This window comes from Sus scrofa, chromosome 12, assembly GCF_000003025.6.
Source record: "Sus scrofa isolate TJ Tabasco breed Duroc chromosome 12, Sscrofa11.1, whole genome shotgun sequence".
NCBI lineage: Eukaryota > Metazoa > Chordata > Mammalia > Artiodactyla > Suidae > Sus > Sus scrofa.
The window spans coordinates 45,459,153-45,531,241 of NC_010454.4; the positions used below are offsets into that span (position 1 = coordinate 45,459,153).

Sequence of the window (72,089 nt, forward strand, 5' to 3'; positions counted from 1 at the left end):
TACGCCAGAGCCACAGCAACGCGGGATCCAAGCCGCGTCTGCAACTTACACCACAGCTCACGGCAACGCTGGATCGTTAACCCACTGAGCAAGGGGCAGGGACCGAACCCGCAACCTCATGGTTCCTAGTCGGATTCGTTAACCACTGCGCCACGACAGGAACTCCCTGGGACCTATTTTTAATATTAATTGTTCATCTGGAATTCAAATTTTCCTGGGTGTTCTATACTTTTTACTTGCTAACTCTGACAGCCCTAAATGATACATAGAGTTGAAGGACTTGGCTATAGTGGAGAGAGTGGGCTGAGTGCCACCCAATAGGATAAGTCCCATCTTCATACGTATTTTTTTTGTCTTTTTTTTTTTTTTTTTTTTTAGGGCCGCACCTGTGGCATATGGAAGTTCCCAGGCTAGGGCTCAAACTGCAGCAGCAGGCCTACACCACAGCCAAAGCAACGTGGGGTCTGAGCTGCACCTGCGACCTACACCACAGCTCACAGCAACGCCAGATCTTTAACCCATTGTGCAATGCCAGAGGGATCCAACCCGCATCCTCATGGATACTAGTTGTGTTCGATACCACTGTGCCAACACAGGAACTCCTTCATACCTATTTTTTTTTTTTTTTGTCTTTTTGCCTTTTCTAGGGCCGCTCCCACAGCATATGGAGGTTCCCAGGCTAGGGGTCCAATCAGAGCTGTAGCTGCCGGCCTACGCCAGAGCCACAGCAACGCGAGATCCGAGCCGGGTCTGTGACCTACACCACAGCTCATGGCAACGCCAGATCCTTAACCCACTGAGCGAGGCCAGGGATTGAACCCGCAACCTCATGGTTCCTAGTTGGATTCGTTAACCACCTGAGCTATGATGGGAACTCCATACCTAATTTTCTAATAATTTCATAGGGTTCTAGTTGAGAGGTGATGATGTAAACTGCAGGATTGATAAATTCAGCAGGAGTGAATGGAATTGAAATGCCCTCCAGCCAGTTACACACAGAAGAAGCAGGCCAGGAGGCCGGGCCCTTAGGACAAAAGCAGCTTTCCCCAACAGGCAGGCAGGAGCCCTGGCTCTCCTACTTGTTTAAAGGTACAGCAAGGACGAGGGCAGAAAAGGTCCCCCAGAAGCAGCCCCTCATGGGGGAGGTAGGTGCTGGCTGAATGCTGACTGGGCCCTTTGCTTTGTCCCCAGCCTGCTTATTCCCAAACAACAGAAGTGCTGCTCAGCCGCCTGGTCAGCCTCATTATGCTCTTGCCAAAAAGTGCTGAGTCCAGGGGCCGCCCTGGCCCCATGACCTCACCCCTCCTGCCCCAGGCCTCATCCTGTGAGGCTCCCTGGGTGCACAGGCAAGGCCAGGGGTCCAAGCCATCCATAAAGTTATCTTGAGCATCTACCATGCTTGGCATGTAGCCCTAGTGCCAAGGAGTCCAGGGGGCAGATCAACCAGGTTATATTTGGGGGTTGTCTTATCCTCCTTAACGTCTATCATCACCTTCAAATCTAAAAGACCATCTCACCAGACAGTTGATCCACCTGCTCTTGCAATGAGTGCAGGGGCTGAGAGCAGAGGTCATAATCCATGTGCCCAATAGATGAATGCCCTGCAGAAAATGAGACACAGAATTTGCCGCTAAAATGGAGTAAGGAAAAATATTGGGGGAAAACCTTGAATAAATGTGGTCTTTTCCAAATTCAAAGAAAAACATTTTTTATCGGGTATATTTTTCTAAAATCCTTGCTGTTTGTTCCCACAAATCTCTAGGAGAATCTGGCACAAGATGGTATCTGATTTGGAACCATTAATAATATAGTTATTATTTACTGATTCCATTGGGTCCCAAATGCTACCCTAGACACCTTCATCTCCCTTCATCTGACAGCAGTGGGTGAGGTAGGTTAATTATCTGACTTCATGCCAGAAAGGCAGAGTTGCCTGGAGGAAAGGACATAGGCTTTGGGAGTTCCCGTTGTGGCACAGTGGTTAACGAATCTGACTAGGAACCATGAGGTTGCGGGTTCGGTCCCTGCCCTTGCTCAGTGGGTTAACGATCCAGCGTTGCCGTGAGCTGAGGTGTATGTAGGTTGCAGACGCAGCTCGGATCCTGCGTTGCTGTGGCTCTGGCATAGGCTAGTGGCTACAGCTCCGACTGGACCCCTAGCCTGGGAACCTCCATATGCCGCGGGAGCGGCCCAAGAAATAGCAAAAAGACAAAAAAAAAAAAAAAAAAAAAAAAAAAAAGAAAGAAAAAGGATATAGGCTTTGGAGTCAGACAGACATGCATTCTGCTGGGTTCCTTGGCCCATAACTTGGCTGCTCAGAACCTCATTTAACTCGTCTGTAAAATGGGTGCTACAATGATCTGTTTCATGGGGTTGTGGTGAGGATGAAGAAGGCAGTGTCTGCTTCACAGTATTTGCTCTGGAAGCTGTAGTTATTGCTATTAAGGATGAAGAGGAGAGACTCCAACCCAGCTTGGGAGATGAGAATACGAGCTGGTTGCTCTCTTCATCCCCATTCCTGGAGTGCTCCGCTCTGACTTTCCCGGAAAGAGATAGTGGACGGAGTTGGAGCTCCAAAGCCATAACCATCATGAGGCAGGTGAGGCAACCGTTCCAAACAGTGTCAGAGGGGGAATGCTCTAGGATTTGATCAAAAACCACCTTGAGGTGCTACTTGGAAGGTATGATGGTAGCATTGGTGACCAGGTAATCCTTCTCCAGTTTTCTCTGTCTTAAGTTAATTGAGGAAAGTGCATGGAGGACAGGCCAAGGATGCCTATGACTCCAGAAAAACTGGATGGATATTTGTAAATTGTTTGCACAGTGATCCTGACTTTCTGCCTATGTGTTTAGGCTTTTTGAACATAAAAGTCCCATTTTCTTTTTCTTTTTTTTCTTTTCTAGGGCCGCTTCCCACGGCATATGGAGGTTCCCAGGCTAGGGTTGAGTCAGAGCCGTAGCCACCGGCCTACACCAGAGCCACAGCAACACGGGATCCGAGCCACGGCTGCAACCTACACCACAGCTCACGGCAACGCCGGATCCCCAACCCACTGAGCAAGGCCGGGGATCGAACCCACAACCTCATGGTTCCTAGTCGGATTCGTTAACCACTGCGCCACAATGGGAACTCCATAGAAACCCCATTTTCTATAAAAACTAAAAATTGGCTCCGTCTTCATGGTATTAACACTTCAGTAGGGTGTAAAGCTCCCAGATTGAAATGTTGAGAGTGTATTAAGCACAAACACTCTGAGCAGGTCAGTTGTGGCTAGGGTGGTAAGGACTATATTTCAGTTTCATCTCTGCCTTCAGAGTCACACAACTTCATCATTGGATGTCATTCATTCATTTAAAACATATTTATTGAGCTCAGGAGTTATGCCCAGAGCTGAAGATGTAATGATGAACTAGATGAAGCCCTTGCTTTCATAAAGGATGGCATCTAATGGGAGAAGCAGATAAATTAAGCAGTTTCTTTATTTTCAAAAATAACTTTGTTTTGTTTTTGGAATTCCCGTTGTGGTGCAGTGGTTAACGAATCTGACTAGGAACCATGAGGTTGTGGGTTTGGTTCCTGGCCTTGCTCAGTGGGTTAATGATCTGGCGTTGCCACGAGCTGTGGTGTAGGTCGCAGATGCGGCTCGGATCCTGCGTTGCTGTGGCTCTGGTGCAGTCTGGTGGCTATGGCTCCGATGAGACCCCTAGCCTGGGCCCATATGCCACGGGAGCAGCTCAAGAAAAGGCAAAAAGACCAAAAAAAAAAAAAAAAAAAGAAAGAAAGAAAGAAAGAAAGAAAGAAAAGGCAAAAAGACAAAACAACAACAAACTTGGTTTTGATGAAAAAGATGTTCACATGGTTCAAAACTCAAAAGTACAGAAAAGTAAATGATGAAAAGTTTTGTCCTATACCTTAGTCCCAAATGCCTTGGTTTCCCTCTGTGGAGCCCAGTATTTCTAATTCCTAAGTCATTTCTAAGCATGATCAATGCAGTAATCATTAAGTATATGGTGCTAAGAGAGCACTTTGTGGGGGTACCTAAGCCAGTCCAGGGGTTAGAGAATGAATTAATGAACAAATAAGTGTTTCCCTAAGATCCCGATTCTGGTTTGGAAGAAAAGGAAAGGTGAGGAAGAACCACTAGCCATGGATAGCTGGTGACTTAAGCCCTTGCACAGCCACCTGTCGGCCAGAGCAAGTATGATCCCCAAGGCAGTTCTGTTCCTTGCCAGCCATTGATCCAAATGCCACCAATTAATAAAGCAGCAGAAACACCCTGGGGTGGCTCATCATACTTAGTGTCTGACTTGCACATTTGACGTCCATCAACAGATGACTGGATAAAGAAGATGTAATACACACACACACACACACACACACACACACACACAATGGAATACTACTCAGCCATGAAAAACTGTGAAATAATGCCATTTGCATCAACAAAGACAGAATTAGAGATTATCAGACTAAGTGAAGTGAGTCAGAAAGAGAAAAACAAATACCATATGATATCGCTTATATGTGGAATCTAAAATATGGTGCAGGAGTTCCCATTGTGGCTCAGTAAGAACCTGACTAGTATCCATGAGGATGCAGGTTTGATCCCTGGCCTTGCTCAGTGGGTTAAGGATACAGTGTTGCCTCAAGCTGCAGTGTAGGTCACAGATATGGCTCGGATCTGGTGCTGCTATGGCTATGGTGTAGGCTGGCAACTGAAGCTCTGATTTGATCCCTAGCCTGGGAACTTTCACATGCCACAGGTGCAGCCCTAAAAATAAACATAAAATATAATAAAATACAGCATGAATGAACACAACAGAAACAGACTCACAGACATAGAGAACAGACTTGTATTTGCCAAGGGGGAGGGGAGGAGAGTGGGAGAGGGATGGAGTGGGAGTTTGGGGTTAGTGATGCAAATGATTACATATAGAATGGATAAACAAAAAGGTCCTACTGTATAGCACAGGGAACTGTAATCAATATCCTGTGATAAACCATAATGGAAAAGAATATAAAAAAGAATGTATAGGAGTTCCCTGGTGGTTCAAGAGGTTAAGGATCTGGCATTGCCATTGCTGTGGCTTGGGTTCAATCCCTACCCTGGTAATTTCTGCATGCTGGGGGTATGGCCAAAAAGAAGAATGTATGTATGTATGTGTGTGTGTAGGTGTATATATATATATTTTTATGTATAATTGAATCACTTTGCTGTGCAGCAGAAATTAACACAATGAAAATAAACTATACTTCAATTTTTTAAAAAATCAAAAAAAAGTATTATACATTTGGAATGCTCTGCCAAATCTGCGAATACTTGTATATATATCAGAACTTGCCCCCTGATTTTTGTTTCTGGGGAAAGGGGACTCTGACAAACCTTGAGTCACAGGCTGGAGAGCTTGGCAGAGGGATTGAGAGAACTTTACTGGGAAAAATTTCTTCCTCTCTCCAAACTGCAATGAGATTTTCTCCAGTATCTGTCACCAGAAAGAGAGTATGTGAATAAGTAAGGGTTGGACAAGGTTGAGTGACTTGCCAGGTCACCTAGCCAGGAGAGTTGATATTTGAACTCATATCTGCCAGGCTCAGATCCCTCCTCACCCATGACATCCTCCGGCTTCTCACAGTAGCTATGATGCTTGAACTCCCCCTTCAGGGTTCCTGGGGAGGTCCACAATTTCCCACACTACTCTCACCAAGTGCCATGAACTTCCAGAGAGAAATCATTTTACCTGTTAGGGTACTACAGGTATAGAACCTTGGGCCTGCAAGACTGCTAAGGGCCTAAAGCAATATATATAAAAAAATCTCAGGAGTTCCCTAGTGGCCTAGTGGTTAAGGATCTGGCATTGTCACTGCTGTGGCTTGGGTCACTGCTGTGGTGTGGGTTTGATCTTTGGCCTCAGAACTTCTGCATGCCATGGGCACAGCCAAAAAAAACCCCCAAACTCAGAAGATTTATTGGCTCCAAATTTTTAAAAAATTTTTTTAGATTTTTATTGTTTTTAAATTTTATGGCCACACCATGTCATGTGGAAGTTCCCAGGCCAGGGATTGAATCCAAGCCACATCTATGGCAATGCTGGATCCTTTTAACCCACTGCAACAGGCTGGGGATCAATCTTGAACCTCTGTAGCAACCAGAACCACTTCAGTCAGATTCCTAACCCAGTGTGCCACAGCAGGAACACCAACTCCAAATTTTTGAAAGACAACTGCAACGTTAAAGAGTCAATATTTAATAATATAGCTACAGAGAGAGATTCATGTCTACCAGCTGACCATAACTGAGTTCAACTCTTAAACAGTTATACATAAAAATATGGCAATTATAAAGATTACCAAAAATAGTGAATGAATTTTTTTTCTTTCTTTCTTTTTTTTTTTTTTTTTTGGCTTTTTAGGGCTGCACCCACTGCATATGGAAGGTCTCAGGCTAGAGGTCCAATCAGAGCTGGATTGCCGGCCTACACCACAGCCATAGCATTGAGGAATCTGAGCTGCATCTTCAACCTACACCACAGATCACGGCAACACCAGATCCTTAACCCACTGAGCGAGGCCAGGGATTGAACCCGCATCCTCATGGATACTAGTCGGATTCTTTTCCACTGCACCACGACAGCAACTCCCGATTTATTTTTCTTAATAGAGCTCGGAATTGTAATAACCCTTCATATTTTTAGTTTTATTTATTTATTTATATTTGCTTTTTAGGGCCGCACTCATGGCAAATGGAGGTTCCCAGGCTAGGGGTCGAATCAGAGCTACAGCTGCCAGCCTACAGCAACAACCACAGCAACACCAGATCCAACCTGCATCCGCAACCTACACCACAGCTCACGGCAACGCCAGATCCTTAACCCACTGAGGGAGGCCAGGGATCGAACCCCCAACCTCATGGTTCCTAGTTGGATTCGTTTCTGCGGTACCACGACCGGAATTCTGAATCTTTCATATTTTTAAACAACAGCAACACATGTATATCCTGTATGAGAAGTGACGTGCATTTTGCTGTGTTGGATATGACATGGAATCTTAGGAAGGTCCTGGGGTGGTGTGAGGAATCTGGAAAGGCCAGGGGGCAAGTACTCTTGCAGAGACCTGTCCTCACCTCCCAGCTCCTCTGAGAGCAAGTCTGCAGCAGGCAAGGCCTGCATGGCCAGCCTCGCCCACAGCAGTGGGGCCTCTCTGGATTTCTGTATCCCACATTTAAACAAAGCCCTGAGGGATGCCTGTCCAGCAGGCTGAGCCACCAAAGCTCTGGGATCAGGTGAAACAAAAGCAGAGGGAAAGCAGAGTGCTGACAGAGCCAGAGGCCATCAGCCACAGAGCTATAAAAAGCAGAGCCGTAGAGGAAGTGGCACCAGATGGAGACCCAGACTTTGCAGCAGGAGCTGGGTGAGTAAGGCCCTGAGGGGTGCTCTGGTCCTTCTTTCCTTCCCTTGCAGAGGCATGCCCAGAAGGGGGCCCCGTTTTCCTGCCCTGTAGTCACGGCTTCTTAGGATAGCTGGAGAAGACTGGGGAACTCTGGGGGAGGCAGGCTTCTCTTGCCACCCCAAAAGGAGTTACTTACAGGACAATGACCACTGCCCTAGCCATCATAGCTGGGAGGGGACATGGAGCCTCAAGAAATGACCAGCTCCTGGGGCATAGGGAGAAGTGGGGGTGAGCAAGAGCTAGGAAACGCTTATTTGGAGGTTCAGGATGGAAAGATCTGTCAGAGTTTACATGCATCAGTCTCTGGGCCAATACCAGCCAGAGCCAAAGGCCATGAATGGCTGTTGAGAAAACTGATGTACACCTGCCTGTCTTCTTTCTGCCCTGCCTCCCGCCCCCCTTCCCCCTGTTCTTCCTTCCTTTACCTTTCCTATCATCTTTTCTGTCTACCTCACCCCTCTGAGCCTCAGTACCCTCATCTGTAAAATGAAGGTAATGACAGTACTTACCTAATAGGCTCATTGGGAAGATTAAATGTATGAATGCATATAAAGCATATAGAACAGGGCCTGGAAGAGAGTGAGCCATCGTTCAGTGGTAGCTATTGCTGTCATCCTCTTTTCTTCCTCACTTTCCATCAATAGGTCTTTTTCAGTGCCACCCATTCCCCTTCTCAAGCCCTCACCACTGCGACATGTGCTCAGCAACCACTCAGGAGATCCCGGCCCTGCCTTTGAGATGTTCACCCAGGACATATTCAATAGGAACACAGATCAGTACTGTGATGAGTGCTGAAAGTAGGAAAGAAAGCAAGCCGCCATAGGCGGGGAAGGCAGCAAAGGTTCAGGAGGCAAGACCAAGGCTGGTTAGGTCTAGAAGAGAAGTAGGGTGGGAATGTAGCATGACCACGCACAGCCGGTCAATTTGAGGGCTTTGAGGAGCCAGGTGAGAGTGAGACCATGCACTGGCAATATGAGGGGTCAGATGGTCACCAAGGAGTTTCTATTGGGGTACGTGAGACTGAGGCAATGCTGCCACCTGTAGTGGGTGCCTGGAGGCAGGCAAGAGGCTGAGAACTGCATTTATCAAGTGGTCATCATGCCTGTGCAATGCCTTCGCTGCGTTATTGCTACTAATCCTTGTAATAACTCTGCGGGTAGAAGCTTTAACAATGGAAAACAACTGAGGCTCAGCTAGTGACAGGCAGGGCCAGGATCCCAACCAAAGTCTATTTATTGGACTTCAAGCCTCTTTTACTTTCTCCTGTGCTCCTCATCCCCCACCCCAGAGGCCATGTCATTGGTGTGTTTTCTGTCTTCCAGAATCCCTTCCAACCACCAAGATGGCTCAAACTAACCCCATGCCGGGGTCTGTGGGGCCATGGAAGGTAAGCCCATCCCCATCACATGGAAAATCAAGGAATCCATCAGGGCAGGGGGTGTGAGTACTATCAGAGGGTAGGCTCCAGAGCTGTGCTTTTCCATGCAACAGTGGCTGACCAATACAACACCAGTTTTTGTAGGGTAAGGTTCCAAGAAAGTCCAGAGGCTGTCTCAGGAAGGATCTCTCAGGATGCCCCATTTGGATGGAAGAAGGATGATCCTGGAAGCCCATGATGGGTGGGAGATGATATCTAGTTTTCTAGGTCAGCTCTCCTCCACACTGCTAAAATCGTTTTAAAATAAAATAAAGCAGCCCAAATGGCTTATGACAAGGAGAACCTGAGGGCCTCCAAATGAGGAGAGATTGGCCACCAGTTCCCAAATAAATGACTGGACCCTGGTCTCCTGACTCCCAAATGAGGTTGGTTGTAACCATTGCCTGAAGTGGCTGAGCCTCAGCCACTGTTTCCTCCAACACCCTTACCCTCTTCACTGGATCAACTCTGAGTCCAGTTCACAGCTTTGGGAGATGTCCTCTAGCCAGGTTGAAGAGTCAAGTTCTAGTTCAAGGTATGAAAGGAGTTTATCGCAACTCTCCTTTTACACTTTAGGTTTCTGTAGGGAGTATGGCTGGAGAAGCTAATAAATACTCCACAGGGAGCTGCTGGGTCTCCCAGAATCCTCGCCTCTGGGCCACACTTAGGCAGGAAGCATAGTGGAGCAGTTCACAAGTCCTTGGTATGCCCACTGCGCAAGCTAACATTCCTGAGGGACCACTCCTATCATAAACCAATCCCCACACCTCATCCCTAGACTGGGCACCTGAGTACCACTGAACAGTGGTATTAGTTCAAAATCCTTCTTTTTTTTTTTTTAACTTTTTTTTGTCTTTTTGCTATTTCTTGGGCCACTCCCGCAGCATATGGAGGTTCCCAGGCTGGGGGTCAAACCGGAGCTGTAGCCACTGGCCTACGCCAGAGCCACAGCAACTTGAGATCCGAGCCGCGTCTGCAACCTACACCACAGCTCACGGCAACGCCAGATCGTCAACCCACTGAGCAAGGGCAGGGACCGAACCCACAACCTCATGGTTCCTAGTCGGATTCGTTAACCACTGCGCCACGATGGGAACTCCCCCAAAGTCCTTCTTACCCTGTCTACACTGAGAGAGATCTCATCAGGCAACCTGGACTACAGCTAGTGCTGGAAAACAGGGTCCAACATGGGTTAAGATGTTGGTTTTTCTTGATGTACCACATTCTGGCTGTTTCCCTGCTTGATCTTATTTCAGATAACCATCTATGACCAGGAGAACTTCCAGGGCAAGAGGATGGAGTTCACCAGCTCCTGCCCAAATGTCTCTGAGCGCAGTTTTGATAATGTTCGGTCACTCAAGGTGGAGTGTGGCGCGTGAGTATGGACTTCAGCAGAACCTTATTTCTGGTCCTTTCAGACATGTGACCATAAAGGTGGGGATCACGGAAGAAAGATGTTCCCCTGGACTCCAATCATTTCTGGGAGAGAAGCCTCTACACTGAAGTAATCTTAAAAAAAAAAAAAATCACTACATGTGTAATTCAGAAACGCAAACCCAGAAGGAACATGAGGTTCTCAGAGGCTTGGTGGTAGATTTGGGGCAGGGGATTAAGGAAATAATTCCTTATGGTATCATATAATTTATATCAGGGGGTGGGGTACTAACGGTGATCAGTTCTGTGCTTCTGGAGCCCATGAGCTGCTGCCTGGGATTCCCTCAGTAAGCTTTTCTTGCCTACAAAAAACAGTGGGGAAACTATCAAGCAGCAGCCTCTTTATAGCTAACTCACCTTCTGCATGTCCTAGAGCCCGCACTAGTAGCTAGTTTCTCTATGTAGAAAGGAACTCAACTCTAGGATTTGAGAGCCATATTAGTTCCTGGCCAGTCTTCCAGAAGATTCTTGGTGGTGGTTAACCTTCTCAGTGAGGGAGATTCCCTCTTGTCTTCTTATTCTTGGCAGGATAGTTGAGGTCTTTATCATCAGCCTGAAAATACAAAGGCAAGGACTTTTCCTTTGGCCTCAAAAGAACTGGCTGTGCATGTAGATAAGGCTTCCACAAGTTGCTCACCCCCCAAATCAAACTCTTTAACCCCTAAAGTAAAATGGAGTGTCATCAGCAACTGAGACCTGGCTATGAAACACCAATCCAAGGTGTTTTAATTAAATGAGGTACAAGTATATATATAGGTATCCAGGAGAAAGAACCCACAAAATGACAAGGAAATGAGACTAGTCATCCATCAGCTGTCTATTCATCCCTCTGCTTCCTTAGGAAGAAACCAACAGGTTTGGCTGGAGCCAAAGCAATAGTCAGTCACTAGATCCTGAACCTGGAGCTCCAAGTAGAGAGTAAGGTATCTTTGAGAGAAAGGAAATATAACTTTAGACTGACTTTACCAGTGCACATCACTCAGGCCAGTGAAGTACTCTTTCAGTGGATAATCGCCAAATATCCTACTTACAAGCCCGCATAGTGTAGCTGTCAGTTCATTCTCCACTTCTTATGATGTTATCACTTTGTACAGCTTTATTGGAATTGGCTTGATATTTTACCCTATTAACATCTAAAACAAAAGACGCCTTCTCCCTGAGGCCACATAAGCTCTGAATACCATGAACAAACATTGCTTATCTTTGGCAGCTGGGTTGGTTATGAACATACCAGCTTCTGTGGGCAACAATTTGTCCTGGAGAGAGGAGAGTACCCTCGCTGGGATGCCTGGAGCGGGAGTAATGCCTACCACATTGAGCGACTCATGTCCTTCCGCCCCATCTGTTCTGCTGTGAGTCCTTGAAATTTTCATTTCTGCGCATGTATGGGATGGGGCAAGAGAGGGTGCATATGGACTGACACTCATGTTATCTCCCAAAAGTTATGCAGGAATGTGGCAGGAAGAAGGATAAAAGTTTAAAAGAGAAAAGAAAAACCCTACTCCTTCTAAGTCAGCAGTTTGATTTTTCTCCACCATATGGTATTTCCATTAAGCTAAAAGTAGGAGACTTCATGGAGTTCTCTGATGGCACTGTCATTGCTGCGGCTTGGCTTCAATCCCTGCCCAGGGAACTTCTGCATGCCTCAGGTGCTGCCCACCCCCATCCCACCCCCCAAAAAACAAAAATGATCCTGGTATTGAGTAAGCCTTTTCAAATATTCATCTATGTGGGTTTTTTTTTTCTTGATTTTAATTGTTAATGATCTTAATGATGTATTTTTTTACATCTCACCAAAATCCAAGTAGTAGAGAAAGTAACCTCAACAGCTCTAGAACTAAAAAGCATTTCCCTATCTAGATGTGTTGTCACATTTTAACTCCGAATTTTTTTCCCTCTATTGTTTACAGTCAAATGCACGAATCCTAGGTGTATATTCTCATGAGTTTTGAGAAATAAGTATATCCACATAACCAATACTTAATCAATCAAATTCAAAGCAATTCCATTGCCCCGAAAAGTTCCCTGCTCCCTTCCACTTTCTATCACTTTATGTTTTTAATCTTCATAAAAGTTATTCTCCTCCTTCTTAATGCTTGTATAGTCTTCATATCCCCTGGACATTAACTGTGTCCAACACCATACACGCACGCGCACGCACACCACACACACACACACACACAGACTTACTTTTCCTACCAATTTGTGGGATCTTTTTCCACATTAGTATTAATCCTTTGGTTGTTTGTGTTTCAAATATTTTTTCTTGCAGTCATATTTTCTCTCATAGGTCTTTTTTTGTTTCAAATGTATCAGTTATCTGCACATTTTAAATGCTATGGTATTGGAGTTCCTGTCATGGCTCAGTGGTAAAGAATTCGACTAGTATCCATGAAGATGCGGGTTTGATCCCTGGCCTCGCTCAGTGGGTTAAGGATCCGGTGTTGCCATGAGCTGTGGTGCAGGTCACAGACGTGTCTTGGATCCCGAGTTGCTGTGGCTGTGGTGTAGGCTGGCAGCTGCAGCTCCAATTTGACCCCTAGCCTGGAAATTTCCAAATGCCACGAGTGCGACCCAAAAAGACCCTGCCCCCCCCAAAGCTATGGTATTAAATTGGATTAAACAAGATTATGGGTAATTTAAAAAAATCTCTGTATTGCCTAAAATACTTTCACAATTAATGATCATGTACTTCCTTTTGCAGACCAAGAGTTCTGAATTTGAAAAATGTAAAGAATTAGGATGATAGCCTTAACACTGGTACCAAATTAAAAACAATAACAAAAACTTTTCTGCATTATAGAATCATAAGGAGTCTAAGATTACCATCTTTGAGAAAGAAAACTTTATTGGACGCCAGTGGGAAATCTGTGACGACTACCCCTCCTTGCAAGCCATGGGTTGGTTCAACAACGAAGTTGGTTCCATGAAGATACAATGTGGAGCGTAAGTGCAAAAACAGGGTTAGCGAACACTTCAAAAACTCTTGCAGGTGTCAATCTTGTGAATATTATTCCATCAATGGTCATGTCTTATCTCATACATTAATGTGATATTGGTATGACTATTCAAGCTATTAGTAATTTTGAATCGCAAGTTCTTGGTACCAACTGCCACTTAGTATTTCGGCTCCCAGACATTCCTCTGTGGAAGCTCTTATGCTGAACTAATTCTATACATTTTTTCATGTTTAAGTTAATTTTCAACTTGTTGCAGCCTCCTGCTCACAAACGGTGCTTGGCAAATTTAGGATGGTAATTGCTTTCTAAGCCTCAAAGCATTCCATACTATTGTGTTGAGGAGAGGCTCAGGTTTGGGGTGTTGACCAAGTTCCTAACTAGTTTCAATAATCCAATATGTTTTGGATTTTCTAGCTGGGTTTGCTACCAGTATCCTGGATATCGTGGCTATCAGTATATCTTGGAATGTGACCATCATGGAGGAGACTATAAACACTGGAGAGAGTGGGGTTCTCATGCCCAGACTTCCCAGATTCAATCGATTCGCCGTATCCAACAGTAGTGGATTAAAAGCTCCAAGTAAGAATTCCTCAGGCATGAGACCTTGCTAAGTAATCTAGAATGAGTTTTATGTTCTGCTCAGACATTGCTTCCAAATGTTAGCTGCCGATATCCACAATAAATGTCATTAAAAAAAAAATTTTGTAGACTGAACTAACTACCATGATTTATACAAATCACATTTATATGGCTGAGATAAGCATCGATAAAACTCCACAAGTTCCCTTCTATGTCCTTGTAAGTCACTTACCAGGCCAAGGACAATGATTCCCTATTTCAAAGAACACTACAGCATAAAACCCAAGTATATTAGTCTATAGTGACAGACATACTTTTGGCATATGTGTTTGAATCTTTTCTCATCTCTTACTCTAATGCTGCTTTTTTTCACTTTGTGACATATCAATGCTAAGCAAACTTAGGAAGTTTTTCAAATATGTACTGCCATATTCCTTAACTGCTGAGCTCAATGTCATGCCAAAAGCAAGGATAGCTGCTCTCACAGCTGATTTTTCCATACACACGCCAATTCTAAGAACCTTAATAACCTCAGGATTTTAAAAAATCATGACATGTGATCATGCTCTATTTAAGACAAATTTGTATATTTGACCCTGTGAAAACATATCATTATCAACTTCACAATCTTAACTTAGTTTTCAGTAAACTCTGCAAAAATTAAGGCACACAAAAGATGATTACACAAACACCTCGGAAACTTTAAAATTTTTTATTCAACAATGTACACTTATTGTCTCTTAATTTGATCTACAAATTTCTCAAGTTTTTTCTGATAAAATAAGTAAATCTGGGTATGGATGTAGAGTGTAATTTATATTTTTAAAACACTGAACATGAAGTAAGACATCAATAAAGGAAGATCATTGTGTAACTGACACTTCCTCAGAATCCATGACATTAGAAACGGCTATGGCAAATACCTAAGCATTTAGCAAAAAGCAAAATTTCTGGCCACTGTTCTTTTATCTAGAAAAGGCCTATCTTTTTGAATGGGCAAAACAACACTAAAAAGACCTTAAGTGGGAGAGGGAGGGAAAAACATCCTATAATGTAACTGTAGCCCAGTATTCTTTCCCCAGATTAAGATGTAACTCAGCTCCTAAGTGCTGATGCACCCAAGACACAGAAATTACTCTGCTTTTTAAACATGTGAACTACTGACAGATGCTGAGGAGTAGTCAGTCATCAAGGATGCTACACTCCTGCATTCATGCCTTTTAAGGCCATGCATCATGGGCCACCTTTCACATCTTGACTAGCAGACTTAGTTTTTAACTGTCACTTTCAGTGGAGATACAGAAGGGTTTTTGCTGTATTTTCAGTCAACCACATACATCCAGACACACCTGATGATAGTGAAGTAATTTTCTTCTACATATAGGAGAAAGCTATAAAATGGAAATGTTTCTTTTATATATAAGAGCAAGGGGAAAATACCATTAGCATTATCTCTACTTAAATGTATTAGCCTCTTCTACAAAGGTCCTGAAGAGAATACAAAACAATCTTTTAATAGATGATTTGACAAAACCTGCCCAGTACATCTACACAATCTTTTAAGTACACAAACATGTGAAGTAAAGCTATTTAATACATGCAGACTGCAGCAATTAAACCAAATCAGACCAATTCCTAAACCTGTTCTAATCAGCTTGGACAGTTTTTAAAAAGATACATATTATCTTTAAAATAACCTGTGCTTTGATCTTCAAACAACTGAATACTTCTAATCTCAAGTCATTCATTCAGTAAGCCAAATTTATGCTAAAGCAAAGGTTAAAAAATGTTATCCTACCTTTAAACCAGGTTTAAGACATAAAACTATCACAGAACTCCATGTAGCAAAGGTCCTTCCTTCATTTCAGTTTCAATTACTTCCCATTTCTATTTGATCAAATAACCCAAAATTTCACTGAAGAATATCCAAGTTTGTAAAGCTGATAAAACTGCCCTGTTTCAAAAAAAAAAAAAAGCCCTTTAGTAGATACAAGTCAATGTCTCATTAAAATCTGTATTATTAAAATAGGTGCCAATTTTCCTCTTCTAGTTCCATTGATGAACTAGCCCAGAACTATAACTTTGAGCCATGTTTCTTAAGATGGTAAAACTAAGAGCAGCAAAGTAATAATAGGTCACTTTTGGTAATGACACACAAATTAAACTTTCAAAACATGTGCATAGCTTTATTCATCTACTTAGATCTAACCTTTTCATGGAGCTTCAGCAAAATTCGAGTGTGCAAAATGCATTTCTAAAACGTAATGCAAGCAAAGCTTTTCACATTTACACTGGCAGGAAATACAGAGAAACTAACAAGTCACAGTAGGGAGAGTTCAGATTTTTTTTTTTAATGACAAGAATTGCACAGTTCATTATTTTGAGACAATTGTTGCAGACATAAATATTTAAAAATTTCTAAGCAAGGTGCTTTAACAATAAATTTTTTTTCAAGTTGGAAAGAGCCAATAACTTGGATCATAGCTCATACAGAATTCCAAATTAAAGTGGACTCCATTATCTCCCTAGATTTTGCAAACAATGCTTTTTATAACACTTTATAACACTAAAGGAAACAGCAAGCCAAAACTTTTTTCAAAGCACACAAGAAATGGTGTCATCACATTACTTGAAGGTGCTGAAAGGGGAGGAAAGGAAGTGAAGAATCCTTTTACTATTTCCCACTACAGAACAGCCACTAACAGACTAAGAACAACAACAACAAAAAAAATTAAAAAAACCAAAAAAGTAAATCAAATCACTTCCCCAGTTTATAAAATAGTTCCAGTTTGTGACAAGATCTATAACTTTTAACAGAGAGCACCAGTTGGGCGATAGAATGAGCATTTCATACTGCATAAAAATTAGTGAGGTGGTAAGAACCATCAACTATCTCAGGCATTATTACATGGCCTTTCCAAATTTTTTTTAATATACATGCAAGGCACATTGATACAAAAATAGATCTCTGGCCAACAAATATATTAAGTAAGCAAATTAAAATTTTGGCTTTGCAATATTGGCAACATCAAAATATAATCAGATAGCTTTGGACCACATCTTTCTCATACTCCTCCACCCCATTTGGTGTTTCCTCCATCATATTGGGTTCAATCTCCTTCAAGTTTTGAGTATGTGCTTGAGAAACGACTTTTCCTCTTGTCAAGTAGCATTCCTACTAAGGTTTATCTTTGCTAAGTAAAAATACACTACAGAAGCAGAATAGCTGATTTTGATTGATTTGATTAAACTGAGTTGGATTGGCTTGGAGCAGCATTTCTCCTCTGCATACAAACAAAAAGTCCCCAGTTTAACATTGTAGACAAATATTTTTTTTCTAAAAGATCAGTAACAAACCAATCAATGATACTACTTCCTGCCATTCTTCCCAACTCCTCTTAATGAGGCAGAGAGGGAATAACAGAAGCAAAATTAGGATTTAAAAGATTTTCAGCAGAAGACATTTTTTAAGGCCAAAAAGTATATTATTAACAGAATTTGTATTTTTCTAAGTTAATGTCCTTCATAGGCCAATACCATAAATAATTATTTGTACTGATTCTCTCCCAATAATTTTTAAATTCATTCACTTTTGTTAGTGGCTGTGCTACAGGAAAGGTATCAAAGCAACCTATAAAGGTATGGTATATAGTTACATAAAAAGTGCATCACATTCTTGATTTTTCAGTTTCTCATAGCAGCAGCAGGATTAATCCAAGACAGAAAATAGTTGTATTTTCATCCTAAAAATGCAACAATAGCTAATGAAATGTATTTAATATCATGAAAAGATCCTCCTCTATAGAGGATAAATGAAACATAAGAGACAAACAGGGGCATACTAAAGGCATTCATTCATATTTACATATTAAAACCACTTTTGTTAACACCAAATCTTTACACCTAGTGAATAATTATTTAATAAAGCAGACATTACTGAAGCAGTATCCACTTTTGGAGCCTTTGTTTAGCACCTGAGGAAAAAAAACAGTATATGGAAAGCTATACAATTCACCTCAAGTTGGTTTGTTGGTCTATAGAGTAAAATTCTGATATGCAATCAAAGTGAAACTGAACTTGGAAAATGTTTGTAGCTATTTTAATAAGGCTGTAGAAAAGGGATACTGCAATATTATAAAATGGCTTTAGAACTCTGGACATAAAACAAAATTTTATGGATAAACAGGGAAGTCTGAATCAGCAATCCCACAAGTGAGGATGACTTTCGTAGGTTTCTGGCTGATAATTACTATTTGACACTCCCAGTAATGCAAAAGCAACATACCATTCATGCTTCACTGGGAATTTTCATTGTGCAGACAAATTAAAACTATTCATAAGATCCTTCTCAAGTAGCAATATGGCGTGAAATTTAAAACAGTAAAGCAGTGCTTTTGAGTGAAGCCAATGATTGATTCATCATTCTTTAAACCAGCTCAGGGTGGTCCTGGTTCTCACACATGTATATTTGAAAAGTAACACTTTAAGACACTTAAAGCAGAAGCTCATCTTTCTCACTATAAAAGAATCCTGGTGCTCTGTCAGTTAATTACATTAATGGAAATAACATCAATATTAAGAACTAATTGATAACCTAATGAATTTCTGCAAACAGAGCAGCTATTACTCTTCTAGTCTTGTCCTCTGCCTCTCCCATTTACACGAATACCAACACTTGGCCAGGGTGGCGGCAGGGGGTGGGGGAAGAGATGAGCAAATTCTACCCTTCCTTTTAAAATCCAACAGAAAATTAAAAGATACTGCCTGATCAGAATCTACAAGGAACAACAGACTTCAGCATAACATCTGTCCCACTATAGCATCTGTTCACATAGTGAGTACAGGGATCATGTGTTATTTGAGGACAGGACAGTGGCAAAACTATACTTGTAATTCTTGGAAATTGGACTTCTTAATCTATTTCTCTTGAGAAAGAAAGCCTTGAAGGAAATGACTTCCTCTCTATTTAGCACAATTTAAAAACAAGTAAAATCTTCCAAATTTCCTTGCCATTTGGTACATGACATGTAACTTCACACTAAATGGCTTTTGTGTATTTAAAAAGTGTACAGCAATAAAATAAACCACTAGATGCTTCAAACTGGGTTAGCAACAAGCCTAACAACCAAGCAAAAAATACTGCTGCTATGTGATGTTTTGTAAAGAAACACATTTCGTATTGTGGACAACACTCAAAACTGAGGTTTGTCATATTTTCCCTAGAAATCCTTATTTAAAAAAACAATGCAGCACTTTTTTTCCTTTATAAAGTTTTTGCAGATTCTGTGATGATTAGGTAAGCACATGATTAAGGAGAACAGTAAAATCTAAACCTCTCCAGCCATTTATTTCAAGGAAAAACAAACTGGCATTAACAAATTCCTACTTATTGTCTATCCCTTCCTAAAAAGTAAAGAAGGGCTAACTACAGATGCTGTAAATACACTGTATTTGAAAGCTCAATACTAAGGTCAGAGGAAAGGCTATGGAATTAATTTCAGTTCAGCAAGTGGGGTGAATGAAGAGAAAGATAAATACACCCTGTCTTCTGTGGGGAATTATTCAAGACATCTATGAGAGTGGTATGTGACACAGAAGCCTACAATCAAGACAGATTTAAAAAGGAATCTTCACCCATAATTAGTATCTTCATAGCTATTAAAAAAATAGGTCATGATTTCATTCTTAGTGCCATTTTTCAAATACTACCCTTTTAAGGATTAAAACCACCTGACTTTATTCCATGTAATGAAAACAAATGGCACAAAATAAATACAAGTTCATTCTCTGAATACTAATATAATGTCTTACACACATTCATTTACTAACTTTTAATATCTCCTCGCACATACAAGCACACAACACACACATACAACACACACACACACCTTTTCAGTCTTTATAATGGAGGGATGTTAAAAATCCCCTCTAGACTGTATTTGGTTTATGCTACAGTACTAATACTCTGAGTCGAAGAAAAATTCTTTATACCAAACAATAACACATCAATGTTATTTAAATATGCTAAATTAATCACAGCTGGAGTTTAGAAGTTTACACAAAATAATCAGAAAACAGATCAACTCTTAAGTTTTTTTTTTTTTTTTTTTTTTTTTAATAAGTGCTCTGTAAGGAATTGTGTGAGGACCTAAGAAGATTGCGACAAGTAGAGTTAAGTGTTACCAAACAGCACAAAGGAAATAACGTCCCAAAGTCCTGCTTGTACCTAGGCAAGTAAGTCCATTAACCCAATGCCCCCAAAATACTGATAGTTAATATAATGGGGCACCAGGCTTCCCAGAAGGTTAAGAGACATCCCTAACTCTATACCTCTAATGATATAATCAGGGAAATTCCAGTGGGGAAATCAAAGTGAAATGTTGCATTGTTTCATTTAGAAGTGAGACTCAAAGACCTTTGGACAAACAGAGAAGGGATACATTCTCTTTTTGGCTTCTCTAAACATGGAGGCCTGAGGGATATATGGAAGGGAAGTAGGAAAGCAACAACTGCTTTTGAAAGGTATTTTAAAGTAAGTGTTGCTTCTAGATTAAAATGTCAGATGGAGGTTGTTTCTTTTTCTTTTAAAATATATATTCATTCAACCTCTGTATGTCACTAACCCAGAAAGTTTCTTGTGAGTCGTGAGACAGAAGAGCTTTCAAATTCTAGGCAAGCAAAACAGATGTTTAAAAAAAAGAGGGGGACGGGGGAGGGAGAGAATCTGGCCCTAAGGCGACAAGTGGTTACACAAGGCAATTGAACACACAGAACTTTAAAACCTATAAAACAAACTGGAGCCTTTTTTTTTTCCTTTAATCAACCTTGTATCTTTTTTTTTTTAACCTTTTGAAAATTTTTATTTAAAAAAAAAAAACACAAAAACACAGACTTCTTTCACTTCAGTATGTGGTATGATGCATTTTCCAGTTTGTTCAATGCTTTAAAGCTCAAGGATGCCTCTGCTTTCAATTGTACATGGGCCTGAAGCATCCTAGCTTTTGGCAAGCAGGCAGGAGACTCAACAAAAATCAAAATAAGAACAAGGCAGACTAAATGCAGGGCACATCTGTAAACATATTATACATTTGAAAATTACAATATTCGTAAAAGTGATACAGTTTACAGGTGAAATGAAACTATCTGGAACTGGCCTACCACAAGTTTCTGAACCTGGACTGATACAATAAGTTATTATTATATATATATATATATTATGTATAAAAGTTTTGTTTACATCAAGTGGAATTGGCAATCCATGCTTATACTTTTAAAATCTAAGCAGGGCAGAAATCCAGACTATAAAGATATTTTCTCTACTCTATGCTGAGTCCAACAGCTTCTTTTACAATCTACTTGTTAAAAGCCTCAAATAATCAACAAAATAAGAAAACTCATCCATACTACAGTCACTCAAAACTGGACATTTCTTAAGCGATAGGGTTGAGCAAAAGTAGTTACTTTTCCCCAAATACCCCTGGGGATCCAGTCTACTTTTATTAGAAGACTACACCTCTCTCTATAAATGCCCTGCTATTTTAACCTGTACTTGACATACATGGATATACTAATTTCTGTATGTGTGTGTGTGTGTGTGTGTGTGTGTGTGTGTGTGTGTGTGTGTGAGAGAGAGAGAGAGAGACGCGGTGCTAGGTCAGGCCAGAGAACTTGTTTTTATGCCACTAACATCACCCAATCTTAAATTGGACCCTCAGTTTCTGCACACACAAAAAAATTTATTTTAGCATGCTATATACAAGCTGCAGTGCAACAGGATGGTAATGTGATGATAAGACAGGGCTAATGCTCTTCTCTGCCCAAAAGAAAATTTCCAGAATTTCACATTATTTTCCTTAAAAAACCCATTTGCTCTAGTAATAAAATATATTTATTAAGATATAATTAGAAGCTAATAAGCTCAGAAGTATAGTTTGCATGAAAACACACCTTCTATAAGTAGGGTTTATTTACCTCCTCACTGGCTAAAAACAAGAAGTTTTATAGTTTTCATGGACTTTTTTTCTTCCCCTTTTAGATATTTCTAAAAAACTAAAAGAGAATTTACAGAAAGGTACAGAGGTTTCTCTTCAGATGTTTGATGAAAACAAGAAAATAGCACATTTAGTGTTAGTGACAGAGAGCAAGTCTGGAGCACCTACAGTTGAAAAGCAGAATATATTTTTGCTCCCACTTATACAATTACATTAATATGGGCATAGGAGTATTTTTCCATATTAAACATCTAAAGCCAATTGTTTGTTCTGTAACTTTTCTTTAAATTGCGCTCATGGATTCTTTACTTATTAAAGTCCAATATGTAATCAAAGCCAAGTGAACTAAGTACCACCAACTATTCCAGAATTATAGAACTTCAATGCCCTCCCCTACCCCCACCCCACAAAAAATAAAAGGAAAGAAAGAAAATATTTCCCCAACATCCCAAAGAGGCTGCTTAACTCCTGGCAAGACATGCAAACCATATTCGCTAAAAAAAATTACACCCCTGCAAATTTCAAGGCATTTATCCAGCATTCTCGCAGGGTTCAAAGTATAACCAAAAGATCAAGGGAGGAGTGGGGGAAAATGTTGAATCATTCTGGGTTCCCCGTGATTAGTGTATCACTTTAGTCACAGAACAAGATACAGGGATCTTTTAAGTGGATTTGCCTTTCCGGTGGGTCATTTGTTGCCCAAGTTGATGACAGCAGGAACTTTAGAACCACGCTTGTTAATAAGTCCATATTCATTAATCACTTGCATTCACACTTAAAAAACAAAAACAAAAGAAAAAAGAACAAAACTACTCAGTACCGGAGATTAAATAACCATGTGTAGTCTCTTGAAATAAATTTGATTCCTTAAGAAGTCTAATTACTTTCAGTTGCCTTTTTTAAATAACTATATATATATATATGTATATATATATATTTGTATATATTATCCTGTGATTCTACTTATGGTTCCTCTGCTGCGTTGAAGATCTAGGAGCATAAAAGCCTTGTGTCCCCCATGAACGGTGGCTCTAATGCTGCAGAAAGGTTACAAATAGGCAGTCTGGTCCTTCATTGATCTGGACTATCCATGGCTTCATTGTAAGTGATTATCCTTTTGGGATCTGGAGGGAAGGTTAAAAAATAGATACATAAATAAAAACAAGGTCTGCAATCCCCAAATACCCACGTTCAAAAAACAAATCCCAAATAACATCATCATTGAAATGGCCCTTTTCACTACAAAACACAATTTATTTATTTATTTATTTATTTTTTGTCTTTTTGCCATTTCTTGGGCCGCTCCCACAGCATATGGAGTTTCCTAGGCTAGGGGTCGAATCAGAGCTGTAGCTGCCAGCCTACGCCAGAGCCACAGCAACGCGGGATCCGAGCCGCGTCTGCAACCTATACCACAGCTCCCGGCAACGCCGGATCATTAACCCACTGAGCAAGGCCAGGGACCGAACCTGCAACCTCATGGTTCCTAGTCGGATTCGTTAACCACTGCGCCATGACAGGAACTCCCTGCCCCTTAGTTTTTAATACTAAATAAACTTAGATTTATTTTCTTCTGTTTTTCTCAGCAAAATGAAGTCAAAATTTATTTTAACCAGTGTGGACTGTCTAGTAAGGAATTGTTCAAATAACACCTATCACCAAAAACTTCAGATTAAATTAAGTTTGGCAAAACTACCAGTTCAGTCCTAATTATGACTTTCTAATTTCCCATAGCATCACCAGACTTTATTCTCAGCAATAGCAAAAACCTGTGGATATCCTAGGTTCAGGTAAAAAGAGTCAAAATGCGTATGGGCAAAAGACTCCGTTATTTTAAATTCCTATTATTTACCTGTATATGCCCCCCTCTACTGAAGAGCAATGATTTTATTATGTCTACCTACCCCAAGAACTTTTTTTTGGTTGCACCCTTGGCATGCAGAACTTCTTGGGCCAGGAATCAAATCTCCTGGGGACCAAAGGAGTGACAAAGCCAGGCCCTTATCCTGCTGAGCCACCAGGGAACTCCTTCCTTCCCCCAAGAACTTTTTTAAGGTACACATGCTTTAATAAAAAATAGGAAAGCAATAAAACTTGTCATCTAAAAGTAAAGTATAGCCTAAAAATAATACTGAAGAACTCAAGCTCACCTCAGGCTAAGAGTTAATCTTAGTACAGAAACAATATCATCTACTAGCAACTTGTCATGAAGATAATGCCCATTAACAGTTAATAGCCATCTTAGGGTAAAAAAAAAAGGTAAACAGGTAGGTTTACTTTTGCAGGGTACATATTCTAGTCCACACACACACACACACACACACACACACACACACACACACACGTTTCTGTGTGTTGTTTTTTTTTCCCCTCTTTTGGCTGCACCTGCAGCATGTGGAAGTTTCCCAGTCAGTGACTGAACCCATGCCACAGCAGTGATGTGAGCTGCTGCAGTGACAACACAGGATCCTTAACCTGCTGTGCCACAAGGACCTCCCTAGTCTACAATTTTTAAAATTTGCGTTTGAATAAGAAAGTATACAGAAAGGCACTCAAAATGGCTTGCTAGTTATCTTCAGGCCACAGCTGTAATAGACAAAAAAGACCTGGCCTAAGAATAAGAGAGAGGGTAGAAGAAGCAATGTTGGAAAGTCAGAGAGACTTACTTTCTAGTCTGGACACTTCTAGCTTATAGAGTAATCTCTCCCTGCCTCGGTTTCACTTAAGTTTGAACTAGCAAAATGGATGGGAAGAGGGATCCAATTAGTTATGGGGTTCTGAAAGCCCAAATCTATTAGTGACTTAACTCTCCAAACTAAAACTCACTTTATTTTTGGTATCGCACAACCACATTTTACTGTATTTGAAAAGGCACACAATAATTAGAATAACCAACAGCAGATTAGGCTCATCCAACCCTCTGCCCTCCTACTACTTGCAGCATTTATGGGAGTGAAGAAAGCTAATTTGCTATTCTTTAGATTTCTAACATCTTCAGAGAATATACAGCCCAAATAAGGTTTCTAAAACAGTTAATGTTTTTCTCAACTATGAATTCCAGTTCTTAGGCTACCCCTTGTCTATCACACAAATACAGATAAAGACAGGCTAGAAGTGGAAACACTTATTCATGTTGGTTTCCTAGATTAAAAATATTTATAGTCTGTCTTCCTTTCATAATCAGGGGAGAAAATATTCATGTTCTTTGCAAGCAGGTAAAGAGTACTTCAATATACATTCTTTTCACTTATAGTATTACCCTGTCCTTAGCAGTCCCAGTATGACAGCTAGTGCCTTTTAATTGCAGTTATTAAATAACTCAAAATACAAAGTCTATTTATTTGGTAAGCCACTACTCATATTATTCCCACCCAAAAACACTGTATGGTAATTAGTGATTAGTACTAACATTTCAGGTAACCTAACCATTCTTACCTTGCTTCTGCAAATTCCAAACAGACTCCATTTCTGCAAAGAAACAAAAAGGATTACTTTACAAATCAAATTTTGCAGAGCAAAGTTTAACGCTATGCTTTTTACTGTAAACGTAAAAAACCAACTGCTTAGATTATTGCTGGGCTGGAGGTAGGGTTGAAATAGCACCATCCTATGAAACCTTGTCAAAACACTGATATTCTCCTATAATTCTTTTTTTTTTAATTTTTAAATTATAGTTAAAAAAAAATATAGTTGATTTACAATGTTGTGCCAGTTTCTGCTGTATTTCCCAAAATTCTTTAGCATATCATTGAGATGGCCTAGAATGTTGATTACAGAAATTCAATTACTAACTGACATCAAACTGCTAAGAGAACAATTCTCTCTACACAAATAGTAAAGATATATAAGATGATATAGATAAAATGATTTTTTTGGGTAATAGCTCATTGTTATTAAAAAAAAAAACACATTTTTTGGCAACCCATCATCCTTCAACAAGGTGTCCAGTCTTTTGAAAGAAACATTTATCAAATTTAATTAAGCCTGCGGCTTAAAATGTTACTTAACTCCCTGCTGTGGTTAAGTAGTTCTTTCCTCCAAATCAAACCTACTCTCATTTTAACTCATAAGGTCAAAATGCCAATACATATCTATTTATTTTTACTGTACCTGTGGTATGGGGAAGTCCTCAGGGCGAAGGATAAAACCCATGCCACAGCAGAGACATTGGATCCTTAACCCACTGAGCCACCAGGGAACTCCCCCATACCTATTTATTAATAGCATAAAACCCATACTCCAATTCCACTCAAATGTGATCATCTACAATGTGCCTACTTGATTATCTTAGAATAAGAGAAGTATGTACATGACCAAACTATAACGACATAGAAATCAAGAAAAACTACCTGGAAGCTTAAGAAAAAGCTTCACAGAAGGGATATTTGAAGTCTTGAACTTTTCATTTTAGCCCACCTATGCTGTAACATTTCCCCCTCTCTTCCCGCCACAAAAGGGTGCCTCTGCACCCTTTTTTGGGGGGGGGGGAACTACACTCAAGAGTCACAGTAGTAGCCATACTACTTTAAAAGCAAAGTAAACATACACTTTTTTTTTTTTTTGGTCTTTTGTCTTTTTAGGGCCATACCCGAGGGATATGGAGATTCCCAGGCTAGGGGTCTAATCAGAGCTGTAGCCTCTGGCCTATGCGAGAGCCACGGCAACTCGGGATACGAGCCTTGTCTGCAACCTACACCACAGCTCACAGCAAGGCCGGATCCTTAACCCACTGAGCACGGCCAGGGATCAAACCCGCAACCTCATGGTTCCTAAATTCGTTTCTGCTGCACCACGACGGGAACTCCAACATCCACATTTTAGAATACAGACAAAAATAACTACTTGCCAACACCCTATTTCTTTAACAGACTGAAACATTTCCTTAGCTTCAACTACAACTGTAAACTTTATACATTCTACCCTAATACTACAGATTTTAAATTATTTCTGTCAAGAGAATGTTAGTTATTATTCTCAAGTATGGGCTCTGGATTAGTGAATCTGACTGACTCTTAAGGTGGTAAAAAGGATTTGTTACCTAGCTAAAAATCTAGTCAGGAAATCAGAAATATCCCAAGTGCTATACTGAGAAATGAATGAATGCCTCTTCCTTTTATTTAATACTACTTCTATAGCTAGTAGCAATTTGATCTCCCTCATGAGAATTTTAATGTTTCTATGAAATTCAAAGTTAAGATAAAAAGAAAGTGAAATAAATCAAATACTGTTTGCATGCTTATATGCCATGCTTAAACCAACCTAAGAAGACCATCAAGCTGGTGACAGAGGACACATGGGAAATGAGTGAATGACATTTCCTCTTTTAGGTTACAGAATCTGCATTCAGATGTTAAATATGTTTTAACTATCACACGAGAAGCTGAGCAGTATAAAGAAGCCTACAGAAGGCACATTCAACTATACATAATCGTAGCAGAGAAATCAATCTTTTATCTATCTCTTTTTAAGGCTATACATGTGGCATATGGAAGTTCCCAGGCTAGGGGTCAATTGGAGCTGTAGCTGCTGGCCTACGCCATAGCCACAGCAACATGGGATCCAAGCCAAGTCTGTGACTGACCTACACCATAGCTCACAGCAGCACCAGATCCTTAATCCACTGAGTAAGGCCAGGGATTGAACCCAAGTCCTCATGGATGTTAATGGGGTTCATTACCACTGAGCCACAATAGGAACTCCAATCTTTTTATTTTTAATACTGCCCTCTTCCACATACACAAGTCTTTTAATTTTTAACTTCCCAGTTCTTTTGAAAGAGAGACCACAGTATCCATTTATGCAGTTTTTGAGAAGTGGCCACAGGGCCAAACTTGGTAGACAATTTTGTTAAAATCCTGTCATTTCGACCACCACAATCCAAATCTGAAATTTTACTGTATCAAAATTTAAAAATTCAAATACTTAGTAATGGCATTCAACAAATGAAGAAAACTTAATATTCAATTTTCTAAAGCAGTTTACTTCCTACACAGTTCTTTACCACAATGCTTACTGTAGCAAATGTCCAATTACCTTTAAGTTTTAATTCCAGGTGAATTAAAAAGCACTATTTAGGGGCTAGGGATGTAGATAAAAAAACCAAGAAATGCTCTAGGTAGCTTTTCTACGTAGCAGCATTAGTACAAAGTTTGATGGTATTACAAAACAAGGTGTGCTAAATAAAGCAGAGACAGCAAACTGGATTCTACATATTTGCTTTTGCAAATAAAAAAAAAATTTATTGGAACAAAGCCACACTCACTATATATGTATCATCTATGGTTGGTTTTTTTTGTTTGTTTGTTTTTGACCCATTGAATCGAATCCGCAACCTCATGGTTACTAGTCGGATTCATTTCCGCTGTGGCACACAACGGCAATTCCTCTATGGTTGTTTGCTGTGTACAAGGCAGAACCAAACAATCACAAAAGAGATCCTATGACTTACACCATCTAAAATATTAACTCTGATCCTTTATAAGTTTCCCGACCCATGCTTTAGCAGTCACACGTAATTTGTTAAGTCACTAAGAGGAAAAGATATAGACAAAGAACACTATTCAAGGAAGAGAGCTGAAAGTCACCAAAAAGGGGAGATTTAGACAAAAAAAAAAAAAAAAAAAAGCTACTCTGCTGCTGCTGGAATACAGAACAAGGCATTCATGAAAGTTAGTTTATTACTTAATCATATATGTTAGGGGAAGCTACTGAAGAACTCTGAGGTTACTACATTAAATATTAGGAATGAGGAGTTCCTACTGCAGCTCAGCAGGTTACAAACCCAACTAGTATCCATGAGCCTGCAGGTTCGATCCCTGGCCTCGCTCAGTGGGTTAAAGATCTGGCGTTGCCATGAGCTGTGGTGTAGGTCACAGATGCAGCCTGGATCCAGTGTTGCTGTGGCTGCGGCACAGGCTGACAAATGCAGCTCTGATTCCACCCCTAACCTGGTAATTTCCCTATGCCACAAGTGCTGCCTAAAAAGCACTTTAAAAAAAAAAAAAAAAATCAGGAATGATTCTTCAGGGCAGCAGAAGAGAATGGATGAAATGAATGGATGAATTGACAATATAAAAAAAGAGCCCAGGAAATATTACTGCAAAAGTGAAAAATTTATAGAGTTCCCTGGTAGCCTAATAGTTAAGGACCCAGTGTTGTCACTGCTGTGGTTGGGGTTTGATCCCCAGCCATGGGCACAGCTCCTCCCCACCCCACCCCCAAAACGGGTCACTTGTGTTAAAGATGAAAAAGAATGGAGAGATCTTAAGAGAGAGGATCCATAAAACCTTAATGACAGGTTTGTATGTTAATTCATTGAGAGGGAAGGCAAGAAAGAGCAGATGTGGAGGAAAAAATGAATAGTTTTATAAACAGAATTGGAGTGATGTTGAATTGAATATTCATGGCCTGAACTCAGCGTAAAAGCAGTTGAATAAGTCTTAAGCTTACTACACAGCAATAGAATTTGATTAAGATTACCCAGAGGAGTTTGACAATTGTGAAAAGGGGACTGACGGAACATCTACATTTGAGAAAAAGAGAATGATAACCCAGAACATTATATCAAATACTTAAAAGGTAGAAGAGTGGGTAGTTAAGGAAATGCAAACTAGAGAATTTAGAGAGGAGTGTTCAACTAGTGCAATTCTTATTCAAAGTTAGGACATCTGTTACTTTCTAGTTACCTATCCCTTTTTCTCTAGCCCAGTGCCAGGGCCCTGGTTCAGGCAGCGCTATCTCATGCACATTTCTCTAATTGTCTTTTAACTGGCCTCTTTTGCCATTAACCAAACCTCACCTTCTATCTTCTAAACTATAGTTATATTCTCTTCCTTTAAAAATACATATCGGGGGAGTTCCCGTTGTAGTGCAGTGGAAACGAATCCCACTAGGAAACATGAGGTTGCGGGTTTGATCCCTGGCCTTGCTCAGTGGCTTAAGGATCCGGTGTTGCCGTGAGCTGTGCTGTAGGTCGAAGACTTGGCTCAAATCTGGCGTTGCTGTGGCTCTGACGTAGGCCAGCAGCAACAGCTGATTAGAACCCTAGCCTGGGAACCTCCATAGGCCATGGGTGCAGCCCTAAAAGGACAAAAGACCAAGAGATATATATATATATATATATATCTGGAGTTCCCTTCATGGCTCAGTGGTTAATGAGCCTGACTAGGATCCATGAAGATGTGGGTTTTATCCCTGGCCTTGCTCAGTGGGTCTGGGATCTGGCGCTGTTCTGAGCTATGGTGTAGGTTGAAGATGTAGCTCAGATTCCGGGTTGCTGTGGCTGTGATGTAGGCCGGCAGCTGTAGCTCCAACTCAACCATTAGCCTGGGAACCTCCATATGCCGCAGGAGTGGCCCTAAAAAGACAAAAAATGGAGTTCCCGTCGTGGCTCAGTGGTTATCGAATCCAACTAGGAACCATGAGGTTTTGGGTTTGATCCCTGGCCTTGCTCAGTGGGTTAAAGATCTGGCGTTGCCGTGAGCTATGGTGTAGATCGTAGACGCGGCTGAGATCCCGAGTTGCTGTGGCTCTGGCATAGGCTGGCGGTTACAACACCGATTCAACCGCTAGCCTGGGAACTCCCACATGCCTCGGCAGCGGCCCAAGAAATGGTCAAAAAATAAATAAAGACAAAAAAATTAAAATAAAAATATTTATCTGTAAGTGACCACACTGCTCAAAATATTTCCATGGATTCTCACTCACTAAATGGAGACTGTATGTCTCATATAATTTCTAGCATTTGATGCAATGGCTGATACAAATTAGACAACTAAATTAAAGATTTAACCTGCACCTTTTACCGTCCTTGAAACAAACTATTTGAATAACTGGCAATTTACAAACACCATTTCACTTCCACCTAAAATAATCTAACACTCCTTGTACATAAATAAGCCCAACTTCCACCTCTTTTTTGAATTCTGCCTACCCTCGCCCTCTGACCCTACCCACCCACCTTAAGGGGTTTTTTCTTATGTTACAAATCACACCAGTAATAGATTTAGATTTATTTCTATTTATGTTTCCCCATTAGAATGAGTTCTTTTTTGTCTTTTTAGGGCTACACCCATGGCATATGGATGACTACAGGTTGTATCTGATCTACAGCTGCTGGCCTATGCCACAGCACAGCAATGCAATACCCAAGCCACATCTGCGACCTACACCACAGCTCACGGCAATGCTGGATCCTTATTAACCCACTGATCGAGGCCAGGGAACGAATCCTTGTCCTCATGGGTACTAGTCAGGTTCGTTAACCACTGAGCCACGATGGGAACTCCAGAATGAGTTCTTTTATGATAACATCCACCCTCTCTTTTCATCCATTTATCATCACTGCTTCACAGTGCTCGGCACAATAAACAAATAAATATTGATTAAACAGAATATTATTCATAAATCAGGCAGGAAATAATAATATAGAAAAATAGTTTCAGTTAGATACATTTGAAACTGCTATCATTCAACCTCTTTTGACCTAGAAAAACATCAATTTCACATGGTTGAACCAAATGCACGTTTCTTTCTTGCTTTTTTTTTTTAGGGTTGCACCTATGGCATATGGAGGTTCCCAGGTAAGGGATCAAATCAAGAGACACAGCTGCTGGCCTACACCACAGCCATGCCAGATCCAAGCTGCATCTGTGATCACACCGCAGCTCACAGGGGTCAGGAATCAAACACGCATCTTGACAGACACTATGTCAGGTTCTTAACCCACAGAGCCACAATGGGAACTTCCAATGTATCTTTTAATTCTAAAATCCTTAAAAGACTGATGCTAACTAGAAGCTTAACTTTTTTTCTTTTAAAATTGAAAGACACTACTGTCCCAGTTTAATAGAACATAGAAGCCTATAATGGCTCTCCTGCCAAAAGAAAATAAATCAAACATAAGGCAAAACAAGGTAACTCCCACAATTGAAAAGTCAACTGATCAGTAACCATGCCTTCCAATTAAGCCATTTTAGATCAAATTCCGTAAAATTCTGCAGGGGTAGTGACATAAATTTAAATTCTGCTTTTTCTCTAATTCAGATTTACCCATCTTTTGATGATATGGCTATTCTAACTTTCTCAGTCACTGTACCTACTTGCCTATTCTTCTGCAAAGAAGCCTATCAGAAACCTCTCCCCACCCTTTTTCATTTTGAGTATACCCATAAAGATATACAGCCCATTTTCAAGTAAAATTAAGGTAGTTAAGTCACCACCTTTTAAACAGATGATTGATGAACTCTCCAGTGTATCCATTTCAATCCTATATTTCCAGTTTGGAGCTACACCAACTGAACTGTCTTGACCACCTCTAAATACACACAAAGGAAATGTGGACTCATGTGTTTGTTTTTGGTTTGTTTCTCATTTCTACTGCTATACTTACTCTATTTCAGTTTACCTTTGAAGGCAAAATATAAAATCCAATTTGCTTAGAATGAAACTGCCACTACTATGATAGTAACAATTTCTGCTTTTATAGAATGGGTGATTGATTACTTCCCTCTCCCTCAGGACTTAAGCTAATGAAATCTAGCAGTTAAACTTTTAGCTTCTATTAAATTCCTTACAAGTTACTTTCCAGATTAGTAGCAAAGTACATTAATTATTATTGTACTCATAAAGCAGAATTAATGAGAAATAAAGCCCCCAGTAGGGATGTTAAAATGAAAAGTCACTGGGAAAAAAGGTTCTTACACCATATTAAGAATTACTTTAACATACATTCCTCTATGTCCTGTATTAAACAGGGGTGGGGGAACGGGGCAGGGGGAGGACTCTTCCCAAAATCAGGCTATCCAATTAGAACTGAAACCAAAGTCAAATCTATAGGAACCTATTAATAGTATTATTAGAAAGACAGCAGTGATGGCACAACAGTGAAAATAGTTAAGCATTGTATTAACAAGAGAAAATTTAATATTAGGATCCTTCTGTGAACAATTGTCTAAACTATATGCATAGTCCTCCTCAGTTTTTATGGATCAATTAACCACAACTGGCCTCCAACATTCCATTTCCATATCCTTTAGAGGAGGAAATGTTTATCAGTTCCCTCTTGCCCTTACCCAATCTAAACCCCCCCCCCCTTTTTAGGGCCGTACCCATGGCATATGAAAGTTCCCAGGATAGGAGCCAAATCAGAGTTGCAGCTGCTGGCCTAAACCATAGCCACAATGACGGATTCTTAACCCACTGAGTGGGGCCAGAGATCAAAACTGTATTCTCATGGATACTAGTCGGGTTTGTTACCACTGAGCCATGATGGGAACTCCCCTACCTAACAACTTTTTAAAAATAAATGTTATTCGTGGATAAATAATACATTACATAACTACAATGGGGAAAATCTTTGTTGTTCTCTGCCTGGACAATTCTAAGAGTCTGATCTTTTAGGTCATCAGAAAAATGGCTTCCAATCTATCTTACAAATTGGTGCCACATTTATCTACTTGGACACAGACTTACAAGTCAATTGCTGGGAGTTCCCGTCGTGGCACAGTGGTTAACGAATCCGACTAGGAACCATGAGGTTGCGGGTTCGGTCCCTGCCCTTGCTCAGTGGGTTAACGATCCGGCGTTGCCGTGAGCTGTGCTGTAGGTTGCAGACGCGGCTCGGATCCCGCGTTGCTGTGGCTCTGGTGTAGGCCGGTGGCTACAGCTCTGATTCGACCCCTAGCCTGGGAACCTCCATATGCCGTGGAAGCGGCCCAAGAAATAGCAACAACAACAACAAAAAGACAAAAGACAAAAAAAAAAAAAAAAAAAAAAAGTCAATTGCTTAACATCAACTCAGGTTTTTTTGGGTGGGGCCGTGCTGTCAGCCTATAAAAATTCCCAGGCCAAGGATCTAACCCAAGCCACAGCAGTAACGCCAGATCCTTAACCCACCAAGCCACGAGGGAACTCCACCAACTCAAGTTTTTTAGCACTTGAGTACAATCTGTTAAGACTAAACAAAGGTTGATATACTAATTTTATAAAATTAGGAAACCCAGGCTTAAAAATAACAATTAATTTGCTCAAGTATACAGGAATTGGAATAGCAGCATTAAAACCTGACTTTTGTCAGTTTGAGATACTTCCATTCCCCAGCCTATCTCCCTGATATTCAGTAGCTTCCCCTGCCTCCAGATGGAAATTAATAAAAACCTCCATGATCTAGCAGCAATTTATCTTCCTTCTCATTTATATCCCCTTACTACATCCAAAGTGGATCCCTTCCAATATTTACATTTTCTAACTTTTCTGTTCTTTTTCTATTAAGTAAAAAAATCTCCCCCATCAAAATCCAGTGTAAATGCTGTTGCCTCCTGGAAAACATCCCCTGCATTTACTCTTCCTCCCTTTTCTCCATTAGAAATTCTCTACCTCCCCACTAAAATCTTATTGGTATCCTTCTTTCAACATTTAAAATCCTTGCCTTAAAACTTGTGTATTGTTTTCTCCTCTACTTGATTAAGTTCTTCAAAGGCAAAGACTTACTCTGTGAAAATCTTCTATTACTAGGCAAAGTATTTTGGCTATGGTAGGTACAGCATAAAGAAAAACATACACACACATTACTGCACATCTCCTTAGTAGTAGAAAACTGAGACAGAGAAGAGAATTAAAGAAGGATTGGGAGTTCCTATTGTGGCTCAGCGGAAACAAATCTGACTAGTATCCCTGAGGATGCAGGTTCAATCCCTGGCCTTGCTCAGCAGGGTTAAGGATCAGCATTGCTGTGAGCTGTGGTGTAGGTTGCGGACTTGGCTTAGATCCCACATTGCTATGGCTATGGGGTAGGCTGGCAGCTGCAGCTCTGATTCAACCCTAACCTGGGAACTTGCATAAGCTATGGGTACAGCCCTAAAAAGTAAAAGCCCCCCCCCCACTCAAAAAAAACCTCCCAAAATAAAAAAAAAGGAGTGCCAGTCGTGGCTCAGCGAAAACAAATCTGACTAGGAACCATGAGGTTTCAGGCCTCACTCAGTGGGTTAAGGATCTGGCGTTGCCGTAGGCTGTGGTGTGGACAGAAGATTCAGCTCAGATCTGGCGTTGCTGGGGCATAAGTCAGCAGCTGTAAATCCAATTAGACCCCTAGCCTGGGAACCTCCATATTGCTGAGGGTGAAACCCTGAAAAGCTCACACACACAGAAAAAGCAGTAAGCTGAGGAAAACTCTTAAGAGTTCCAATCCTAGCTGGCAAAGATGATCACCTAGTGAGTTAATCTTTTAAAAAATTCAGGCGTTCCCGTGTGGCGCAGTGGTTAACGAATCCGACTAGGAACCATGAGGTTGCGGGTTCAGTCCCTGCCCTTGCTCAGTGGGTGAACGATCCGGCGTTGCTGTGAGCTGTGCTGTAGGTTGCAGACGCGGCTCGGAACCCGAGTTGCTGTGGCTCTGGCATAGGCCGGTGGCTCCAGCTCCGATTCAACCCCTAGCCTGGGAACCTCCATATGCCGCAGGAGCGGCCCAAGAAATAGCAACAATAACAACAACAACAACAACAACAAAAAAGACAAAAGACAAAAAAAAAAAAATTCAGAGCCTTGGAGAGTTCCCGTCGTGGCTCAGTGGTTAACGAATCTGACTAGGAACCATGAGGTTGTGGGTTCTCGATCCCTGGCCTTGCGCAGTGGGTTAAGGATCTGGCATTGCCATGAGCTATGGTGTAGGTCACAGACTCGGCTTGGATCCGAGTTGCTGTGGCTGTGGCTGGCATAGGCCAGCAGCTACAGCTCATTAGACCCCTAGCCTGGGAACCTCCACAAGTCACAGGAGTGGCCCTAGAAAAGTCAAAAAACAAACAAACAAACAAAAAATTCAGAGCCCAACCCCAATCTGGTGGATCAAAGCACTTATGCCAATAACCTGACACTTATGGAGCCAACAGAGAAGCAAATTGTAAAAAATTCAGGAATTCTCTGGTGGCTCAGTGGGTTAAGGATTGGGAGTTGTCAGTGCTGTGGCATGGGTCGCTGCTGTGGCGTGGGTTGATTCCTGGCCCAGGAACTTCCCACATGCCACAGGCAAGTAAAACATAGACTTAAAAATGAACTAACATTTAAAAAACAAAATAAACAGGCAAACAAAACAAAAAAAACCTTAAAAAAATTTTTTTCATGCAATAGTCTGGAGTTACCTCAGGAATATTTTCTATACTACACAGCTTTCATTTTGACTCATCCCAACCATCAACAATTAAATCTTACACTAGTTCTCTCCCCTGTGTAGCTATGTGCTGGGTAAAACTCACCATATCAAATGATTTAATGAATACTTCAAAATGTCAGCATTTTGAATGCCCTATATTCTTTAGTGCAATATTAGCCAGGCAAGATAAATTAACTGGCTTAAATTAATACTTTAACCAAACACACAACTCACACCAATTTTACTTCAAAAGATGTGGCTTCAAATGACTTTGGACCACTTCAAAATCAAAAACATCACCTTAGAAAATTATGATCTAGTGTTCTAAGACTAAGACAACAAATCGAAGTTCTACTAACTATGCATTGTGAATAATTACTCTGAAAGTGACAAGGGTTACGTCCTGGGTATGTACATTAAAAGCCATCACTGTAACGTAACCCAAAGTATCAGCCAGTAAAATGTTATGATACCTAGAATCTGCTTTTTAAAACTCCAAAGTGTATGAAAGTGGATAAATCAAAAAAATGACAATTTTGTTGTTGTGGGGTTTTTTTGGTCACACTCTCTGCTTGCAGAAGTTTCCCATGACTGGGATCACACCGGAGCCAGAGCTGTAATCAGTGCCACAGCAGTGACAATACCACCTTAAACCACTGAGCCAAAAGGGAACTCTCATGAAGATATGTTTTTTTAAAATGTTCAAGCCAGATGATGGGTCCATTATGTTATTTGGCTCCATTTTTATATATACATATATTTATACTCCTACATACTTAAGTTTTCCATAATTAATTTTGAAAGATTACTTTAAAAGTTTTTACCTCAGTGTCAAGAGGTAAATAGGAAAAGAGGACCTCTTACCTTAAATACTGATACAGTTATGTAATGGTACAATATTCCCCCAGAAAACACAAAATTAGAGCTCCTGTTGTGGCTCAGTGGTTAACGAATCCGACTAAAAACCATGAGGTTGCAGGTTGATCCCTGGCCTGCTCAGTGGGTTAAGGATCCCGAGTTGCTGTGGATCTGGTGTAGGCCGGCAGCTACAGCTCCTATTAGACCCCTAGCCTGGGAACCTTCATATGCCTCAGGAATAGCCCTATAAAAGGCAAAAAGACAAAAAAAAAAAAAAAAAAAAAAGAAAGAAAAAGAAAAAAGAAAACACAAAAATTAGGTCTTACTTCTTTTTTTGTGTGTGCTTTTTAGGGCCACACTTGTGGCATAGAGAAGTCCCAGGCCACGGGTTGAATTGGAACTGTAGCTGCCAGCCTGTGCCACAGCAACACTAGATGTGAGCCGTGCCTGCAACCTACACCACAGATCACGGCAACACAAGATCCTTAACCCACTGAGCAAGGCAAGGGATCAAACCCACATACATCCTCATGGATACCAGTCAGATTCGTTACTGGTGAGCCACAACTGCACTTACTTCTTAATAAAAGTTAGTGGCATATTTATATCAAAAGTTGTAAAAGAAAATCCCCAAAACAAGAATTCCCATCAGTTTTTTTTTAATGCCTCACTGTATCTTCATTTCTTATCAAGTAAACTGAATTCAAATTTTTTTAAATCTGCTGTAATGTTTAAGGCTGCAAGTAATTAATGTTTCATCTAAAAAATGTACCATTACTATTAAACTGACATAATGCATAAATAAAGTTGCTAAACAGCTCATTTTCGAAGTCAGCAAGTATGCACAGAACTTTCCATTCTAAGCCTAACTTCATTCAACTTACTAAGAAATTACTTTAAACATTTAAAGACCACACTAAGCCACCAACAAAAAAATACGAGGTGTTCTTTTAAAGGATATTCCAATAATTCCTATTGGTTATTACCTTTTAGCACCTAAGAAAACTTAAAAAAAAAAAGAGGCAAGCCTTCGTTGAAGAAAAAGATCTTTCTATCCTCAAAAGACTATGACTCAAAGCAAATTTAAATAAAGGAAAAATTAGTGACCTAATGGACCAATCTACATTCAGCAGGAATTCAAAGAACTGCCACTCTGGGACCTAACTGAACTATTATTTGTTTTTGTTCTAGGGAGGAAAAAACAAACAATACCAATTTCATCCCAGTAATGTTCAACTACACAACTCAACGTGATAAGACTTTACTAAAGCAAATCTTTCAGTAACATCAGCAAAACTAAACACAACTGCATCTAGGTAGGGGCATTTGGTTTAACTAAATACCACTGATTTATTTTATATTTAGTTAGCTTACCAACAGGGCAAATGCATACAGAATACTTGAAGATAAATAGGAATGTCCCATTTAAAAAGACCTGCATTTCTCCATAATAATCACACATTAAACCACCAACCAAGAACCTAGTAACAACTTGCCCCAGGATTTTTCCAGGTTGTGGGACAACCAGATATCCTCAGGCTCAGGCAACCATCACCAGTATAACATACTTTAATAAAGTATAATGATCTCTGGAGGGAAGATGGCACAGAAAGTAACATCAAAAACACTATAAACTTCCCCTGACAGAACTTAACTTTTAATTAAGCAATGTCTTAAGAAACTTAAGTATTTTTTTACTCTAACTCTCCTAAAAGTATCTGGCTCCTGGTTAACTCACATTTACTTCCAAAGAGCAGTGCTGGAGAAAAGTAAAAACAAACCCGAGCCACAGCAGTGACCATGCTAGATCCTTAACCTGCTGCACCACCAGGGAACTCCTTTACTCCCATTTTTTAAAGCAAAAAAATTTAAAGGGTTATCTATTTTACTAAACATCTTAGTCTGCAGATAAACAAAGGTATGGAGACCAGGTAATTTGCTTAAATCACAGGAATTGCTTTGTTATTCATCTATGAGACAGTGATTCTTCCAGGGAAAACATAATTACCTCATCTCTACTATCTGATAACATGCTGCCTCTTCCCTGCAGTTGCGTATCACTGCCTGAGCTGTTGCTAAAAAAGCGATATATACGTGCACTATATGTTAGGTGTGCATGCATGCACACATATGGAGCTGTTAGGGGAGGTTGGGGAGACTGAGAAGGAAAACTGATAACCACTGTTCTTGAAAGTGAAGAGGTGCTTGTAAAATCATGTCAACATTCATGACACAAAAAAACATTGTTTTAAAGGATTTAAACTAGTTATGCCATACAGCAAGTTTTTAAGACTTGAATAAATCGTATCCTAAGAAAGCTATTAACATGGAATTTTAAAGACATCAAATTCCTTTTTTTTTTTTTTTTTGCTTTTTAGGACCACACTCACAGCGTATGAAGGTTCCCAGGCTAGGGGTCTAATCAGAGCTATGGCTGCAGGCCTACACCACAGCAATGCCAGATCTGAGCCACGTCTGCAACCTACACCACAGCTCATGGCAATGCCTAATCCTTAACCCACTGAGCAAGGCCAGGGATCGAACCTGCAACCTCATGGTTCCTAGTCAGATTATTTCCACTGTGCCAGGATAGGAACTCCTATCCAATTCCTTTTTAATGCTGGCTTTGAGGCTATGAAAAAAAGTGCAGACTCCAAAAGCCTGGTCCCTACAATGCTAATTGTACTTGCCATTGTAGTTTGATTAAATAAGAGAAAAAAAATCGACCCGCCATCTCTTTGGACTCCTCTAAAATACTGCTCTTGCTCGTTTTAAGGAAATGAGAACTATCAAAGTGAGCTCTCTAATAAAGAAGTATATAGTATAAAAAGCAAAGGAGAGGGAACATCTGTTTCAAGAAAAAATTTATACTTTTACCATAGTATTTACAAAGACCCGGAGCTTAGAGTTTGGTATCAGCTGCTAATCCACATTGTTATTCTCAACTAAACTATGGAATTCTTAAGCTCATCATAACTTCAAAAATTCACCCTTAATAGAACAGCCAATAAATGTATGTTAAAATAATCAGTAAGAATCTTCGTATAGAAACAGATGAGTTACCTTTAGTGTGATATACAATAGCAGCCCTCAGGTCAAAAGAACCCCAGCTATCATTCCTTTCTAGGCCTCTCTGGTATCTCTGTTCTTTGGCGGAGCCTAACAAAGTGTTCGTAGGAGACGCCAGAGGATTTTGATTTTCTATCTCATAGTCCTTTGAGAGAAACACTAAAGCACCTTGACTACTGGTGTCTGCTTTTTGCAGGTCACCTATATGACTGGGTTCCAAGGATAAGGCTCCACTCTCACTAGTAGTCCCAGATTTTAGAATGCTACCCAGAACTTGAGGACTAGTCCGTTTTTCCAGCTCATAAGCCTTGGGAAACACAGGATGCTCAGTTCCTGAGGGGATTATTTCAGCACCCTGTGAAACCAAAGTGGCAGGATATTCCCCTTGAAATGTCACCTCCATCACTTTATGATCTGATGATTTCCCAATAACAGTCTCAGGGCCAGCACTGGGCTCATTGATAAATGATAAACCCCATTGATTCTGGAAGATATCCCCCAGGTTTTGCTGATCTGTCTGAGAGGGTAGATCCACTTGTGCTGTGCTCAACAGCACAGTTTGCATATTTGAAGGGTAGATAAAAAGGCTGGACTTAATTTGTTCAACAGCTGCTGAAGTCAGACTCATGTCTTGGAGAACTGAATCAGCCCCAGAGGAGATGGGTGCTAGAGTATTAGCAGCAGTAGTTAGCAGTGGCTGACCCCCTGGAGAATATACACTTGCATCAGTCCCTGCTAAAACTGGCCCATTAGAAAAGTTGGCCGAAGTAACAGATTTCAGCGCTGACATAGGGACCTGGGATAATCGACTTGAAGGTTGGGTCTGAGTTTCCCCAGCTGATGACGAAGAAGATGAAGATGAAGATGAAGATGGTGACACGGAAGAGTTCTGTACAGTTTTGTTGAGGTTTTCCTTAACTTTGCTTGCATAACTTATTTTAGGAACTATTTTAGCACTGCTATTGTCCACTGGAAAAACTGGGGGTGGTTTAAATAGGGTCCACGAGTCCTCTTTGGAGGCAACAGCAGAAGTATGCTTTCCTTTGGGCCGATCATCAAACTTTTTGCTGCTCACACCAGGTTTAGTATCAGAGCTTTTCCTCAGCATATCACCCATAGCAGGTTTTCCTCGACTTGTTCCTCCAGGCCCAGTTTCATACTTCCAAATGGGCTTTGAACCATCTACTCGATTTCCCTTTTGTTCACTGTAGTCAGGCTTGAAAGTTTCAAGTCCCTGTTTTAAGGTTGGGACATTGGTCTCTTGTTGCATTATTTTGTCCTGCACTAAATTAAGGTTTTCACAACCCTTGGCACTATTGCGCCTAGCTTTCCTTTTTTTAGGAGTGGTATATCCGCTCTCAGATCCACTACCATCATTATCTGCTCCTTTGCCCATATAACCATTAGTAATATAGCCAGAATTATTTGTTACAACACCATTTGGAATTGCTACAGCATCAGTCTTGTCTACAGATTGGTTCTCTCCAGATTTATTTTCATAAGACTTTCCATTCTTTTTGTCCATACTGTTTTTCTGAATGAAATTCCTGGTTTTAATTCCTGCTTTCCCAAAGGTGCTGGACCTTACAGTCTGCTTCAGGTTAGTGTCTACAACTTGTTGGTTGCCATTGAGTACCCTGGAAATAGGGTTGGTAGCTTCATCAGAACCCAGGCTCTTTAAAGAAATTTCTCTTTCTCCAGCATTACCATTTAGTTCACCATAGCCTAGAGAGGGGGGGAAAAAAAGGTTTTTAAAGAATTATAATATGTAAATTACAATAGTACCTAACATTTAGTATGTGCTAGACACTATGCTTTGAGCTTCAGCTTTATATGTCATTATTTCATAATTCTATGAGAAGACACTTGTCAGCTCCATTTCACAGATGAGGACGTTTACTAATAAGCAAGAGACAAAACACAGGTGGGAATCAAACCCGAGTCCCAGATCAGAAAGAACATGACCGCTTAAGCATAATACCTCTCGCCGAACAGGATCAACCTTCTCATTCTTATAAGGCTGCTATAAAATTTCCTTTACAGGAGTTCCCGTCGTGGCGCAGTGGTTAACGAATCCGACTAGGAACCATGAGGTTGCGGGTTCGGTCCCTGCCCTTGCTCAGTGGGTTAACGATCCGGCGTTGCCGTGAGCTGTGGTGTAGGTTGCAGACGCAGCTCGGATCCGCGTTGCTGTGGCCCTGGCGTAGGCCGGTGGCTACAGCTCCGATTCGACCCCTAGCCTGGGAACCTCCATATGCCGCGGGAGCGGCCCAAGAAATAGCAACAACGACAAAAAGACAAAAAATAAATAAATAAATAAAAAATTAAAAAAAAAAATTTTCCTTTACAATTAAGAGCAAAGTCAGATCATATTGATAAAATCTAAGTACTAGAAGTTTCCATTTCTACCGAACCATAAATGGCTGATGGTTACCATAGGCAGTTCCTATTGCATTCTGTCAAACAAAAATCTAACACTTATGAATTTTTTCAAAAGTGGTCTTAAATTCCTCAACACTTCCCAGACGTTAGATTATACTGTTACTGTATGAAACCAAAACACCTAGGGCACTAACTCTTACAAGATATATTTTCATTTTACATTTGGGTGAACACTCTCACAGAAATTAAGTAACTTGCCCAAGACACAAAGTAGACCTAGAAAGCTGAACTCCAGTCTATCTGGAACATGGTTTCCTATCACCATGTGGTATTTCCTATCACAGTGCTTAACCAAGTAATATAGTAAGGAAATACTAACAAAACTACAATGAAAGTTATCTAATTTTAAAAAGTGTTACGGTATTCAAGTTTAAGAACTTCTATCATCATAAACTGTGATTATTACTATATGTGATTCAACTAGGTAATCTGCCTTTGTCACTTTCATTCATTCTCTTGGGCCTTTAGCTTGTGAAGGCTAAAAGGCACATGAACTTCTAATGTATTCTTGTTTTGAAATTTTGTTGTTTTAATTTCCAATACGGTAAAAATATCAATACACATAAAGCTGTATACTTCAAGAGTACAAGGACACTAAGATTTTTTTAAGATTGAGAACAATTGTTTTTAAAGGAACTTGATGTGAAATAGAACACTCTGAGAACATTCACAAGTGTTTATTCACCATAGTTTTAAGCCATTCTGCATCAGAGAAATGAGCAAATTATATTAACTTTGAGGCAATAACACAACAAAACATACTTAAGGTATAATCATTCCTGAAACAGAGTGGCACAGAACTTGTTCCATGAAGGAATATATTTCATAAAAGTTAACTTCAGTAGAGTTACATTTTATTTTTTTGACTGGCTAAAAAAGCTATGATAGCCAATCATATCAAACATTTTTTTTTGTCTTTTTAGGGCCAAACCCACAGCATATGGGAGTTCCCAGGCTAGGGGTGGAATTGGAGCTGTAGCTGCCAGCCTAAGCCACAGCCATACCAGATCTGAGTTAGTTCGAGGTATTGCCAGATTCTTTTTTTTTTTTTTTTTTTTTTGTCTTTTTGCTATTTCTTGGGCCGCTCCCTCGGCATATGGAGGTTCCCAGGCTAGGGGTTGAATCGGAGCTGGAGTCACCGGCCTACGCCAGAGCCACAGCAACGCGGGGTCCGAGCCGCGTCTGCAACCTACAGCACAGCTCACAGCAACGCCGGATCGTTCACCCACCGAGCAAGGGCAGGGACCGAACCCGCAACCTCATGGTTACTAGTCGGATTCGTTAACCATGCGCCACGATGGGAACTCCTATTGCCAGATTCTTAACCCAATAAGCAAGGCCAGGGATGGAACCCGCCTCTTCATGGATACCAGTTGTGTTCATTACCCCCGAACCATGATGGGCACTCTTTTTTTTTTTTTTTGTTATATCAAACTTTCGGTGAAATAATTTTAACTATGAAACAGAGATCACTGGGATATTTTCTAAAAGGTTCTTTCTTCTTTTTAGATAAGCAGAAATTTCAGAGATACACAACTTTTTTTAAAAATTTTTTTTAGAACTGCACCCATGGCATATGGAAGTTCCCAGGCTAGGAGTCAAATCGGAGTTGCCAGCTTACACCACAGTTCACAGCAAGGCCGGATCCTTAACCCACTGAGCAAGGCCAGGGATCGAACCTGTGTCCTCATGGATACTAGTCAGGTTCTTTTCCGCTGAGCCAGGGACAGGAACTCGAAGATACTCAACATTTTTAACAGATATATATTACTCATGTACAGCTTTAAGCCAAAAAGAACAACTATATATACCTCTTAACATGCTGACAGGCTAAACAAACGTTTGGACCTGTAGGCCAATTTAGTCATAACTTTTCAGGCTTCAACGATAAGCAGTCTTAAACACCAAAATAAAGAACTAATCCAAGGTCCAAACCAAACTGGACCAAAGCCAGGCCTTTTAAATTAACTAGAATAATTTTTCCTATTTGGTGGGAAACCAGAAATTTATAAAACCACCCAGAAGCCACTATATTTTCACCACAAAGTTTTAATTACAAAAAGCATTTCTAATTTAACTATATAAAAATTTTCCATGGCAACCTTGTTGGTAGGCAGAAAGTCTGCCAGAGTCACTTTCTTTTTAAAACTCGGGTATTTTTTAAAATGTAATCACTATAGGATTATTGAGAGAAATTAAAGGGCTCCCTGTGCTTTTATTATTTAGGGTTGCCATGCTAAATCATCTAACCCTACTTGGAATAGACTCAGCAAACCCTGAGTCCTAATAAACCCAGCTTTTGGATTAGAATCTGAAATTACCAAATCCATTTGGCCCTCTCTTGCGCCCTCTTCTGGATAAAGAAAAACTTCCTCTTTATGGGTATGGGTCATAAAAGCCCGCCTCAACACATTACAAACACATTTCAAAAATCCTCAAAATCCTAAGTCTCCTTAGCACTATGCATGTTGAAGCAACAGTAATGTGACCAGGCCATACAAGAAAAGCTGCTTAACCCAAATTGTTTACGTCCTCTCAGAACTGCTAAACCCAATTTTCCCTATTTATCCCCTTTCAAGATATAACTAATTTGATGGATGCCACTTTGAATGGTTCAGGGTTGTTTCTTTAGGTAGAGGAGTCCTGCATGAGTATATTGATACCTGGGACAAAGCTGAATTTTCCAATCTGAACTCTAACACTGCCTTACAGTTCAAGTAACCATAAGATTTTTCTCATCTTTAAGTTGAAAAAGACCCAACATTAAAAGCATCTAATGTTGTGTAATTTCTGTAAGTTTAAAAACTGTTCCAAATATTTAGAATTAAACACTCAACAAATATGCTGATTTCTACTGTACACCATCAGTTCCCACCACCCCGCCAAAATGGAGAATCTGACATTCCAGTTTCAGTGTTCAAGCTACATTAAGTCTGCAATAGAAAAGCAGTTTTTCTCCAGCTCTCAGTAACTGCTTACACCAAATTTGACACGCTGGATTTAACATTCATTTTCTTAACATTTCAATTTATAAAGAACCTTTTTTTAAAAAATCTGAGTGGTCATAAACTTTTTGGGGGTCCAAATCGGTTTTAAAATGGGAAAACACCCTGCCTTTTAACGTGATAAAAAGCTTCATCCCAGGCAAGATGGTAGTGCACCAACCTCATGGATGAGCCACCTCGGTTCACCCTTAAGGGCAAGAAAGCAGGGTGAAAAAAAAAAACAAAAACCCTCGCCCTTTCCCCCATCCAAACATTTTTTCTAATCTCGCCTTTCAATAACACTGCCCAACCCCAGATGGTAAATGTTGCGGCTAGGAGGGAGATAGAACAAGCTTTTTTTTTTTTTTTTTTTTTTTTTTGTAAAAATGAGCTGCTAGAAGGAAAAGGGCCCAAGAGAAAGCCTGAGAGGCGGAGTCGTGAGCGAACCTGGCAGGAGACGAGGTTCCTGTGGCAGAGAAACTCGTGACCGGGGAGCCTGGTTCCCGCTGGGTACCCCACCCGGCCTTCAGGCACCGCCTCTACCCAAAATGTATCCCCCCCGCCCCCCCCAGCCCTCCTGCCCGGAGAAGCACCCGCGGCCGCCGCCCGCGGCCTCCTTCTCTCTCAGCTCAGCTTCTAGGCCGGCTCCCAGCCCCGAACGCCCGCGCCTCCCGCCGCACCCGGGAGCGGGAAACGCGGCCGCCGGCGCGCGGGGCCCGGCGCAGGCCGCTCCCCTCGTGGCCGAGTCCCTCCCCCACCCCAACCGCCCCCGCCCCTCACCCCAGGGACCCGCCCGGGGCCGCGCGGCCGCCACCGGGTTACACAACCCGGCCGGCGACTGGGGGAGGGGCGGCCGCGGGCCGGGGGCGGCGGCGCCCCCGCAGTGTGGGGGGCGACGCGACGCCAGGGGGGTTCCCGAGCCACCCGGCTTCGCCGCGCTGTGCGCCCCTCGACACCCTTCCCCCTCTGTTCTTCAGTGGGCCGGAGTCAGTGACAGGAATCGGCTTCCAACATGGCGGACAGGAAGCGGCCTCGCGAGGAGGAGAGAACATTCCAGCCGCGCCGGCTCTGGGGGGAGCGGGCCTGGGGCGCCGGCCTCGGGAGGAGCCGTGAGGACAGACTACGAGGTCCGGTGCCCAAATGGGGCGTCTAGTGGTGGAAATGACCCGAGAGATAAAGGGTCCCAACCGCCCCCCCCAGACGGGGAACCCCAAGGCCACAGGTGGGCTTGGGGTGACGGGTGAGGAAGGACACTTCAAGTCTGCCCCCCTACCCTTTCCTCGCCGCCTGCAAAAGGGTCTCGCGACGCCACCCAAGTCGGAATTCGCTAGGCCTTCCCGAGTTACACCCCAAAGGATTTGGGAGGGGGCTAAGTTCGCCCCCAAATTAGGCTCCCTCCAGGGCCCCAGGAAGGCAAATGAGAAAGGAATATAGGGTTAGACTTCCAAGGCCGACCCTCCGAGTCTCCCTCCAGCCCGGGCGGGGGCCGGGAAGGTCACACAGGCCCGATTGGGCCTCTCCCATGCTGAGGGGAAGAAGAGGGCGCTGCAAACTCCGAGGCCCAACCCGAGCTTTTGGAGAATGAAAGGGGGCTTCCCCAGACCCGCAGGATGGGGACACACACACACACCTCGACCCGGTCCGCGCTCTCCCGATCCAGCCCCACCCCCATCTCCCCTACCCCCCCCACCCCATCCCCCTTCCCCCATTCGTTCTCCCTCCCGGACCTGTTTTCTTCTTCGGCGTTTCCTGGTGCTGCTGGAGGGCGTGTTTCTGCTCATGTTTCAGCGGCTTTGGCTGGGCCTTGGGACTGCCCTCGGCTCCATGCTGCAGGTATTGGTGAGGCTGCTGGTGATGGTGGTGGTGATGGTGGTTGTGGCTATGGTTGTAGAAATAATAATGGTGGTGGTGGTGCGGCGGCTGCTGCTGCTGCTGCTGCTGCTGCTGAGGGTGATGGTGCGGATGGTGGTGGCTGTGATGGTGCTGAGACTGTGGCTGGCCGGGCTTCTCCTCCATTGAAAGCGGCTGGGACTCTCTGGCTGAGGCTGCGCGCTGCTGCACCGTCAGGATCTGAGACTGCTTCTCCGGGCTCACTCAGTATATCTGAGCGCGTCTCGCCAGCGCACTGGTTAACAGAGCGATTCTGCGAGATTGGCAGCCGCACCCCAGCAATCAGAAGGCACGCTGAGCCTCAGGCCCCGCCCCTCGCCCAAATCCTCTTTCCTTCCCCTTGGCCGCTGCCTCCTGGCCAACGCCACTTACCCTATGCAACCTCACAGGGCCGGGCCTTCAACGTCAGCACTATGGCTCGCTCTTCTGTCGCTTTCTCTCCTTCACCGCGCAGTATGCGAACAGCACTTTCTACACTCCTCGCTCGAAAGCTAGCTTATGTCGAGGGTAGCAGATTCCACTGGTGATTTCACTGGCTCTGGGAGCCATCTGTTGGTTTTGCACCTCCTTAGAATCTGTTGGCTTTATTTATTTATTTATTTTTTGTAAATCCTTTTCCGGGTAACCAGAGGGGAAGCTCAATTCCCTTAACCCTGAGACCACTAAAGGGACAATATAAAAAGAGGAAATAAATACATTTTTTTTTTCAAATAGAAGAACTTCACAACCCAGTAGATCATTTTGTATTCTGGTTTCATTTTGCTTTGTATTCATATGCTAATCTCTTCCTTTCCACGAAGGGATTATAGGATTCCACAATGGGGTATCTGTGTAATTTTCTAAAAGGGCACAAAGGGTTTAAATCATTGTTTCTTTGTAGATGGAGGCAAGGGAGAGCGGGAGGAATGAAAATCTAAAATCTACACTGAAGTTTTATTGTTTTTTTTTTTTAACTCTGCAGGTGAGGTCAACTGTGGAACCAAGATAGGTTTTAGAATGTGAAGAGTTTCCAGAGAGAAAGAGGAGGAAAGAGCACTTTGAAAGTTAAGTTTTAAAAAATTTTTTTGGAAAATATAGGAATTTAAAGAAATAGTCTGTTGCATTTTGTAATACTGACTTAACTTATCCTGCATTACCACATCACAGCCTGATTTTTAAAAGCAAATGTTTAGTCAGGAGACTCACTACGCAGGAAGAAAGAGATTGTGATGGGGATGCACGGGTGTACTCTGATAATATTTTATTTCTTGACCTAGATGGTGATTACATATATATTTGCTTTATAATTATTTCGTAAACTGAATATGTATGTATGTGTAATTTTTCTCAGTGTATGTTATATTGGTTTTTTTAATTTACCATTTTAATCAGTTTTAAGTATGCTGTTTAGTGTTAAGTACAATCACATTGTTATAAAACCATCACTGTCCATCTCCAGAACTTTTCATCATCAGAAACTGAAACTCTGTACCCGTTAAACAGTAACTCTCCATTCCCTCTTTCCCCCATGCCCTAGTAACCTTTTTTTTTCTACTTTTATGACACCTTATATAATTGAACTCATACAATATTTGTCCTTTTGTGTCTAGCTTATTTCACTTAACATAATGTCGTCAAGGTTCATCCATGTTGTGGTATGTATCAGCCCTTCCTCTTTTAAGAGTTCCCATTGTGGCACAGCAGAAACAAATCCGACTAGGAACCAGGAGGTTGCAGGTTCGATCCCTGGCCTTGCTCAGTGGGTTAAGGATCTGGTGTTGCCATGAGCTGTGGTGTAGGTCACAGATTGTACCTCAGCTCTGTGGTTAGACCCCTAGCCTGGGGACCTCCGTATGCCTCTGGTGCAGCCCTAAAAAGGAAAAGAAAAAAAAAAATTCTTTCACTTTTAAGGCTGAATAATATTCCACTGTATGCATATGCCACATATTATTTTTCCATTCATTCAGCAATGGCTATATGAATTTCTTCCTCAGTGTATGTTATACTTTACAATTTTTAAAATGTGGCTTGAGTTCCTATAGCAGGACAATGTTAAAGGAACACAGAAGCTTACAAGGAAGTTTGTGCTTTGAAGTTAATGAGTATCAGCACAGAAATATAATTAAAAGGTAAAAACCTTTTTCCAAGAGCAAATGTCACCGAATCCAGACAACCATGTCCAGACCTTGACTTATCCTTTATAGAGAGGATTTGCATTGCCTTGCTAAATTTTAAAGAAAGACCCTTTTGATGGAGGGGGAGTACATTCACCCAATTTTGAGACCTAAATCCCTAATAATGACATGTCATGACAAATAAGTCTTTGCCATTGAATAGTATTGCACCACTTTCCCATTTATTAAAGAAATTAAAGTGTTTGTAGAATTTAGGATTATGTTGATAGGGCTTTATAGTCTTTTGCTGACTTGAGCATTTGGTTGGAAATCAAAAATCCCTGAGTCATAACTTCCCTTTCTACATTTTCTAAATTGTAGTTGCAAGCACACCAAAAGCACTCGCTCTGAGTTTCTGACTTTTCACACCCTAGCCTGCCTTAGTTTCTCTACACACAGTCATATGAAGTTTAGGAAGCTAAGCCTTGCTCTCAGATGCTCTAGTTTCAATGGATGTTGGTGTTGTAGTACATAGTAATATGGAGAAAGTTTGTGATGTAACAGAAGGAAAAAGTGCAAAATACTAAAATTTACATACAATAGGAACATAAGCTTGTAAAAATATGAATTTTTAAAAATAAGTATGGAAATACAACAGTAGGAGGTATATCTTTTCTTCCACCTGATTTTTCTAAAATAATTTTATGTGAAATATATTTTGATATTTGCCACATATTTGTGTTTTTTTGTTTTTGGGTTTTTTTTTTTTTTTTTTGCTTTTTGGGACCATACCTGCGGCACATGGAGGTTCCCAGGCCAGGGGTCTAATCAGAGCTGTTGCTGCCAGCCTATGCCACAGCAAGTCCAGATCCAAGCCACATCTGAGACCTACACCACAGCTCACAGCAACGCTGGAGCTTAACCCACTGAGGAAGGCCAGGGATCAAACCCGAAACCTCATGGTTCCCAGTCAGATTTGTTTCCACTGTGTCACGACGGGAACTCCTATAATGTTTTAATAATTAAAATAATGAAAAGTTGAACCTGGAGTTCCCATTGTGGCGTGGCGGAAATGAATCCGACTAGGAACCATGAGGTTTCGGGTTCCATCCCTGGCCTCGCTCAGTGTGTTAAGGATCCTGTGTTGCTGTGAGCTGTGGTGTAGGTCGCAGATGCGGCTCGGATCCCACGTTGCTGTGGCTATGATGTAGGCCGGCAGCTATAGTTCCAATTCGATCCCTAGCCTGGGAACCTCCATGTGCCTTGGGTATGGCCCTAAAAACCAAAAAAAAAAAAACCACAAAAACTGAATCTGCACAATTCTTGAAACTCATTTTACACTGCATTTTACCTATAGTCAATGTGGGAAGTTGTATGGAGAGACAGGATATTCCTATGTAAGTTCGGCTAATGTTTTAACTATCACTGTAATCATAATAATCTCTAATAATGTGTGAGGAGCTGTACCAGTATTTCATTTTTCTTTTCTTTTTTTTTCCTTTTTGCTTTTTAGGGCCATACCCATGGCATATGGAGGTTCCCAGGATAGTCTTCACCTGGGAGCTGCAGCTGCCAGCCTACACCACAACCACAGCAACTAGAGATCCAAGTCATGTCTGCAACCTACACCACAGCTCACGGCAACGCCAGATCCCCTGACTCACTGAGAGAGGCCAGGGATCAAACCTGCATCCTCTTGGATACTAGTCAGATTCGTTTCTGCTACACCACAATGGGAACTCCTTATCTTTGTTTTCCTTTGTAATTCGTTGAGATAGATATTAAGCCCATACAGTAGATGAGGAATTTAAGACCTGAAGAAGAGCCTTGCTTACAATTTAGGAGTTCCCGTCATGGCTCAGTGGTTAACGAAACTGACTAGGAACCATGAGGTTGTGGGTTTGATCCCTGACTTTGCTCAATGGGTTGGGGATCCAGCATTGCCGTGAGCTCTGGTGTGGGTTGCAGACGTGGCTCGGATCCCAAGTTGCTCTGGCTCTGGCGTAGACTGGCGGCTACAGCTCCGATTCCACCCCTAGCCTGGGAACCTCCATATGCCTCGGGAGCAGCCCAAGAAGTGGCAAAAAGACAAAAAAAAAAAAAAAAAAAAAAGAGCCTTGCTTATAATTTAAAAGCCACGAAGTTTATGGTGGGGCCTGAAGTAGGCTCCTGGTAGGCTTGATAGAAAGAATTTCCAACATTATCATAGCATGATGTACATTTCTAAAATTTTAGTAAACCTCTAAAAAACATTCACACTATGTCAAAACTACCACGAAGGTGGTATCTGGTTAAATGGTTCTCTATAGAGGCAGATGTACTGTGAAGCAATACAGAGCCCCTCTATGCACAGGCCCCTCCAGGGCCCTGGAGGGGCCCTAGAAATGGTCTCTTGAAAGAACTAGATATTTTTCCATTATTTTGTAAAATTTTAAAAGGTAATATATGTATTTTTTCCTTAATTAGGGCCCCCAAAACCTGGACTTACACCTATTAATAATCTTTTTTTTTTTATTTTATTTTTTTTAGAGCCACACCTGTGGCATATGGAAGGTCCCTGGCTAGGGGTCGAATTGGAGCTCTAGCCGCCAGCCTACACCACAGCCACAGCAACACCAGATCCAAGCCACATCTGCGACCTACCCCACAGCTTACAGCAACAGTGGGATCATTAACCCTCTGAGCGAGGTCACTGAGCAAGGCCAGCGATCGAACCCGCATTCTCATGGATACTAGTCGGGCTCGCTACTGCTGAACCCCAATGGGAACTTCCAAAAGTCATTTTTAACAGTCATTTGGGAATGACTCAGAAGTGTTGTAACTTCAATGGGTACTTTAAAAGGTTATATTTTATAACAACACAGAAAGATGTTACACTATAACAAGTGCAAAAAGCAAAATAATAAATTATATGTATACGTTATTATTGCATTTAAAATATGAATTCAAGGACTGTGAGGGAACTTGAAAATGAAAACATTAAAATCTTTTTATTCACTGTTAATTTGCAAATATTTATTAAGCACTTTTTATATACCAGTTCTTATGCTTTTTGTTATATGGGGCTTTTTAAAATCTTTTTCTCTTATTGATGGAGTTTTGGAACTGGTTAAATATATTTGAAAGACTCTCTTAATTATCAAATGAAAATCACTTTTCACACACCTTTATTCTTACACTTTGTCTACTATGACAACTCAAGAAATGCAGAGATAGTATCCAGGAGGTTCTCCAGACCTCAGTTTCCTCTTCTCTAAAATATGGAGAATGGGTTTCTTCTGACTCTAATATTCCATAATCAATATCACTGCTCTTTCTTTCCAGATTACTCCTTTATTTCATTATAATAAAACTATACAACAGCAGAAAATGTAGCTGATAAAAATCTAGTTTTTCAACTGTAACAATTGGATGTAACTTTACAGAAATTATAATCAGAAACAGAATTATGTAGTTTTATATAAATGGAAATTGGCTCTCTGATGATAGTTCTAGTTTAAAATGAGGCAAATCACTGGTAACATCCACTGTTTTATTTCAGCAGGGAAAGAATTTTATTCATGTATATTTCCTTTAGATCTTAATATTTTTGCCTAGAGACACTAACTTCAAAAAACTTTCAAAGGAATTGAACAGAGGTATGGGTAAATTAGGTTAGTCTTTTAATAACTGGAATATGACGACTTTTCTAAACATGAAGGTTTTTTAGGTGACATTTTTCTTTTATGAAAAGTGTTATGGGAAGAAGTTTGAGAGAGAAACTATAGCAGAGTATAAATTTTGTAGTCAGACAGGTCTGGAATGGAATCTTTATTCTGAAACTTCTTAGTTTTGTGGCCTTATGTGGTCATATTTTTTAACCTCTCTAAGCCTTATTGTACTTATCTGAAAAGTGGAACTAGGAGTTCCCATCATGGCTCAGCAGAAATGAATTTTACTAGCATCCATGAGGACGAAGTTTCGATCCCTGACCTTGCTCAGTGGGTTAAGGATAGGGAGTTGCCATGAGCTGTGGTGTGGGTGACAGATGCAATTCAGATCCGAGTTGCTGTGGTTGTAGAGTAGGCCAGCAGCTGTAGCTCTGCCTGGAAACCTCCATAGGTGCAACTCTAAAAAGACAAAAAAAAAAAAAAAAAAAAAAAAAAATAGAACTAATATCACTGCCTAACTCACAGGGTGTAGTGAGAGTCAAATAAGATAATACAAATAAAATTGTAGAGTATGTGCTTGTAACATTAGTAAGTCATATTTAATATTAGCAATACTAAATTATTAAATATTAGATATATAAATCTAAACTTTCAGATATGATATTTCATTAAGGAAACTGAGTTTTAGAGAAATCAGTTAGCAAGTTAACCAAGAATAGATTGTTTTCCCAATTTTTAAAGGATAAGCAAATAGCCCTTCTGGCTCTCTGAGCAGCACTGTGGCAGTGGGCAAAAGCAAATACCTGATGAAAAGTGGCAAAAGGTTACCAAGAAGAAAGTGGTTAATCCATTTTCTATGAAAGATTGGTATGATGTGAAAGCACCAGTTATGTTCAGTGTGTGAAATATTGGAAAAACCATAGTCAGAAAAACTCAAGGAGTCAAAATTATATCTGATAGCCTCAAGGGTCATGTTTTTGAAGTGAGCTTTGCTGACCAGCAAAATGATGAAGTTGCATTTAGAAAATTCAATTTAATTACTAAGGATGTTCAGGGCAAAAACTGCCTGACCAAATTCCATGGTATTGCATGGATCTTACCTGTGACGAATTGTGCTCCAAAACGGTCAAAAAATGGCAGATGTGATTGAAGCTCATCCTGATTTCGAGGCTACCAATGGCTATTTGCTCTGTCTATTCTGTGTTTGTTTTACTAAAGAAAAAAAAATGCAATAGTCAGATTTGGAAGAACTTTTATGCTAAGTAAGCACCAATAAGTTCACCAAATCCGGAAGAAGGTCATGGGAATAGTGACAGGAGAGATGCAGACAAATGATTTGAAAGAAATGGTTAATAAATTGATCCCAGACAGCATTGGAAAAGACATAGAAAAGGCTTTGCCAATCTTTTTATCCTCTCTATGTAAAAAAGTAAAAGTCCTGAGTAAGAAAAATTTGAATTGGGCAAACTAATAGTATTTCATCGTGAAGGTAGTAGTTCTGGAAAATCAGCTGGGGCTGAGTTGCATGCTAAAGTTGAATGAGCTGATGGGTATGAGCAGCCAGTCCAAGAATCTGTTTAAAATTCAGACTGTCAAGGGTGACAAAAAGTCTTATTTGTGATATTAAAAAAAAAAATAGACAACTGCTGTCAATTAAAATCAATAGTGCATTCAGTCTCAATAGCAGTCCTCTCTGAGTAGATGGCTCAAAGCTGATTTTCATTTTCTTCTTCTTCTTCTTTTTTTTTTGGTCTTTTGTCTTTATAGGGCCTCGCCCATGGCATATGGAAGTTCCCAGGCTAGGGGTCTAATTGGAGCTGTTGCTGCCGGCCTGCACCACAGCCACAGCAACGCCAGATCTGAGCTGTGTCTGTGGCCTACATCACAGCTCACAGCAACGCCGGATCCTTAATCCACTGAGCAAGGCCAGGGATTGAACCCACAACCTCATGGTTCCTAGTCACATTCGTTTCTGCTGTGCCACGTTGGAAACTCCCATTTTTTCTTTTTTTGCTTCTCTATTTTTTCTAAATGTTGTACATTGAACACTTATTCCTTTTGTAAAAAAAATAATAATAATAAAAGTATTTTTAAAAAAAATGGATTGAGTTCCTGACGTGGCGCAGTGGTTAACGAATCCAACTAGGAACCATGAGGTTGCAGGTTCAGTCCCTGGCCTTGCTCAGTGGGTTAAGGATCCGGCATTGCCGTGAGCTGTGGTGTAGGTCGCAGACGTGACTCGGAACCCGAGTTGCTGTGACTGTGGCATAGGCCGGCGGCTACAGCTCCGATTAGACCCCTAGCCCGGGAACTCCATATGCCATGGGAGTGACCCTAGAAAGGGCAAAAAGACACACACACACACAAAAATGGATTGATTCAACATCAGACTGTCCTATGAACATGAATCCAAAAAAAAAAAAGAGAGAGAGAGAAAAAACCCCAAGGGAATTAGAATACTGTTTTGGATTCCTTATGGGGTCTCCAGTAGGCAAAATGAATTTTTTTTTCTTTTTTTTTTTTTTTTTGGTCTTTTTGCCATTTCTTGGGCCGCTCCCGTGGCATATGGAGGTTCCCAGGCCAGGGGTCAAATCAGAGCTGTAGCCCCCGACCTACGCCAGAGCCACAGCAACGCGGGATCCCAGCCGAGTCTGCAACCTATACCACAGTTCACGGCAACACCGGATCCCCAACCCACTGGCAAGGGCAGGGACTGAACCTGCAACCTCATGGTTCCCAGTCGGATTCGTTAACCACTGCGCCACAACGGGAACTCCAGCAAAATGAATTTTTGTATGAATGAATCAATAAATCTTAGTTGTCAGTATGTATATTCAGTTTGTGGGAGTCCATAGTTAGATGCTTCCAGAAGTTGGATAAAATATGACTCCCTGTAAGTTCCCATCGTGGCTCAGTGGTAATGGACCTGACTAGTGTTCAGGAGGATGCGGATTCAATCCCTGGCCTCTCTCAGTAGGTTACAGGTCTGGCATTGCTGTGAGCTGCGGTGTACGTCACAGATTCAGCTCGGTTCTGGTGTTGCTGTGCTTTGATGAGGCCGGCAGCTACAGCTCCGATTGCACCCCTAGCCTGGGAACTTCCATATGCTGCAGTTTGGCCCTAAAATGACCAAAAAAAAACAAAAAAACAGAAAAAAAACCCTCATAGTTATATGACTCCTTGAGAATAAAACTACTAAGACTGAACATAAATTGGATGAAATTAGCCACTAAAAGGGAATCTAGTCAATTGATTACAATGCCTCAGAAGCTATTAAAATAAATAGGGTAACCTTGGAAAGTACTATTGTAATTTGTTAATCAATCTTAATTCCCTCCCTATTATCGTTTAGTGTTTTTAAATTAGTATTTCAAAAGTTATATGATTGGTATTGTTAGTTATTTATTGCCATGTAACAATTTACCCTGAAACTCAGTACCTTAAAACAACAAACATTTATTATCTCACAGCTTCTGAGGGTCGGGAATCTGGGTGCTGTTTAGCCAGGTGCCTCAGGCTCAGGGTCTCATGAGATTACTGGGAGCATCTGCTTCTAAACTCACTCATGTGGCAGTTGGTTGGATTCAGTTCCTCATGAGGTATGGGACTGAGAACCTCAGCTGAGCCAGATGCTTCTCCATTAGGCAGGCCACAACATAAATTGTCTTCCCTCAGAATGAGCAATAGAACAAGAGGAAGCACTCAAGATGAAGCCGCAGTCTTTTTGTAATCTAATCTCAGAAGTGACATCCCATCACCTCTGTTACATTCTGTTCATTAGAAGTGAATATGCACTTACACCCAAGGGGAGGGCATCACCGGAGGGAATGAATACTGTACTTTCAGTGAGGGGATCATCGAAGGTCACCTCAGAGCCTTCCTCCTGCAGATATAATACTATTCATTAAACTTTCTGCTTGCTCTCATGTCACCACTGAGCTGTATACCGAATATAGTCTCACATTATATGGGACTTGTCTGTAAGGAGAGGAAATACATTAACAGACATAAGTTCCTTTTTGTTTATTAAATTAGTAAATATTTTTAAACACTTGAGTTTTATCATTTGCCAGCCTTGTGAGTTTGGCTAATGTGATTCAGTCTTCCTAATGCTGGTAATGCCTGAATCTAAACTTGCCAGGCTCAGGACTGCAATCCTGCCTTGAGAGGGCCCACCTGAACTACCAGGAAACTACCTATCGTTGTGCAGTAGAAACGTCAATATAAAATGCCTACATGGGCCAGGCTTGGTTAAGTTACTTGGATGTAAACAAACTTGGATATAAAAAACATGTCTCCCAACACAGCATAAAATTCTACTGTGATAGCTCTTTCAAAATGTATACCTGTTAAATACAAAGGATCATAAGAGACTACTATATACAACTATATGCCAATAAAATGGAAAACCTAGAAGAAATGGACAAATTCTTAGGAAAGTACAACCTTCCAAGACTAAACCAAGATGAAATACAAAAGATGAATGGACCCATCACAAGAACTGAAATTGAAACTGTGATTAAAAAACTTCTAACAAACAAAAGTCCAGGACCAGATGGCTTCACAGGCGAATTCTCTCAAACATTTAGAGAAGAGCTAACACCTCTCCTTCTGAAACTATTTCAAAAAATTGCAGAGGAAGGGATACCCCCAAACTCATTCTATGAGGCCACCATCACCCTGGTACCAAAACCAGACAAAGATTCCACAAAAAGAGAAAACTACAGGACAGTTTCACTGATGAACATCGATGCAAAAGTCCTCAACAAAATGCTAGCAAACCGCATCCAACAATACATTAAAAGGACTGGACATCATGATCAAGTGGGATTTATCCCAGAGATGCAAGTGTTCTTCAATATCCGCAAATCCATCAGTGTGATACACCACATTAACAAACTGAAGAATAAAAACCATATGATCCTCTCAATAGATGTGGAAAAAGCCTTTGACAAAATCCAACACCCATTTCTGATAAAAATCCTTCAGAAAGTGTGCATAATGGGAACCTACCTCAACATGATAAAGGCCATATACGACAAACCCACAGCGAACATCATTCTCAATGGTGAAAAGCTGAAAGAAGTCCCGCCGAGATCAGGAACAAGACAAGAATGTCTACTCTCGCCACTACTCTTCAACATAGTTCTGGAAGCCCTAGCCACAGCAATCAGAGAAGTAAAAGAAATAAAAGGAATCCAAATTGGAAAGGAAGAAGTAAAACTATCCCTATTTGCAGATGACATGATACTATACCTAGAGAATCCTAAAGACGCTACCAGAAAACTGTTAGAGCTCATCCACGAATTTGGCAAAGTCGCAGGATACAAAATCAATACACAGAAATCGACGGCATTTCTATACACTAACACTGAAAGAGCAGAAAAGGAAATTAGGGAGGCAATCCCGTTTACCATCGCATCCAAAAGAATAAAACACCTAGGAGTAAACCTACCTAAAGGGACAAAAGACCTGTACTCTGAAAACTATAAGCCACTGATGAAAGAAATCAAAGATGACACAAATAGATGGAAAGATATAACATGCTCGTGGATTGGAAGAGTTAATATTATCAAAATGACTATATTACCTAAGGCAGATTCAATGCAATCCCTATCAAATTACCAAGGACATTTTTCATAGAACTCGAACGAAATATTTTAAAGTTTGTTTGGAAGCACAAAAGACCCAGAATAGCCAAACACATCCTGAAAAAGAAAAATGGAGCTGGAGGCATCAGGCTCCCGGACTTCAGACTATACTACAAAGCAACAATCATCAAAACCGCATGGTATTGGCACAAAGACAGAAATATAGATCAGTGGAACAGGATAGAAAGCCCAGAATTAAACCCACGCACCTACAGCCAACTCATCTATGACAAAGGAGGCAAGAATATACAATGGAGAAAGGACAGCTTGTTCAATAAGTGGTGCTGGGAAAACTGGACAGACACATGGAAAAGAATTAAATTAGAACACTCCCTAACACCATACACAAAAATAAACTCCAAATGGATTAAAGACCTAGATATAAGACCAGACACTATAAAACTCCTAGAGGAAAACATAGCCAAACACTCTCTGACATAAACGACAGCAACATCTTCTCAGATCCACCTATCAGAGTATTGACAACAAAAACAAAAATAAACAAATGGGACCTAATTAAACTTCAAAGTTTCTGCACAGCAAAGGAAACCCTAAACAACACAAAAAGACAACCCACAGAATGGGAGAAAATCTTTGCAATTGAATTGACTGACAAGGGATTCATCTCCAAAATTTATAAACAACTTCTGCAGCTCCATGACAAAAAAGCAAACAAGCCTATCAAAAAATGGGCAGAAGATCTAAACAGACAGTTCTCCAAAGAAGACATACGGATGGCCAAAAAACACATGAAAAGATGTTCAACATCACTCATTATTAGAGAGATGCAAATCAAAACCACTCTGAGGTACCACCTTACACCAGCCAGAATGGCCATCATCCAAAAGTCTACAAACAATAAGTGCTGGAGAGGGGGTGGAGAAAAAGGAACCCTATTACACTGTTGGTGGGATTGTAAATTGGTGCAACCACTGTGGAAAGCAGTATGGAGATTCCTCAGAAAACTAAACAGAGAACTACCATTTGATCCAGCAATCCCACTCCTGGGCATCTACCCAGAGAAAACCACGACTTACAAAGACACATGTACTCCGATGTTCATTGCAGCGCTATTTACAATAGCCAAGACATGAAAACAACCTAAATGTCCATCGACAGAGGAGTGGATCCAGAAGATGTGGTACATATACACAATGGAATATTATTCAGCCATTAAAAAGAACAAAATACCAGCATTTTTTGCAACATGGATGCACCTAGAAACTATCATGCTAAGTGAAGTCAGCCATACGATGAGACACCAACATCAAATGCTTTCACTGACATGTGGAATCTGAAAAAAGGACAGACTGAACTTCTTTGCAGAACAGATGCTGACTCACAGACATTGAAAAACTTATGGTCTCCGGAGGAGACAGTTTGGGGGTGGGGGGATGTGCTTGGGCTGTGGGATGGAAATCCTATGAAATCAGATTGTGATGATCATTATACAGCTACAGATGTGATAAATTCATCTGAGTAATAAAACAAACAAACAAACAAAAAAAAAAACAAAAAAATGTATACCTGTTTACTTTAAGAACTGGATAACCTGGAGTTCCCATTGTGGCACAGCAGAAGCAAATCCAACTAATGTCCCTGAGGATGCAGGTTCAATCCTTGACCTCGCTCAGTAGGTCAGGGATCTGGTGATGCCATCAGCTGTGGTGTAGATCGCAAACGCAGCTTGGATCCCGAGTTGCTGTGACTGTGGTTTAGGCCCGAAGCTGCAGCTCAGTTTGGACCCCTAGCCTGGGAACTTCCATATGCCTCCATGGATGTAGCCCTAAAAAGCAAAAAAACAAAAAAAAAAAAAACAAAAAAAAACTAGGTAACTTAATTTCTCAGTTTAATATCTGTATTCAGCTTACAAAAAGATAATATGATACATACTCTCAAAATCTTTAATCACATCTCTTCACATAAGGTACTATTTACTCTTTTACTGCTAAGGTAATATTTATAGGTTCTAATGATTAGGAATGCGGATATGTCTTTTTGAGGGCCATCATTTGGCCTACAACAGGGCCATTGAATGTAAATTTTTTTTGGTCTTTTTAGCCTGCATCCACAGCATATGGAGGTTTCCAGGCTAGGGGTTGAATTGGAGCTGTAACTGCTGGCCTACACCACAGCCACAGCAACAGCAGTGCTGGATCTGAGCCATGTCTATGACCTACACCACAGCTCACGGAAACACTGGATCCTTAACCCACTGAGCAAGGCCAGGGATTGAACCTGTATCCTCGTGGATACTACTCAGATTCATTTCTGAAGAGCCATGATGGGAATGCCTGTCTATAAATATTTTTAATTTATTTTTATTTATTTATATGTTTACTTGGCCATGCCCATGACATGCAGAAGTTCCTAGTCCAGGGATCAAACCTGTGTCACAGCAGTGACCACACCAGATCCTTAATTGCTAGGCCCCCAAGGAATTCCAAGAATTTAAAAATAATGAATGGTAAGGAGTTCCCGTTGTGGTGCAGTGGTTAACGAATCCGACTGGGAACCATGGGGTTGTGGGTTCCGTCCCTGCCCTTGCTCAGTGGGTTAACGATCCAGCGTTGCCGTGAGCTGTGGTGTAGGTTGCAGACGCGGCTCGGATCCCGCGTTGCTGTGGCTCTGGCATAGGCCGGTGGCTGCAGCTCCGATTGGACCCCTAGCCTGGGAACCTCCATATGCCGCAGGAGCGGCCCAGGAAATGGCAAAAAGACCAAAAAAAAAAAAAGGTAAAATTGACTAAATATCAGTCTACTTTTTTTTAGGACATTCCAAAATTTTTGTTTATTTAATTTTTTTGTTTTATTTTTTACTTTTTCATTTTTTTAAAGTTCTGTTGAAGTATAGTTAATTTACAATGTGATAATTTCTGCTATACAACAAAGGGATTCAATTACACATATATCTACTTTTTACTATCACCCTGTGCAGACAATTTCAAACAATGTTGACGATAAAATACCATGGTGGGCAGATCCCTCCCAATACACCTGCCCTTACCCAATACACCTTCCCTTACCCTCAGTGTGCCACTAGTGAATATTCCTATAGAGCTATCCAGCCTGCCTTAACTTTTCCGGGCCCAATTCTGCAAAAAAATTAAAAAAAAAAAATGTAGTGGCTCATCACTGGCCAGCCATGCCCCCTCGTCATGGTATATCTGACTCCCCATCCTTCAGGAATCAACATAATACCACCTGCTCAAGGAAGATTTCCCTAAAGACCTTTTATAGACTCAAATTGCCACACCACCCCTCCCACTTATTTCCTTTAACTCTTTGTTTATTTCACAGCACTTGCCACACTTTGCAACTATTTTATTTGTAGGCTAATTTTTTCCTATCTCCCTTACTCGATTGTAAGTGCCAAGTGTGGCCTGCCTTGTTCTCTGAGTTATCCCCAGAACTTAGTACAAGTCCTGGCACATGGTAGATGCTCAGTGTATGGGTATTAGCATTGCATTCTCAGCTTATGTGCTACCAGTAAAGCACGCTGGCTCAACGTTAGACAAACTTTTCTTTCTTCATCTCATGTCCATTCCCTAAAAAGAGATAGCCACTGTTGTTTAGGACTGATGACATAGAGAACCATTTATCTCCACAATTCAGAAACAGCTGCAACATCATGGATCTTAGAGTTGTTTTCACCTATTCCAGACTCCAACTTGGACATGATTAGGAATGTTGTATTCTGAAAATTCACAGAGATCTCATAAGACCAAATCGCAAAATAAAATATAGATATGGCATTAACATTCTGAAGGGGGACCTATTCATTTTGCCCAGGCTTCACACTAGAAATGACAAGAATCTAGTCAGTACTCTACTCTTAGCAAGACAAATCATCAATTTCCTCTCCAGGCTATATACTCCTCTTAATGTCCTTCAGTATTTCTTTTTTTGTCTTTTTAGGGCCGCACCTGTGGTATATGGAGGTTCCCAGGCTAGGGGATTGGAGCTACAGCTGCTGGCCTATGCCACAGCCACAGCAATGCAGGATCCAAACTGAGTCTGTGACCTACACCACAGTTCACAGCAATGCCAGATCCTTAACCCACTGAGCGAGGCCAGGGATTGAACCCGAAAGCTCGTAGTTACTAGTCGGATGCATTTCTGCTGCGCCACAACGGAAACTCTGCCTTCAGTATTTCTTTTAGTGGCACAACTATTCACCTGGCTAGTTCTCCAGGCTTAATCTTTAGCTCTCCTTTCTTCTCTTTTCACTTTGTCTTCCTAGGAGAGCTCACTCATCTCCAAGTCTAAAATCTTATCCCTACAGTGTTATTCCTAATACACTTCCCCCATCCTCTCCTTTGAGCTCCAGACTCCCAACTGCCTACTTGTCCTATCTTAGATACTTCCCAGGCATTTCAAATTTATCATAACCAAAAGCAAACCTGGTTTTTTCTCCAAACCCCTTTCTGTCTGATTTTCTCTGTCTGAAATGGCACTGCTATTTACCAGTGGCTTAATCCAGAAACCTAGAGGTCTTCTTTGACTTTTCTTATCCCCCACAAGTAGTTCATTCACAAGTCCTATCAACTCTACCTATAAGCAAATGCAGGTTGGGATTACTTCTTTCTTCTTTCTTAAATCCTGGTCTAAGTTACTGGTCTCTATTTTCATGGCTTCTTCTACACACTCATTTTATGTCACCTTCTCTTCAACCATTGTATTACAGCAATTTGCTGTATCTTTCAGTTCTTTACACAAGAACCTTAGCACACTCCGTTTCTTCTGCTGTAATGTTTCTCCCTCACTCTTCCCATAGTAGGTTCCTTCTCATTTTGAAACTTAATTTAGGAGTTCCCTGATGGCTCAGCAGTTGGGGATTTGACATTGTCACTGCTGTAGCTCAGGTTGCTGCTGTGGCGCAGGTTAGATCCCTGACCCAGGAACTTCCACATGCCAAGGGCACCACCAAACCAAACCAAACAAACACAGACTGTCTCTTCAAAGACTCGTTTCCTTGCTGCCCTATATAGTAAGTCAATCTCCTACTCTTATTTGCATTTATCATATCCTACACATTTCCTTCCTTATCCCAATTAATGCACTGGATTAGTCTTCTCCACTAGATTTGAAGAAGCCACATAAAGGCAGGAACTGTGTCTTGTTCACTAATATACATCTAGCCCCTTGGTTCAGCACCTGGCACACAGCAGGGGATTAATCAGTTGTTGACTAAATTAAAGCAGCCTATTCTATTTTGGCCTATGTGTTACAAGTATGATGCATTTGCCCAACATTGCTCAGAAGGGAAAAATTCTTATCCCTCCATTTCATGTCCATTACTTTTTAAAAAAAAGTCACTTGTCAGAGACTAATGACATAGCCATTTATGTCCATAGTGCCAAAACAGCTGCAGTGTCATGGATCTTAATAAACACAAATTTTCCCCCCACAATTAGGGAAATTTAATACTGAATCTTATAGTAATTTCATAAAGAAACTGAATCATAAAACACAGGAAGGACTGATGGTGGGAAGGGGTGGAACCTGGAAAGTTTGTCCTGGGGTAGCAAGATACTTTCTTTAAGCTTCCAAAATAACCATACAGTTGTTTCTTTTTGCACACTTCCAAGTCATCTCACAAAGATAGACAACATCTGCTGCCTAGGCTGGCCAGAAGTACAAAAGTTGTTTATTAAGGCAGGATTCACCCACCCAAAAGCCTCCATTTCCATGTAGAGGAGAAGCAAACTAAATTCAGAGCAGCCTGGTGTAGTAATTTGACTTAACAGAAAAGTGGATCCACATCTACCGCTCTTGGATCTTACACTACTTGACAGTGACCAAAACAATGTCCCTTCCTGGCTATTCTTCAGAACTACTTTGCATACCTGGGCTTCCCAGCAATCAGCCCTCATTTGTTATCCCCCAAGCACTCTTTAGGCTAACTTGAAAGTGCTCAAAGCCATAATAGCATTCAAACAATAACAAAAAGTCCTCAGATTCCCTTAGTTTCTATCTTTGAACAGTTCAAAGAGCTTCCACATTTATTTTTTTCTGGTGCTTTCCCTGTCATGCTATGACGTAAGAAGAAGATCTGAGATTAGAGAACCTGAAGTTCAAATAGCTTGTTCAAAGCCACAGTGAAATTACAAATCACAATCAGATTTCATTCTCCCAACTCCCTAGACCATGTAACTTCCCAAAAGGTTTCAGACCCTTTATGAAAAATTTTAAAATGTTACCGGAATCAAGGTTCTTGTTCATGAAGCCGAAGAATGAACTTCGGGAATGCACAGGCAGCAAGCAAACAAAAGTCTTTATTACAGGAAGGCAGACAGCTCCCAGCACAGGCACTGAGAGGGGGAGGAAAAGTTCCCATCTTCTAATTTTCTAAGGAGGTGTTATCTCTTAAAGACGGGGAGGGGTACCAGCATGGGGTCTGGATTATCAGTCCTTCTCCCTATTGGCCTTGCCCAGCACCTACATCGGGCCTTTAGGGGCTTAGAGTTAGAGTATGCGCCATATGTTTTTTGGTCCTTTTGTTCTTCTTCTTCTTCTTTTTTTTTTTTTTTTTTTTTTTTTTTTTTGCTTTAGGGCCACACCTGTGGCACATGGAAGTTCCTAGGCTAGGGGTTGAATCAGAGCTGTACCTGCCAGCCTACACTACAGCCACAGCAATGCAGGATCCAAGCTCCTGTCAGTGCCAGATCCCCAACCCACTGAGCAGGCCAGGGATCGAACCTGTGTCCTTGTGGATAGTAGTCTGCTTCATTAACCACTGAGCCACGACAGGAACTCCAGAGTCGCCGTTCTTTACATTCTTTTGCTAGCAGTCAAATGTATAGGTCAGAGGTTAATGCCCATCTTGATGTAAGAGTTAATCTTCCAACAAGCAAGGCCTGTTTGTCTAGGTTTGTTTTTACAAATCTTAAACCACGGACATTAATCAGGGAATATATCGAAGCCCACGTTCCTATGCTAACTACCTGAATTATTATTCTGCCTCAATTCTCCCCTCTGGAGCTGGAGACTCTGTGAAGACCGCGCTGACTGCTTCTAGGTGACAAGGGGCATCGTTAGGGAAAAGCAGTTAGGTCTCCACTCTTGGGATGGTCAAGTGCACTTCGATATGTTACACTGGGTTCCCCTTCTATCACCATCTGAAGTTTAATAGCTTCTAATCGGGATGCGATGAAACAAGAAATACAATTAATTATACAGGATCCGAATAAAAGAATCAAGATTACAATGATGATTATTGTAAGCAAATACTTCCACCAAAAAGAGGATGTTAACCAGTCCCAGAGGGCAGCGCTGAAAGCTGGAGTTGGATAGGACAGGTTATGGATCTGCTGCCGGAGATCTTGCAGAGAATCAGACACATTCTGCGAATAATCAGGAGTGCAGACAGGACATTCAGAGTTTATAATAGCGCAGGTACCTCCTTGAGCTGCAGTAAGTATATCTAAGACCATTCGGTTTTATATATCTACCTTTCTTGTCTGTTGTTGTTCCATATTTAGAGCAAAATAGCTTCTGCGCTATCGTTAAGGGCTTGTCGAATAAAATTAGTTAATGCTTCCACCCACAGCATTATGTCAGTAGTTCCTAATGAGGGCACAGATATGGCTGCTAGGTAATCATACCAGTGGAACACTGATGAAACCCACCTAGCATGCAAATAGGGAAGGCTGGCTGGTGCTCAGCTCAGAGTTTTCATAATATTGCCATGAGCGGAAGCCAATCCCAGAGTACACCCCCCCATCCGGTGGGCAACCAGGCCACAGATTAATTCCACGTACCTAGTAGGTTCTATTTGGAGCCAGCCAGCTCCCTCCATGGTTAAGTTTCCAGTCTGTTCTGGGCCATATGGGGGTTTTATTTGGGGTGTACGTGACTTTAATGATTTGTAAACGACAGTCGGTTGCTAAATATCCTAAAGGTTTTAGCTCATTAGAGGATAGGGGTCGCCCCCCCATACCTGATATTATGCTTATTTTGCTCCCAGCGAATTGATGCTGGTTGGGTTAAGTAACCCTTTGCAGGAGTGATCCACATATATTGATTCCATATTTGGTAAAATTGATTAAAATATCTATATTCCCATATGATTACTTGGACTCCTTTTGTTAGTTATGCAATATTTATATGCTGCCTCCCTGGTCAGCATGTAATTGAAAGCTACATTGGAGTTCCCGTCATGGCGCAGCAGAAACAAATCCAACCAGGAACTATGAGGTTGTGGGTTCATTCCCTGGCCTCGCTCAGTGGGTTAAGGATCTGGCATTGTGGTGAGCTGTGGCGTAGGTCGCAGATGCGGCTCGGATGGAGCCCACGTTGCTGTGGCTGTGGCATAGGCTGGCTGCTACAGCTCCAATTTGACTCCTAGCCTGGGAAACTCCATATGCCTCAGGTGTGGCCCTAAAAAAAAAAAAAAGAAAGTTGCCTTATGTCCTTGTGAGGAATTGATTTATGAGTCAAGAGTAGTGAGGTTTTCGTCTAGCACAGGACCCAAGGAAAAATAGCCTTATGCACCTGAGGTGGGAATTCATATACTTGCAAGTAGTTGTTTCCCTGTATGGGAGACACCCACCAAGGGAATCCTTCTACGGAGGACATAGGTAATGCTCCACAGACCCAGCAGTCTAACTGATTTTGGAAAAAGGCGTAGGAGTGAACCCAGGAGACAAAAACATTACCCTGTTCCCACTGTAAGGAGGTGGGGGAATCCTCCACGGCAAAGGAGAGAAAAGCAATTGTACTGACCATTCATTTCATTCTGATTGTTCCCTTGTTTGTTGGAAAAATCCCTTGAGTCCCTCCAGAGGGGTGTGTTGGTATTCAGGGGAGTCTTCCTCGATAGTTGGAAGCTGGGTGTCTTCTTTCTCCGGGTTCCAGGCTTTGATTCGTGTGTGGTGAATCCAAGCACCAGTTCCTGCAACTTTACCAGCGGTAGGAAGGAAAGGATGGTAGTGCAGGGTCCTTCCCAGATAGGCTCCAGTGAAGGACTATTGCTGGGGAGGGACTTAACTAATATTATATCCCCTTGGTGATAAAGAGAGTTTTCATTTTCTTTCTCCCGATCTGGACTGTTTTTCAAGTTTGAAAGCTGTTGTTGAAAAACAGTCAGATTGCTCACATACTTCATAAGTTCAGCCATCTCCCGATCAAGCAGATCATTTCTGAGGAAGGGCCGTCCATGTAACTTTTCAAATGAACCAAGCCCCTGACTCCTAGCAGTGTTCCTGATCCTTACTAAGGCGAAGGGAAGGAGTGATAACCAGGGAAGACAAGTTTCCTGTGATAATTTTTGTAGGTGACTTTTAATCATATCATTAGTTTTCTACACTTTTCCTGATGCTTCTGGTCTCCAGGCACAATGCAAATGATATTTTATTCCTAAAGCTTGGGAGACTCCCTGGGTTATGGCTGATTGTCACTCTGAATTCCCTGTGGCAAGCTGAAACGGGGAATAACGTCATGAATTAGTGTTTTAATGACCTCCTTGGCTTGCTCAGTCTGACAGGGGAAGGCCTCTGTCCATCCAGTAAAGTTATCTACCCACACTAACAGATACTGATGTCCTTTTGACAGGCCTATGAGTCAAGTCTGTTTGCCACTCCTCCCCTGGATATTTTCCAGTATGCTGTAAACCTGGGGGGCGCTGACTGGTTGTTCTTTGGGATGTTCTTTTGACATATCTCACATCCCTTAATAATTGGCTCACAGTCTTTAATAGCCCTTTTCCGTTAAACAGGTTTCTGGCTAACTGGTAAGCATTCTCAATTCCCAAATGGAAAGTTTGGTGTAAAGTCTTAAAGACCTTTTGGACACTAGAGGGCAACACCAGTTTATAATCTGTAGTCTGTAGCCAGCCTGAGGGGAGTAAAGTGTCTGAGAGAGAGGGAGGGAGAGAGAGAGAGAGTGAATATTGGAGTTCCTCAGGGGAGTAAATGGGCTTAATTTCATTCAGGATCCCTTCCCAGAGGAGAGGGGCTTGGACATTATAAGGCTGGGTAGCAGCCTTTTTATTTATTATTTTTATTATTATTACTTTTTAATTACTCAATGAATTTTATTACATTTATAGTTGTACAACAATCAAAACAACCCATTTTTGTAGCATTTCCATCCCAAACCCCCAGCGTATCCCCCTACTCCCCATTCTGTCTCATTTGGAAACTGTGAGTTTTCCGAAGTCTGTGAATCAGTATCTATTCTGCAAAGAAGTTCTTTGTGTCCTTTTTTTAGCTTCCACATGTAAGTGATAGCATTTGATGTTGGTGTCTCATTGTCTGACTGACTTCACTTAGCATGATAATTTCTAGGTCCATCCATGTTGCTAAAAATGCCAGTATTTCATTCCTTTTAATGGCTGAGTAATATTCCACACCACATCTTCTTGATCCACTCCTCTGTCGATGGACATTTTCCATGTTTTGGCTATTGTATATAGTACTGCAATGAACCTTGGAGTACATGTATCTTTTCTTTTCTTTTTTTCTTTCTTTCTTTTTTTTTGTCTTTTTAGGGCCATACCCAAGGCATATGGAAGTTCCTAGGCTAGGGGTCCAATCGGAGCTGTAGCCACCAGCCTACACCACAGCCACAGCAATGCCAGATCTGAGCCATGTCTGCAACCTACACCACAGCTCACGGCAACACCAGATCCTTAACCCACTGATCGAGGCCAGGGATCGAATCTGCAACCTCATAGTTCCTAGTCAGATTCATTCCCACTGCACCACTACGGGAACTCCCTGTTTGTAGACTTTTTGATGATGGCCATTCTAGCCGGCCTAGGGTGGTAACTCATAGTGGTTTTGATTTGCCTTTCTCTAATAATTAGTAATGTTGAACATCTTTTCATGTGTTTTTTGGCCATCTGTATGTCTTCTTTGGAGAATTGCCTGTTTAGATCTTCTGCCCATTTTTTGATGGGGTTGTTTATTTTCCATAAAGGTGTTTATAAATTTTGGAGATTAATCCCTTGTCAGTTGCTTCATTTGCAGCCTTTTTAACTTGTTGATATGCTCTTCGATTTCCCTCAGATGTCTCAGATGTATCTTTTTGGTGTGCTTGACAATGATTTATGGCCTCCTCTTGAGGCAGTCTGATAGCATCTAGGAGGTGCATAATTTCTTGAAAATATTTAATCTGAGGCTCAAAATTCCCGTTCCTTCCAAATGACTGCATGGGCATGGAGGACCAGATATGCATATTTGTTTTGTGTGTGTGTGTGTTTTACACATACTTTTTATTTGTTGAATGAGTATTTGTCAATATGTACATAAACACAGAGAGCAAGCACTAGATTGAGAGCAAGAATATCTGGATTTTTTGTGTGTGTGTGTGTGTGTCTTTTTGCTATTTCTTTGGGCCGCTCTTGCGGCATATGGAGGTTCCCAGGCTAGGGGTCAAATCGGAGCTGTAGCCGCTGGCCTACGCCAGAGCCACAGCAACGCGGGATCCGAGCTGCGTCTGCAACCTACACCACAGCTCACCACAACGCCGGATCGTTAACCCACTGAGCAAGGGCAGGGACCGAACCCGCAACCTCATGGTTCCAAGTCAGATTCATTAACCACTGCGCCACGATGGGAACTCCGAATATCTGGATTCTAATACACAAAGCCACTTACCAGCTATGAGGGCTTAGGCCAAGAACTTAATCTGAGTTCAGCTTCCTCATCTGTAAAACTAGGCTATTAGGATCTGTGTGGCCCACCACACAGGTTTATTGCAAGGTTCAAATATGCAAAACAAAGATATGCATATTCGTAATGAGTATAAACATTCATCCTTTTTCCTAACCCCAGTTCCAATGCTCTAGTTAACCCTATTAGTTCTGCTAATTGAGCACTTGTTCCTGGCTTCAAAGGTCCACTCTCCAGGGTCTCATATAGAGTTACAAGTGCATACCCCACCTTGAGTTCTCCCTTTTCAATAAAGGAGCTGCCATCTGTAAACATAGTGAGGTCAGGATTAGGTAAGGGCTCATCTTTTAAATCCTCCCTTGCTGCATAATTGGCTGCTAAGATTTGGTGACAGTCATGCTCCACTTTCTGATCTAGTGAGTCAGGAAGAAAAGTCATGAGGTTCAAAGTTGAACAGGTCCTCAATTGCCTTATAGGTCCTTCTAATAGCATGGTTTGATATTTGAGGAGCCGGTTATCTGAGAGCCAAAGTCCACCCTTAGAGTTTAGAATACCTGCTAGATCATGTGAGGCCTGCAGTTAATATAATAGCCCCGGGAGTTAGTAAGGCCACTGAGGCTACTACTTGTAGGCAGTGTGGCCAACCTTGGGCTACTGAGTCCAACTCTTTGCTTAAATATTCTCCAAGTTGTCGGAGTTCCCGTCGTGGCGCAGTGGTTAACGAATCCGACTAGGAACCATGAGGTTGCGGTTCGGTCCCTGCCTTGCTCAGTGGGTTAACGATCCGGCGTTGCCGTGAGCTGTGGTGTAGGTTGCAGACGCGGCTCGGATCCGCGTTGCTGTGGCTCTGGTGTAGGCGGTGGCTACAGCTCCGATTCAACCCTAGCCTGGAATCTCCATATGCCGCGGAGCGCCAAGAAATAACAACAACAACAACAACAACAAAAAAAGACAAAAGACAAAAGACAAAAAAAAAAAAAAAAAAAAAATATTCTCCAAGTTGTTGAGATTCTGCCTTTGGTTGGGTTAACACCCCTAGAGCTACTCCAGATCTCTCTGTTACAGAGATTAAAAAGATGTCCTGTTGGTAAACTAAGACCTGGGGCCTGGAGAAAAGCCCATTGAAGTGCCCTTAAGGCTTTCTTGTCTTTGGGTACCCATTGTAGGGTATGGGTACCAGACTGCTGTTCTTCCTTTAGCATTTTGTACATGGGGCATGCTAACTCTCCATAGCCAGGAATCCATATCCTGCAGTATCCAGTAATGACCAGGAATCCCCGAAGTTGTCTAACAGTACTGGGAAGTGGGTACTGCAGGATAGGTCCGATCCTTTCCTCACTTAGAGCTCTAATCCGTGTGATAGCTTTAAACCCAATATTTTACTTTAGGTTGACAAATCTGAGCTTTTGATTTTGATACCTTATAGCGGCATCATGCTAAGAAGTTAAGGAGATCACGCAAAGTCACCTTACATTGTTCTTCAGTATCAGCGCAAAGAAGAATATCGTCCATGTATTGAATAACTTTAACAGGCTCAGAAGCCCTAAAGTTTGCTAAGTCTCTGGCTAATGCTTGTCCCAATAAATGAGGGCTGTCTCTAAATCCTTGAGGCAAGACAGTCCAAGTTAATTGTGTGGATGAGTTGGAGGAATCCTCAAAGGCAACTAAAAATTGTGAAGCCTTAACCAAGGGAATGCAGAAGAAGTATTAGGTCTAATACAGTAAACCAGGTTGCCGTTTCTGGAGTCTGTGAGAGGAGAATGTAGGGGTTGGGCACCACTGGATGCAATGGGACCACTGCCTCATTCACTAGATGAAGGTCTTGTGCTAGGCACCAATCCCCCTTAGACTTCTGCACTCCCAA

The 72,089-nt window shown here is 41.4% G+C and overlaps 3 protein-coding genes and 1 pseudogene across 4 annotated transcripts; 3 read left to right on the plus strand and 1 right to left on the minus strand.

Annotated features, from left to right (window-relative positions):
* CRYBA1 (crystallin beta A1) lies at positions 6,899–13,958 on the plus strand. Its single transcript, XM_021067510.1, has 5 exons — positions 6,899–8,834; positions 10,121–10,239; positions 11,509–11,650; positions 13,102–13,244; positions 13,673–13,958. The coding sequence occupies exons 1-5, from the start codon at positions 8,790–8,792 to the stop codon at positions 13,818–13,820; spliced, it is 597 nt and encodes a 198-aa protein (XP_020923169.1). The 5' UTR covers positions 6,899–8,789; the 3' UTR covers positions 13,821–13,958.
* NUFIP2 (NUFIP2, FMR1 interacting protein 2) lies at positions 14,535–47,435 on the minus strand. The gene is made up of 4 exons (XM_021067508.1): positions 47,052–47,435; positions 39,893–41,623; positions 25,264–25,296; positions 14,535–22,952 (listed from the first exon to the last, which is right to left on the minus strand). Exons 1-4 carry the CDS (start codon positions 47,338–47,340, stop codon positions 22,900–22,902), a joined length of 2,106 nt encoding a protein of 701 aa, XP_020923167.1. The 5' UTR covers positions 47,341–47,435; the 3' UTR covers positions 14,535–22,899.
* LOC106507970 (translation initiation factor IF-2-like) lies at positions 45,864–48,987 on the plus strand. Of its 2 annotated transcripts, none has more exons than XM_021067509.1 (2): positions 45,864–46,451; positions 48,176–48,974. In XM_021067509.1, the coding sequence occupies exons 1-2, from the start codon at positions 45,873–45,875 to the stop codon at positions 48,200–48,202; spliced, it is 606 nt and encodes a 201-aa protein (XP_020923168.1). In that variant the 5' UTR covers positions 45,864–45,872; the 3' UTR covers positions 48,203–48,974. The 2 variants fall into 2 exon arrangements, 1 of the variants encoding a protein (XP_020923168.1); XR_002337283.1 differs by lacking the exon at positions 45,864–46,451 and adding an exon at positions 47,571–48,037 and having other exon boundaries at positions 48,176–48,987.
* Positions 49,243–54,593, plus strand: LOC100519797 (annotated as a pseudogene).

Coding starts and splice junctions, on each gene's coding strand:
- CRYBA1 (XM_021067510.1), top strand. CDS start 8,790: ATGGCTCAAACTAACCCCATGCCGGGGTCTGTGGGGCCATGGAAG. Junction 10,240..11,508: donor CTCAAGGTGGAGTGTGGCGC/GTGAGTATGGAC, acceptor TATCTTTGGCAG/CTGGGTTGGTTATGAACATA. Junction 13,245..13,672: donor ATGAAGATACAATGTGGAGC/GTAAGTGCAAAA, acceptor TGGATTTTCTAG/CTGGGTTTGCTACCAGTATC.
- LOC106507970 (XM_021067509.1), top strand. CDS start 45,873: ATGTATCCCCCCCGCCCCCCCCAGCCCTCCTGCCCGGAGAAGCACCCG. Junction 46,452..48,175: donor CCGTGAGGACAGACTACGAG/GTCCGGTGCCCA, acceptor TTAACTCTGCAG/GTGAGGTCAACTGTGGAACC.
- NUFIP2 (XM_021067508.1), bottom strand. CDS start 47,340: ATGGAGGAGAAGCCCGGCCAGCCACAGTCTCAGCACCATCACAGCCAC. Junction 41,624..47,051: donor AACGCCGAAGAAGAAAACAG/GTCCGGGAGGGA, acceptor CCCCCTCTCTAG/GCTATGGTGAACTAAATGGT. Junction 22,953..25,263: donor TTGGAATTTGCAGAAGCAAG/GTAAGAATGGTT, acceptor CCTTCCCTCCAG/ATCCCAAAAGGATAATCACT.